This window comes from Castanea sativa, chromosome 4 (genome assembly GCF_040712315.1).
Source record: "Castanea sativa cultivar Marrone di Chiusa Pesio chromosome 4, ASM4071231v1".
Classification (NCBI taxonomy): Eukaryota; Viridiplantae; Streptophyta; class Magnoliopsida; order Fagales; family Fagaceae; genus Castanea; species Castanea sativa.
Genome location: NC_134016.1, coordinates 17,457,629 through 17,529,717, shown reverse-complemented (window position 1 = coordinate 17,529,717; position 72,089 = coordinate 17,457,629). Strand labels below are relative to the sequence as shown.

At 34.0% G+C, this 72,089-nt stretch overlaps 3 protein-coding genes and 1 pseudogene across 3 annotated transcripts; 3 read left to right on the top strand and 1 right to left on the bottom strand.

Moving 5' to 3' along the window:
• The window catches only part of LOC142632301 (phosphatidylinositol 4-phosphate 5-kinase 2-like), a 5,652-nt pseudogene extending 1,233 nt beyond the window's left edge, over window positions 1-4,419 (top strand).
• A 4,803-nt stretch (window positions 4,420-9,222) lies between these two features.
• On the bottom strand, window positions 9,223-21,447 carry LOC142631586 (protein PSK SIMULATOR 1-like). The gene is made up of 12 exons (XM_075805783.1): window positions 20,924-21,447; window positions 19,731-20,056; window positions 19,503-19,595; window positions 19,312-19,402; window positions 17,998-18,091; window positions 15,665-15,762; window positions 13,964-14,033; window positions 13,286-13,389; window positions 10,714-10,830; window positions 10,345-10,421; window positions 10,207-10,251; window positions 9,223-10,078 (listed from the first exon to the last, which is right to left on the bottom strand). Exons 1-12 carry the CDS (start codon window positions 21,224-21,226, stop codon window positions 9,559-9,561), a joined length of 1,938 nt encoding a protein of 645 aa, XP_075661898.1. The 5' UTR covers window positions 21,227-21,447; the 3' UTR covers window positions 9,223-9,558.
• Window positions 21,448-36,198: 14,751 nt separating this feature from the next.
• LOC142632318 (putative magnesium transporter NIPA6) lies at window positions 36,199-44,676 on the top strand. Its single transcript, XM_075806757.1, has 9 exons — window positions 36,199-36,633; window positions 36,734-36,790; window positions 39,426-39,516; window positions 39,634-39,794; window positions 39,910-40,037; window positions 40,601-40,738; window positions 42,098-42,190; window positions 42,294-42,411; window positions 43,999-44,676. Exons 1-9 carry the CDS (start codon window positions 36,513-36,515, stop codon window positions 44,127-44,129), a joined length of 1,038 nt encoding a protein of 345 aa, XP_075662872.1. The 5' UTR covers window positions 36,199-36,512; the 3' UTR covers window positions 44,130-44,676.
• Window positions 44,677-59,720: 15,044 nt separating this feature from the next.
• Window positions 59,721-65,110, top strand: LOC142631952 (ammonium transporter 3 member 2-like). The gene is made up of 3 exons (XM_075806325.1): window positions 59,721-60,442; window positions 61,952-62,237; window positions 64,259-65,110. The coding sequence occupies exons 1-3, from the start codon at window positions 59,789-59,791 to the stop codon at window positions 64,777-64,779; spliced, it is 1,461 nt and encodes a 486-aa protein (XP_075662440.1). The 5' UTR covers window positions 59,721-59,788; the 3' UTR covers window positions 64,780-65,110.
• The last annotated feature ends 6,979 nt before the right edge of the window (window positions 65,111-72,089 follow it).

The window sequence follows — 72,089 nt, the reverse complement described above, 5'->3', positions numbered from 1 at the left end:
GCCATGTCAGGTGATTGGTTGGACTCGATCCCCAACTGGGTCGAGGTGCGTCTCCCACGGCCTCTCCTACCACCGTGGAGAAATTACTTCCAAATGGAGTTTTATACAATGGAACATATTCAGGGAAGGTGCCACACGGTCATGGTAAATATATGTGGTCAAATGGGTGCATGTACGAAGGTGAAAGGAGAAGAGGGAAAGTGAGTGGGAAAGGGAAGCTTTCATGGCCATCAAGAGCTACCCATGAAAGTGATGTCAAATTTGGGAAAATGGATGGGTTTGGTACTTTTATTGGAATCGATGGTCAAACTTACAAAAGGCCTTGGATTGCAAATCGAAAGCATGGATATGGTGAAAAGTGTTATGCCAATGTGGATATCTATAGAGGGTTTTGGAAAAGGAATTTGCAGGATGGTCAAGGAAGGTACATGTGGAGCAATGGGAATGAGTATGAGGGTTAATGGAAGAATGGGATTATTTCTGGGAATGGGGTTTTGGGTTTGAGCATTGGGTATAAGTTCGATATGTGTTGGGAAAATGGGGTCTCGAAACCAAAAGGTAATGGTAATATTGTGAATGTGAACGCTATTAGGAAAAGGTCTTCGATGGATGTGGTGGAAAATGTGAATTCATTCCCTAGAATTTGTATATGGGAATTGGATGCTGAGGCTGGGGATATTACTTGTGATATTGTGGATAATGTGGAGGTTGCGTCTATGTTTTATAAGGATGGGAACGAAGAGCAGTGTGTGAATCATGGAAATTGGGGTTGGCAGACACTCCCGAGTCTTGGTTTGATGACTAATGATGAGGAAGTTAAGAAACCGGGTCAGGAGGATTCCAAGGGACACAAGAACTACGATTTGATGATCAATCTCCAAATGGGTATTAGGTACATACTTGTTTTTTTGTCAATTTAGGAAGTAGTAAAATAGTATGTCTTACAGAATCATGTGGTTGGCCTTCACTAGTCTATTGAGATCTTAGCCAACACCAAAAATTTTGGGACTAGGATTTAATTAATATTGTTTGTTGTTGTTTAATTTTTTTTTTCATTTATGATTTTTTATGATTTAGTGTGTTGGAGTAATTGCATTGATAGTAGTTTTTTGTTTTTGTTTTTTGGCTTGCAGATACATTGTTGGAAAGCATGCTTCAATGGTGAGGGAACTTAGGCCAGGGGATTTTGATCCCATGGAAAAGTTTTGGACAAGGTTTCCACATGAAGGATCCAAGTGTACGCTGCCACATTAATCAATGGACTTCAAATGGAAGGATAATTGTCCCATGGTGTTTAGGTATTGCATTTTTTTTTTATGTTTAGTTCACATTGTGTTACACTTGTATTTCTTTTTGGTTGGGTTCACAATTGTATTGGAAACTTGCATGTTTTGATGATTTTCCTATCAAATGGTGGTAACTAGTTAAAGTTTGTTTGGTATTTACACATTTGAGGGAAATGTTTGGAATAGATGCGGGGGATTACATACCTGCTATTTGCAACTTAAGGAGTTGTCTTCTCTTGGGAAAAGTGGAAGTGTATTCCACCTTATTCAGGATGATCGGTTTATGATCAAAACTATCAAGAAATCTGAAGTTAAGGTCCATTGCCAGCCCCCTTGGACTTCTTAAAATCAATCAATTTTGAGACTAAACAAAACATGCAACTGGAAAACTTTTAGAAAAGTATACATTATTATGGTAGAATTGACAACAAGCAATTGTCTTCATATACTAGTTTCCAATTCTCACATTCTTAGCTTTGAAATACATTGAATCCATGGTCAATAGATTGTCACCATTAGTTTGTAACCTTCTGCAGGTGCTTATTAGCATGCTTCCAAGCTACCACCAACATTTTTGTCAGTACACGAATTCCTTGGTAATGAAATTTTACGGCGTTCATTGTATCAAACTAGTTGGTGGTCATAAGGTATTTGGTTTTGAATGAATGATTTTTTATTTTATTTTATTTTTTGGTTTGGTGTTTCCATTACTTTTGTAGTTTGATGATGTTTTATATTTAGTTTAATCAAACACATTTCATCGTGATGGGTAATCTCTTTTGTTCGGAGTACCGAATCCACAAATGGTTTAACCTCAAAGGTTCTTCTTATGGCCGTACCACTTATAAGCCTGAGGGGAAAATAGATGAGACAACTACACTCAAAGACCTTGATCTAAATTATGTGTTTCACTTGGAACGATCATGGTTTCAAGAACTTGTCTAGTAAATTCTGATGTGTTGGACGTAATCTTATTTCTTTATTTCATTACAAGCATTTCTTTTTGCTATTGCCCCTCCCTTTGAGTGTGGATGTGGAGTATGTGTGCTCCAACTATAATATGCTTGACAGTTGGTCTTATGTCATGGTTTTTATTCAGGCAAATTGATAGAGACTATGAATTCTTGGAACGAGAGACAATCATGGATTACAGTCTTTTAATAGGTGTTCACATCTGTGATGATTACTCAAGTAATGAGATGAAGATGTCACCATTTAATTTGGATTCACGTAATTTGTCACCATGAATTAAAAACAATACTCAGGAGATATTTGTTAGGCAATTAAGATTTTCTAACTACTGTGTCTTGAGCTTTTTCAGGCAAAAGTGATACGCAACATGATAAGAGAGGATATCTAATAAGCAAAGTAGAGTTGCAAGATAGTGATTGGATCATTGTTGGCGAGTATGTGTTATTCTTTAATATAGCTTCTTCTCTTTATTGTTAGTTCGGTCTCAGGATTGAATTCTAGGGTTATGTTTTCTTTACATCTTATACTAAATTTGTACCAGAGAGATTTAGCCTACGTACATCACTTTTCTTGGTATTAGAAAATATTATGTTGGGGCCCATAAATGACATCTCCTTGACTGTTATGCATGTGCCACATGTTTAACTTTAGTGCTTATGGACCCAATGCTCATGTTCAAGTTCAACAAGCAGAAATTTCTTCGATCTAAAAAATAACAATAAGCAATAAAATTTGTGGCTGGTATATTTATATCCCACCCTTCTTTCCTCCCATTTTGTACTCAGGTATAGGATAATCCATTTCTATGAAATTTCATCTTAGTGACTAAAAGTTACTTGAGTTGTAGTTGTAATTCTGAATATTTTCATAGGCAACTGGTCTCTATAGGGTCTCCATGCTTTCCTAGATAGAAACAAAACTTTTGCTATGAATAGTTTGGTCTGTTTTCCATTAAGACTGAGCAATTAGGGTTGCAACTTGCAAATGTTTGTTGTTGCCACCTGAAGTGGAAAGAATTTCTCTCTCTTGTCTATTTGATAAATTTTAAATTTCACATATCAAGGTAATTGTATAGTAATTTTTGAATTCTTGAGTTTGTGAGAATTTACTTTGTTGCCTTTCAAAGTCTAGCTCTTCTAGGCTTTGCTTTGATGCTCACTTAGAGAAATAAAATATTAGGTAGGCATGAACTATGAGTTTTTAAGTTATGAACTTTAGCAATAGTTAGAGTGATGATTATGCCTATGATTGACTTGATTTGGATGATGATCATGTTCATAGGTGCTTGTATAGTTCATGTAATAATTTTGAATTCTTTTTGCACCCAAATATTCCAAGGGACCACCTATCAGGTTAGGGGCAAACATGCCTGCTAGAGCAGAAGAGAGGGTGCCAAGGGTTAGATTGGATCAGCATTCAAGGAGTGGGAGTGAAAGTAGCAATTCAACAACTTCACAATGTGGTGGGGAGGTCTTTGATGTGATTCTTTATTTTGGTATCATTGACATTCTCCAAGATTATGATATTAGCAAAAAGCTAGAACATGCTTACAAGTCCTTGCAAGTGGATCCTGCCTCCATCTCAGTCGTTGGTTTGAAGCTATATTCCAAAAGATTTTGAGACTTCATTCACAGAATTTTTGTGGAGGACAAGTGAATATAAAAAACAATTTTGAAGAAAACCCAATTCTCATATTGTTTTATCTTATGGGTTTTCAGCCCCATACAACAGGATGCCAGGATCTATATAAATCACCCTGGCTATGAATGTTGCAAAATAGGCGGTTAAGGCAAATTGAGGAAAAGAGCTGGGGATGTTAATGGCTAATTTTGTTTTTAGGCCTTGATAAAATATAGGCAAGGAGGGCAATGGGTGATTTCACACCAAGGTGTATATCTCATAGAAACAATAGGTGATCACAACCTTTTTCTTTTTGGTTTTTTGGGTGTTGGGTTTTCTATTTTATGATGTGGAATTTAGATATATTGGTCTCTTCGGTAGCAGGGTATAGAAGATAGAGAAAATGCTTCTAGAGAAATGCAGAATAGGAGGGGATTCAATAAAAAAATGTACAGCACAAAAAGATGGATATTGGAATTGAACAAAAAATTTTGTTGGCATGTTGCTACTTGCTAAAGAGTTTTTAAAAAAGATGGTTTGCTTGGTGAACAAGAAAGAAAAAGAACCCCGGAATCATGACCCTCTCTCTCTCTCTCCCCCCCCCCCCCCCCCTCCTTTAATATGCATTCAAAGATGTTAATTTTCTTCTTCAGTAGTGAAGCCATGAAAAGAAGAGAAAAAGCACGACAAAGATATAGGCATTTCCATGGCTCATGGTTCTTTCTTTGTCACTCGTCCTTTCTCCCTTGAAAGTTTGAAAAGTGAAGTAACAATAATACAATTGTATGCCCTTTTTGCTTCTTTTGAATAGTACCAAGAAGCAGGAGTACAACAAAGCAACAAAAAACTAAACCAAAGAAAATAAAGCAATAAAATAGAGGATTTGGTATTGGATGTATTGGCTTATAGCTAGCTAGTAGCCAAATATGTATGCTAATGCTTACGTTAACTAAAAGCGAATATTACTATATTATTATAGTAAATCACGGCTGAAAAAAGCCATGTAGAAAAAGATCTGTTGCCAAACAATATGTTGTTAAGTTTCCATGTTTGGACTGTTGGGGAGTTTGTTTGCATTTCATTCAGGAAATTCCTCTCTACCCTATGTTGATGTTGATGAGAAAATCTAGGACTAGGACCGACAACTTCGCCATAACAGTGATCCAACAGACGGTGAAGAAGTGATATGCAACTGCTCATAATCTGTCATATCATAGTTGTAACCCAAAAAAAAAAAAAGTGGTCCTAAAACTACTTTATTTTGAAGGGGTTAAAAAAAAAAAAAAAACCTTACAAATGTGGGGAAGAAATGATTTTGCAGAAGTGAGCATCCATGACATTTTTCATTTTTTATGCTAAATAATAAAGGGAAAAGTTAAACTAAAGGCATTGATTTATAAACTGTTTTTAGAAACTTTTTATGGGAAAATAAAAAAGTAATTAACTTTTTTTTTTATATTCTTTATATTTTCCATGAAAATAGTATTAAAAATTTCTTAAAATGGTTCATTAACACATACCTTAGACATCCGTTGACAAGTTCCAATATTAAATTGCATCATTTAGGTTTAAGATTGGTCTCTTTTCTTTTTAATTTTTATCATTTCAATTTTTTCAACTTGGTTCCTCAACTTTCATTTTGTTGATTTGTAGTGAAAGCTTTTTTAGTTGATGCATAAGCTACCTTTCAAAATGTCATCATAAGAGGATCATGAATCTAGCTTATCATCATAAGAGGATCACGAATCTTGCTTAGTAGAATTGATTCCAAGACCTTGTTTCTCATTTTTATAGAGGTTGCAATAAGTCTAAGAGACACAATATTTTTCCTAATTATTGACATACCCTGTTTTGATTGATACATAATAAAAGTAAAGTTCAATTACAAATTGCACTCTCTAACTTTGCCTAAAATTCAATTTTGTTCAATTTTGTTTTTAAACTTGTAACTTTATTCAATTCAGGCTTTCTGTTACTATCTATCAAGTGGATAGCTAGTAGGTGTAATGAGATGACATCTTTTAAACTTTTCTTAAGTTTCTTAATTTTAAAACTAATAAAAAATGTTTTTTTTCTAAATTTTTTTATAAAAAAATTGAAATTGAAGAACATGTCCAAGAACTTTCTTAGTAAACAAATAAGAAAAAAAAAACTTGATGGTGAAAAGAACCAACAATCAAAACCCACCTTCATTCAAGGAAGAGGAAAAGACAACAAATCATTTTCATTTGAAGATTTAAACTCAAATCACAAAACCTGCAATCAAAAACCATGACCAAAAAATGAATTCTCCTAATCTAATCTTAGCTTCAAATCCCAATCCAAAACCAAACTCAATCAATGAAAACCTCCTCTTAGCCAAAACCCCAACATATCTCCTCAAATTCACAAACACGTCAAACTTTAGCACCACTCTCCATTGCCAAAGAATTAACTGGATCCTCGTCAAAATCTGATTTGAAGATCAACCCTCTAGCCCAAATGACCGGCCCGAAGTATAGATCAACCCATCACAAACACTCCTGGACCCAGAATTTTAAATTAAAACCAAGAGAAAAAAGAGTGGTTCACAAGGAACCTTGGGTTCCCAAACTATGTGAACTGGAAAGCAAGGATTATACTAGTAATTGGTCCTCCACCAAAATCTTGCAATAAGTTAATTGGGAATCACCATCTTTTAAATTCCATTAAAAATAAGATTGATTATTGTAGGTGGAGCTTCAAAGAGTGAGAGAGTTGTTTTGTTTTGTGTATAATAGTGGAGAGTGAGATTTGAGTGGTTTTGTTTTGGATAAAATTTTTAATTGAATTGTGAATTGGGTAAAGAATTTTTTTGTTGAATCTATGTAAAGAAATTTTTTTCTTGTTGAATGTGTATGTACTGTGTTATTGTTCTTTACATTTGTTAATGTTATAAAATTAATTTTATTAGTTTTTATGGATTTTTTAATTAAAGAAATTGAAAAAAAAAACTATGTTGTTTTTAATGGAAGACTTAAATTAAATAAAATTAAAATTTAGAGAACTAAACTGAATGAAATTAAAATTAAAGGACTGAATTAAATTTTAAGAAAAACTAAAAGACACAATTTGTAATTTAGCCAAAAATATTATAATATTAGTGATGAACCAGATAAAAATAATAGTATTCTAATTACAAGAACTCATTTTAATAGTAAACTAATTTAGAACCGCGTGCATATGCACATGTACAAAAAAAAAACGCACACACACACACCATATATAAGTTTCTACTTAATAAATAACGACCGTTTATAGTATTATGTAAAAAGTTGATAAATTTAAATTATTTTTAGTTGAACAAACAAATGGTATGGGAAAGCATAATCTTTCAAATTTTCTCTTCTTCTAATTTTAGATATATGAATGTGTATATTATGGTTCAAGTTTCTACTTAATAAATAACGACTGTTTATAGGATTATATAAAAAGTTGACAAATCTGAATTATTTCTAGAAGCTCTTTATTCTTCTAATTTTAGATATTTTAAATTAAATACATGATTAAGATTCTTATAGTTTATTTATTTGGATTCATCATATTTTGTACTGAATTAACTTATTTGATATAAAAATTAAAAAGTTTTGATGAGACATGATAAAAAGTAGACAAATGAGACACATAACATAAAATTAGACTTTAATTTAAATGAAAAAAACAACTGATTTTTTTAAAAAAAAATTTGTATTTGTAGAATGACCGTCACGCCAAGAGTTATGTGGTGGTACAACTGACTTTTTTAAACTTTTTATATTTATCATTAAAGTAGTATTAAAAACTTTCTAAAATGATTTATTAACAAATATACTACGAGTACTCAATATATGATGTGATGTTACTTGTGTCCATAACCGTAGACAAATATAGAACACAATACATTCCAAAAGGTGCCACATCAAGATGAGTCGTATTTGCTAGAAAGAGAAGGTAGGCCCGTAGATGCCCTCAGTTATTGACAAGGATAAGCATGCATGAGCATTGAGTTGCACTTTCCCCTTTTCCGAATTCTAGAGATTGAAATAGTAGGGCGTTTTTTTATAAAATAACTATAAAATCCAAACAATATTATTAGTTAGCCAACGTTTGAAACTAATTTGGTTTCTAACAAATTGAGTTCAAATGAATCGAATTTGGGTTTATAAATCGAGTACATTGTGCTCAATTTCTCCATTGCGCCAGTAGCTGAGGTGGACAAAGGGTCCACCTGTAAATCGAGTTCATTGGATTCGTTTTTCAAAATGGAGTCCGAAGAACTCGAGTTTCCATCTGGTCCCACCACCTCAAGCTTTGTCACGTGCCTGATTATGCAAATCTCTTTAATAGAAATCAAGTCTAATAGACTCGATTTTGGGTTTGGTTTGGTCGCCACCTGGACAACTCGAGTATATTAGACTCAATTTTTCTTGAATGGAAATCGAGTCTACTAAACTCGATTGTCATGACTGGTCCCTAGCCCGTCCACGTGTCATGTAGGTCCCAACTGGGACCTTTTTCCCCCCTTACCCGGCTCACACCCTCTCTTCACTCAATCACAACTTTCCTCTCTTCACTCACACAACACTCACAACTTTGGCTAACTAATGATATAGTTTGGATTTTATAGTTATTTAAAAAAAAATCCAAATTGTAGAATAATGCTAGAGATACAAATTATTTTACAAAATTTTTTACAAACTGCTGATGTGGTGAATGATTATTAGTAAATGAAAAATGATATTAATTGTGGGCTTAAATGAAAACCAACAAGAAGTTTGTCACATCAACATTTTGCAAAAATGTTTAAAATAATTTGTAACTGTAACATTACGCTTAAATCGTCCATCCAGGTCCATCGATGTAAATTTTGTATTACCAAAAAAGAGTAAAGTCCTACTATAAAATAACTTCCACTTTCTACCAATTAAAAAAATTAAATTACTACCATATGATAAGAATAAAGAAAGGATGCAGAGCCTTTTTTTTAATTTTTAAATTTGAATTTTATTAAATTACAACAATATAGAGGGAAATTTGAATATTAATTGTCTCAGTTGAAAATATTAAAAAAAGGTGCCTGTTTAACTACAAAGCTCAAAATGAGGATGTAGAGTTTAGAGTTTTATTTTGAATTTAAAAAAAAAATTAATGGCCAAATCCATGAGTTGAGCATCTATTCTGCAATAAATAAATCAAAGGCTCATCCGCGGCTGGGTTAATCTTAATCCTGCCCTGGAATGGAGGGAAAAGAAAAATTCATTCCAAAATTCTATGAGGCATATATAGTATATATTCTCTCTCCCATGTTTTCTTGCTGGATATTATTTCAAGGACCAAGAAAACAATCAGTACTTAATGCCTTTTCTTCATTGGTTTGCTTTTATCATGATCCATGGGATTTTTTTTTTGGATATTCATCATGAAAACCCAACGATAGTTCAAATAAAATAAAAGAATAACAAACTTACAAATAAAAATTAAAAAATCCCTATAGAAGAAGAGGTCAATTTTACTCAAGACACACTGAGGTTTGAGGACCTAAAATCATGCTAAGAAATTTATACATATACTCAAAAATATCATGTACACTGCATAATACAATGCATTTACATGATCAGACTGATTGTTTTATCCATATATGACTCTACTCCATTCAACTTTAAGGTGATTTATACTTGGTAAATTATCTAAGCACGTCCACTCTGTCGATGACATCCAATGCCTGCTCCTTTTCAACACCAAGAACAATGAGAGGAAGCCCAGAAGAAATTCTCTTAAGAGGCAACAATTCCTTGCTTCCCCTTGTTGGGGAGGTGTTGCAACTCTTGCTCAGCCTGCTTTGCTTTTTTAACTCGGTCTTCCCATGATCGAAGTCCTGACTCTTACTGATCCCTGGGGTCAGTCTTTTCTTATTTACACACTGCAACGTCTCCTGTTCTTCAGTTGTTAGCATAGGTGACTGGCCATTTGTTGGCATTTGCTTGGGCTGCTCGGTTGTCGTTGGGTGGGATTTACTGTTTGGAGACTTAATGGGTGGTCTCATGCCACCACCATTTGTAACAGCCTTACTTCGGCTGATCAAATGGTGAAGCCATAATAATAAATCGAGTACATAGGCTTCAGTTTTTTCCTTATCTGCATGGTGGAATGTCTCAATTCGAATCAAATCAGTCTGCACCACAGGCTTCCGGTTTACCTCAGAACTGTATGAGTGCAAAATCATATCTTATGAAACTAAATTAAAGAAAATTATGAATTTTATCCATAATAAAAAGGAAACAGTAACAACATATTAAGGAAAGGGGAAAAGAAGGTTATGATTGTTACTTACCCAGTGCCTGCCCACTCGCCAACCCAACCAAAACCATGATGGGCTCTGATATCATTAGACAAAAAGAGAAGCTATTAAACTAAGGCTATGAAAATTGCCACTAATAGAAGGCGTTAGCAGAAAAGCTGGCCATCTTACTTGGCTGTGTTTGTGGCAATAGGAACAAGCCACTGCAAAGTCTTCTCCATTTCAGCTTTGATGTCTGTGACAGTGAGCTGCAGGAAAAAATCAAAAGAAAATTTAATAGAGAAATTCTGTTCAAACTTCAAAGAACTGTTCTATGCAACGTAATGTGAAAGAAAGAGTTTATATATATATATATATATATATATATATATATATAAATTTATATTTCCCCCCCTCCTTCTACATTTGATTTCTCAGTAGGTGTGGCATGGAAAGGGGGAGGGGGGGGGGACTACATATTTGTGAAGATGAGTTACCTACTCAAAAGAGACTTCAATATCTTGTCAAGGTAAAACAAAATACCACCAAATAATAGTATACCTCTTCTTTAACATGAAAAGATTGTAATTTGGAGCGTAGAGCAGATTTTATACTAGGTGGCAAGCTCTGGTATAATGCATCCTTTGTATTTTGAGCTACAGAACTTGACCGGAGTACCTGAATCCATCAAAGCTGACTAAATGAAAATCTTTATAACATTAGAAGTTTAGTGGCATAGAGACAGATTAACAAATTACAAGAGGAAACACTAAATAAAATCAGATGCCATTGGACTCAGTTTGGACAAGGCAGTTTGGCTAGTGGTCCAGCCCTGCCCTTTATTAGTCAAGTAAATTAACCCATTTGATCAAAGAACCGGAATGATGCAGCTGGATAAAGATGCAACAATAATTTGTTGGTAGACAGGCCTAATGATGCAGAGAAGGGATAATTGCATATGCAAGATGAGTTTTCTGTAAAAAGTAATCTGTCCTTTGAAATGCAATGCGGCCATCTTCCCTCAGTACTGATAGAAGGTTTCTTGATTCACCTCTTAGAATTTCACTACCTATCACACACTTCCATTAACTTAATCTACCTGTGTGTGTGTGTGTGTGTTTTTTTTTTGGGGAGGGGGGGGGAGGGGGTGGATGTGGAATAAGTGATTGAATTTTTTAGATAACCAAAGAGCGTAAGTACACACAGTCTACTAGAGTCCCATGGAGATTGCTTAGTTCCAATAACAAAATGTACCCCAAAGATTATAAATTTACAGATAAAGAATCTTGAAATATCAGAAAACAAGAAGGCACACCACCTTCAGTATACATCCACTGGAATAAAGTTCTCAAAAACAAATGCTTAATCCTATGGAGAGGCAGTTCAATGCCTGCAAAAGTCCTCTTATTCCTATACATCCAAATCATCCATATTAGACACAAAGGTACTAAATTCAAACTCTTTACCTCCAACATCCCCCAAAACTCGGACTCCAACAATGAAAAGGTTCAATCACTGTGCCCAGCATAGCCCATCCAATGACAGACAACAAAAATACTAACAAACATTTTAAGTCCCTTGGGATGGAGCACTAGCAAAAGCGATGATCCACCAATTCACCATTTTTCTTAGGAATATAGGACCAATTTTCAATAATCTTCCATCTATTTCTCAAATTATCAACCATAAGAATTTTCCTGCAAGCTCCAGCCCAAGAAAAGTAGATAACTTTTGGAGGAGCCTTGCCAGCCAAATAGTTTTCCATGGAAAGACCAACTGTAGAAGCTCTCAATGCCTCATTTGTAGCCATCTCTAATTCTTCCCCAAATAAAATCCTTCATTATTTAGATTATCCAAAAATACTGGCATAGTGAAAGGAGACATGAAGTCAGTACGCATATTGGAGAGAGAACTTGTAATTAGGGTGATTCTCCCACTTAGAGACATGACTTTTTGTTGATTTTGCTACCCTCCTTACAGTTTTCTAATAATGCATCCCACACAGATCTAGCCCTGAAAGAAGACACAAGCCATAAGCCCAAAGGAGACATATGTCAATAAATACCTTACAACCAAACCAGCAGGCCTTTTCCTCTGCCCCTCTTACATCTCCTACTGGAATCCGTTTACTCTTCCCCAAGTTCATCTTCTAGTCAATGGTTGCTTAAAGCATAGTAGGAGTAGAATACAATGAAGAACTCTTATATGTTTAATCTCAGCTCCAAAAAAGAGATGATGTAGCATCTGCAAAGAAGGTATAAGAGATTCCCCATACTTTGTCTCCATGTCTCACCTGAAAACCCATTAGCCGCTCAATGTCTACTGCTCTGTTTATTATGTTATGATTAGCGCCCAATAATTCTTCAATGGTATCCCAAGAGGTAGCACAATTGGTCAGGGACCATATCTTACAAAGCAGGTCACTAGTTTAAATCACCCCTTCCCCCTCCCCATGGGGCTAAGCTTACTTACAAAAAACCCACCGTGGGGTGGGGTGGGGTGGCTACATTGACCAACACGGTCGCATTGTTGCATTTAATTGGGGAACCAAAGGTACAACATCTAACGAATTGTACCTAAAGTTTTGTGCAATAAAAAACTATCCACTGTGAACAGAAGCCACTTAGCTCCATCTTTCCCAACCCAACCAATCACATAAAAACCCTTCCCTTTTTCAATTATCCTCAAGATAAACATGAACCACCTTCCTCAAGCATGCACTCAAAATTCTTAGATTCGATTTGGAAGATCTTTTTTACCACCCATCTCATGATAGATTCATACACCCTAACAGTGCAAATGTACTTATTCTTTTATCACAATTCACATTTTTTCTCCATCTTATGATCTTTTCTCTCAATTTCTGGGAAACAGTACCCAGATCTACTTATAAATTTATTATAAATTTTCATCTATCAAAATTCACAATTTCCCTTCATCCAATCTCTCAATTTCTTGAAAACAGTACTTAAATATTCATTATAAATTACTTAAAACATTTCCTTCATTAGTAAGATATCCCATTAGATATCAGAAATGATCAGTTGCTACAATTAACCTCATCTTTATAAACTCAAAACTAATCATGTTTTCAGGAAATCTTGAAATAGAAAAGGTGAAACAGAAAACTCACAAGAGTATCAATTTGGATCACTATATTTGCATAATGCAATGAAAGGCCAGAAGGTCCCAGTCTTCGATGACTTCTAGGAGATTCATCTGCCGGCTCACAACCTTCTGCAAAATGTGGAACATAGAATCATGATTAATACTTTCTGTTCAAACTTTTAACTGCTAAATATTAATTGCTTAATTGATTATTAACAATAAAGTGAACCTAGATTAAGAGTACTGTCTGCATGCAAAATATAGCAACTGAGTTAAACCTCCCAACAAATAAGAAATCATATGAGTTCTGTGCTAGAATACTCTGGTGATAACTATGGCACAAAAATTGAGGCGTTTTCATAAAATTTCTGAATTTTGAATCAGCTTTCAGGGAACTTCAGAGTAATGGGCTCTGTGCAAGATATTTGCAGTTTTTCTTTCTCTTTGCCAATTCAACCTTGCAGAACCCAACTTTCCAGAAAACATATGAGAGGTTTGGACAACATATTACCTAAGGGTATGTTTGAACGGAGGGAGAGGGAGGGAGGGAAATTTCAGCCACCTTCCACTCCCCCTACTCTCCTCTACCCTCCCTCCCTCCCTCCCTCCCTCTTCCTCCATCCAAACATAGGGTAAAGGAGATTAACATGAAACAATAGGTGAGGCAAGCTTAAACATAATTTAAAGATTAATGCATACATACCAGAACTGCCAAAGGCATTATGTATTTCAAAATGTAAAAATTGGACAATGTCTACAAGCTTCTCCATCACCTGCAATCCAAAGTATTGTACCTTTCAATCAAATTCTTCGGCTTTATCTAATTATTTCTTCTTCTAATTTTTATTTTAAGAGGAAAAAAAAAAGCCATTGAATTATGAGAGGTAAAAAAATCAAAAGCACTACGGAAAAGAGAAAGGGTTACAACCAACCAACCAACCAACGAAACATGCAAAGATACAAACATATAATATGTTGTTAAATACTCTCTATTAGGTTTCATTAGGCAAAAGTTACTATCTTGGCTCTAAATCTGTCCTGTCTTTAAATTCATTTCACTTTCCTCACAATCTTCCTTCCCCCCCCCCCCCCCAAAAAAAAAAAACAAGTGTGTGTGTGTGTGTGTATTCTGTCTTCTTTAATGGATCCTTCCCGTATGTAATGCACCAGGCCTGTATGATTTCTGTGGGGTGTGACACCACCCCTGGCATTCCACAACCTGATTCGTCTGCATGTGGACTCTGTCCTTGTAAGAAACTCAGCTCCTTGTTCTCTCCCTCCTACTACTTTGCCTAAGTATAAATACTCTCTAAATGCCATCACCTGACATCATTTTCTCTGACGCACTCCTCTGTTTAACTGTTTTGTCTACTCATTGCTCTGGCATTTCCTCTCAGTCATAGTAATAGTTGTTACAAGCTGTTGTCTCATGCTGCACATCTCTATAACATTGTGGAATCTTAGGGACATTTATGCTTTCATAATCAACTCCTCTCTTTCAGTTACCACTGCTCAAACCATACACATTTGGATCTTTTTATCTTCTATGGATTTTGTGGTCTGAGAAAGGGTATTTTAGAGAGACCTCTGCACATTTTCTTCTTCAGTTTTTTTTTTTTTAATTGGTAAGTTACACACACACCCAATGGGATTTGAACCCATGAACTCACCCTCCAACCATTTTTAAGGAAGGAGGAATGGCCATTTGAGTTATAATTGATTCAGGAAAATATAGGAAAATTAGAGATAAGTGAGGAACGAAAGAGATAAACAGGACAAACCCTAGACTTCCCCACCTAGATTCTGCCTGGAAACCTTAGACATCACCACCTTGGGGTGTTTGGCATCACCACCAAACAAAAGAGGAGCATATTCTCAAGTCATCAATTTCTTAATCAAATTCTATTGCCTTTAACAATTACAAGAGCACTAGTTTAATAGGGTTCATGGATTACAACAATATGGAAAGTACCTAATTAAATCCTGTAAAACCCTCAATATTAAAAACTAAATTCAAAGAAAAAAAAAATCTTAAATGACTTTGGGGCTCCTTGCATCAAGAACTCATGGCACATTGTCTTCTTCAATTATGAATGGGCTGCTGGAGCTGAGATTTAGAGATACAGAGCAAGTTTGGACAAGGAAGGAGATAATAGTTAATGAAAATGACAACTTTGACCTCTTTCAAAGTGTGAAAAAAGCAAGTCAAGATTGGGAATTGGTCTAAAATGCAAATAATGCAAACATTCCCTTACAAAGAGTATCTTAGCAACACCAACAGATATATAATGGCCAAATAACCCAATAAAGGAATTGTTCATGACAATAAAAATAGTATTTTGGCATATACATTCAGTTAAATTTGTCTCCAGAAAAGCTATTTAAGCTGGTAATACAAAGTTACCTCTTCCATACTTCTGGACCAGAGGGACTTTTTCTTTAGAACTTTTACTTGCTTTCTTTGGCTTTTCATTTCTCCCCTTATGATCGCAACATTGTCGCCTACATGATAAAGAAAGATTCTAAAAACTGATTGCTATTTAGTAAATTAATAACTTAACCAACTTACTACATAATGAATTATAACTCATCTACACAGATGCACATGAACATGCGCACTCAACAGATTGAAATCATACTCCAGACTCTCTAATACAACTGTCCATAGAAAATACTACTGGCAATGGAAATGTATCTTGTGTTGAAAATGAATGAAACATGAAAAAGATAAAAGAATAAAACAAGCAGTTAACAATGGCTGAAAAAAAGTTAAAATAGTCTTTTGTTATGTTTAAAATCCTAGGTCAATTGCTCATAACCTAGAACTAAGAATGAGTTTATTTGACGTTAGCCATATATGAGTTCACGTACAAAACAAATTATTTCCTTTAAATTTAGGTGGTTGATTTTGTCTTCTAAAGAACCCCAGTAGATGGAAAAAAGAATATAGAAAATAAAGTGAAAATTGAAGAAGATAAAGAAAAGGGAGTGGGAAGCTGATCTGGAACTACTAAACAAAATAAGATTAAACTAAAAAAAGACTGACGAAGAAGGGGATGCATTAGAGTGGGAAGGGGGAGTTGGAGTTGGAAATTTTCTTAAATGACATGTCTCAAAAATATTTTTAAGTTTGATGCTTGGTCCCTTTAAACTTAACTATTAGACTATAAAAGCCTTTGAGCATGCACAAAACAGTCTAAAAAAAGTGTGTATAAATTTTTTTAATTTATTAACAATTCAAGTGTTTATATTAGCCCATAAATCAAAGAATTATGGTTGTTACCAACATATGGATGGAACGACCTAATTAGAACACTCAAAACCCACAAGTGTCATTAGAAGAATTAAAACCCCAGGGAACTTGATACAAAAGCATCAAGCCACAGGAGGTCTTAGTGCATTTTACCCTTTTAAACCACAAATATTATGAAGTGCAAAACAGTAGTTATCATATAAATTAACAATCCAAAATAGTTCAGCCCCAACAATAGGTGTTGTCAATAATAATGTTAGAGATATCAGGGTTCAATGTACCTATATAACTTGTACCGCTGTATTTGTACTGCACATTATAACTTGCACAATTTCCAAAGGTTAGTCTGTTTATATAAATCCAATGGGTTCATTGCAACACAATAATTCACGATAGCAAATATGTAGATGTTGAGGGCATTTTGCTGTGGACATAGGCCATCAAACCAAACCACAATAATTTTTATGTGCTTCTGCTTTCTCTTTCTTTCTTCTAGCTCACTATTAACCCCAACAATAATTTTAACAAATAACATGGCAACTCATTATAGAGTATCCACCAAAATTTATGCACAAGTCAACTAAAGAAAAACCACACTGACCAACAACATAGTAAAGAATCCTCATTTGCAATAAAACATTTTTTTAGTGGTACGAATCTTTTTCAAATAAGACAATCCTACCTTACATCGTTCTCCATCTCTTTAGGAAACATTGACATTTTCATTGCAAGTTCCATTCACGCTAGGTTCCTAATGGACCCAATCTACTATATGCCTTGCTTTTCCAAGTCATTGAAAACTTTTACCAAAAGAAGTGGCGCAAAAGAACAAACTTTTTTTCTTTCTTTTTTCCTACACTTACTATTATTTGATAAAAGCAGAAATCCTTTGTGTACTACATTAGGGCCATACCATGCAAAATACTGTATCAGTACAGTTCACAAAAAACTATCCACAGTACTAGTAGTAATTAGTAAGGGTAATTTTTTCCATTCCAAATTATTGTATTAAGCTTTAATTACCCTTTGGCTAAATGTTTGGGGTTTTTCTGGCTGATTATTATAGCTTTCAAATTTCACTTGCTTGGTGTTTATAATTGTTGCATTTATGTTTTTTTTACCCTCCCTACAGGCACAGTGCGTCAAAATGACAAAAGGCAATCTTAATGTACATCTTTTCCAGTCTCTTTAAAACACATCCACAATTCAAATGCAAGTTTCTTTCATGCTCAGGGTCAAATCATCTTTTCCAATTCTTACCACCAAAAACTGAAATTCCAGTTTTTTTCCATAAGGTAGTCAATGTAAAAATACTAATAAACTTTTCTATTTTAGTCTAAAATATTTCAAGAAGATTTTCATTACCTAGAAACCCAGCATTTACTACTCTTAACAGTAACATTCACAAACATTATGTCTCTGCACGAAATAAGATGCTGCATTTTAAACTTTTTATATTAAAAAAATCTCAGAAATTTAATCACCTCTGTGATTGGCAAGTGACTTATCCTCCTCTTGACGCTTACGCTGATAATCTTGCTCAAATCGATCCAAACCATGCAATTCATGGTATAATTCCTGAGACCAAAAGATACATAAGAGTTTTCTCCTTTAATATTTGAACTAATAATAATTTAGCACTAAGCACACAACATTTTTTATAATCTGGAGACTCAAATAAAATCACAAAGATCCTATATTATGGCCTTCAATTTCAGCTGCAAAAAATCAAAGTATATTTAAGTAATAAAACCCTAATCAAGGCAGGAAGAGAGAATGTAACTCTTCTCACATATGTTTACAGATTTTAACTTCTTTTGTTTTTTTTATATTGATTAGAAATCCTAATGCTACAACCCGAACCCCTCCACTCCTTGTACCCCAAGCACAGAAGTGCTTGGAAGGTACCAATCGGTCCAATCCACCTAAGAGGCAGTTGGTTTTTGTTCTTTTTTTTTGTGGTGGGGGATGGGGGGGGGGGGGGGGGGGGGTTTGGTTAATAATTTTACTACCCAAAAAAAAAAAGGTTATACAATGAAGCCCAAAACATGCTTTAGAGGTCCCTAATCCCTACCACACCCTAAAGTGGACAAAGGGATTAAACCCCTGACAAAGGACACATAACCTAATAAATAAAATACTCTCACAACTCGAGAGGCTAGGCCTAAAGCAAAGGCTTCCATCAACACAATGCATATAGTCTCCAACAATAGCTTCATTGTCCATTGCCACATAGTTCAAGGAAAAACAGTTGTAAAGGAGCCTTCCCACACCATAAACCATGCCAGAAGCCAATAGAGAAATCTATCTGGACCTTGAATTCTATCCTAAATTCCTTATTCATTTCTGAGTCAAAATTACCTCCTTAACTGGCCTGTCAAACCACCCATCATCCACCAAATCATTAGACTTGAATCTACGATGCTAAATTCAAGAACTCAAGTGTAGCCAGTTCAAAAGCCATTGCTAGTCTTCCTTGAGGATCAAATTATGATCTAGAATTATTGAATCCAATAATGAAAAATATATAATTAAAATAAATAATAAAAGATTGTCAAAAACGTTGTAACTGTTACTGCATTTCACATATACTTGCAAAGTAAGAATGCGTATTTACAACAGATGAACCAATTTTCTATGCCACTGATTTCCTTTCCAAAATTATTCAAACGATATGTGAAACCAAAATTTATTCATCCAATTTCTTTAATATTTTTTTCTAATTCAAAAAAGGCCAATTATCCATTCTAAACAAACAAAAGTGCTTTCTCCCTGGTAAAACAAAGGATGATACTCACAGCTGTAGACTGAACCAATGTCATCAGTTGCTGCATCACTGAATCTGCCTCGTCCCTCAGTTGCTTTTGAGGAGTAAGCTTTCTGCTGATTCTGGAAAAAACAGAAAGTCACCAAGTAAGACCAGTGCTTCAATCTGACATATACAGTGACTTCATAGCCAAACCAAATAAGTGAGTGAAATTTATGATACTTCTCAAAATAACGGTCAAGCTCATGCCACTGAGCATCTTTGCAACGATTTCCAAAGCGAACCACCTCCCCTGAAAATACTGTCAACTCCTCCCTGTAAACATAATATAATTTCTCTAAGATAAAAGTTTAAGAAAACAAAGAAATGGTAAAATGAAACTACTAAAAGCAACATCAACCACAGAATGGAAGGCTATCATAAGCATTAGACACTTCATCCAGTATCCACCTCTTGTCAGCTGCAACAATCTGTAGGAGTTCATCCATATCTTCCGATACTAAATTTTGCACACCATCCGAAGGAAGCACCACTTCTTTCAATTGCCTAATACTTCTTTTTGATAGGGATTTCATAAGATTATGTCCTTTCATAATAGTGTTTGCAACCTCAAACGATAAAATTCCAATTTCATTTCCTTTAGTTGCTACAACAGAAACAAAACCACTTCCAGAATTCAAATTTGTCATGCTACTCCCAAGTGTGTCCAAGACCTCTGCCGCCTTCCCAAGCCCAAGAGTTCCAGCCCTGCCTAAACGTGAACTCACCTCCGAGACCTGAAATATTACAGCACTTACTATAGGCTCTTTTACTATGAAAGTAATTAGAATATCTTGTTAACTTTAGTAACTAAACGGAATCAAAATGTATAAATTATTATTATGATTATTATTGTTTTTAAAGTTCTGAAGTATGCTCTAAGAGCAAAGGAAGTCAAAAGCAGCAAACAGCAACAGGCCAACAACCAGCAGGTTGTATTTTTGCAATGAACAAAGTTTTCCTCTAAACCAAGTTAGAGGAGATTCCTCCAACCTATTATGTGGCAGCTTATAAGATAAATCACATAATCATTTAAACAAGTCACATGACTAAAAGTATAGTGGATAGTCTTTCAAGTTGCTACACAATTGGTTTGACGAACTTTCACTCAAACCGGTTTGGGGAAAAATACTATCCGCAATGCAATATGCATACCAGATGCATATTGCTCATTGACAAGCATGATTGACTGCTAGACAATGTTAAAAGGACACATTTAAACCCCAAAAACGTATGACTTTTTTCTTTTTCTTCTTTTTTCCTTCCAACTCAATAATTTCTTTTATTATTAATAAGTTAGACATGGACCCAATGGGCCTTAAACTTATAGGCGCCAATTGAGCTATAGCTCATTGACAAATCTTTTGATTATTTAAAGATATGGCGTCTAGTTTATGATGATTGCATTTTTTCATGCAAGTGAGAGCGCATGACTTTAGCAGTTAAGCTATTTGGCAGCGACCCTTCCAACACTACAAATTTGTATTGTTGTTTCCAATTTTATTTCATAATGGTAATAAAAATCTAACATACAGAAAAACTCAGATGGCATATTGTTGAATTCAACAAATAGCAAAAAGAAGAAGAAGAAGAAGAAGAAGTACCTTAGCAACAGCAGCTTGCTTAGAGCGTATTGATCTTGACTTGAGAGAGGCGGCGTTGTAGCGAGGAATCCCATCATAGAAATCATCTTCTGTTGCTGCAGCACCACCTGTACCTGTACCATCTATCTCATAATGCGCAACAATCGGCTGTTGTACCTCCTGCTTCGAGTCTTGTACCTGCAGCTTAGTCAAACTACTACTATTGTTCTTCTTCACAGTTGCTGTTGAACCAGTTTTTGCTTTAGCATATTTATTGTTATGATCATGGTCATGTTTTGAACTCCTTGAACACAAAGCTCCCATTTCTTTCAAAGATCACCAAACAAAAGAAGAGGCGTTGGTGTTGGTGGAGGAACTTGACGATGGAGGAAAGTGTGTGTTTGAAAGTCCACACTTTTGTTTGAATATGAACAAGTTAATAAAAATTCGAATATATATGTGATGATTGCGACATGGAAAGACGGAATGCTTATTTATGTTCATGGGTATTATTGGTTGGTGTTCGGTGGTGGGTATGTGTGTATATGTAGAAGAAGAAGAAGCGTGGGTTTTCACGGAATATTGGCTTGGCTTCTTGGAGACTCACTGAACAACTAAAGTCAATGTTCAAACATGTCAGCTGCTCTGCTCTTTTTTTTCTTTTCTCTTTTTTCAATGCTAAGTTACACACTATTTTAATGATATCTAACGCACTATATCCTACAATATTTTTACAAATTACTTAAAAAAATTTTCTAGTTTTTATTTAAGCTAGCTATTATTTTTTTCTACTTACTAATTATCACTCGTCATATTAACAATATATAAAATAGTTTCTAAATTTAGTATTTTCTTATTTTTCTTAGTAATGCTCTAATCATAAACTATTTTAAAATATTTTTACAAATTGTAACGTAAATAAATTTTTATCTATTTTTATTTAGAGCTGAAATTATTTTTCGAATAATACCTTACAACATTTTTACAAACGATTGATGTGATCAATTTTTTATTAGTTTTCATCTAAACCTATTACTGACATTATCTTTTTATTTACCAATAATTATTCACTACATCAACAATTTATAAAAAAATTTATATCCCTAGCATTACTCTTATTTTAAACTTACTAGTGTCATTTTCTACCTCAGCAATTCTCAATTTGTGAAAAATTTTGTAGAAAATGCCGCAGAGGTATATTTTTTATTTAATTGGTGATGGATGCGTGGTAGTTTGGAAACTATTTCCTATTCAGTTCGGAATGGACCGAATGGTGGTGGCTAAATTATTTTTTGTTTTTTATTTTTATCTTTCCTTCTTTTGACTTCTTAAAGACGGCATAGTGTTAGTAATAGACACGGATCCAGAGAAAAGAATCTTCTTTGAACCTGTGAAATTCAACTTGTTTCCAAACTATTCATTAGTGTAAAACTCACCAAAATTTATATACAGTTAATTCAATTAGTATTTTTTTTATCAAATATATATTTATATATGCGTATGTTTATCAAATAAAAAAAAAATTAGTATTTTTTTAATTATTAAATAAAAAAGATACAAAATTTTTTCACCAAAATTTAATTGATAAAAACCAATTACTATATTTCCATAAAAAAAATGAATAAAAAATAAAAAACCAATTACTATATTGATCTGATTATAAAGAGCAATAATCATAAAATAGACTTCATAGGTAAGTTAAAATTCAACAATATCTATAAAAATAAAATACATTCTTGCATTTAATTTAATTATTTAAAAAAAAAAGATAATAATATTTGTGTTTTATCAGTGCAACTATGTGTTTAATTTAATTGTGAACTTTTTTTTTTCAAATCACATTGTTAACCTAATTTAGGGCATCTAAGTAATGAAATCTAGGTTTTTTTTTCTTAATAATAAAATCAAATGCATTTTAATTGCACAACTTATTACTTTTTTTTTTTTTTTGAGAATGTACTTATTACTTTATAAGTCGACTCATATTATATGAATGTTCCTAATGTAACCATGACTTATTAAATCATGAGTCAACTTATCATGTGACCATTCATAATATAATCATATGTTTTTCAGTCACATACTTTCTTTTTTTTGAAGCTTAGTTACATGACTTATTAAGTCATGAGTCCTCTAAATAAGCCACATTTAAAGCAGGTAATATAATTAAAAGGTAAACTAGCTGATCAGGAACATGAGTAAAATTGGTGGAAAGGCTTCTAACAAATTGAATCATATGACAGATCAAACATAGATAATTTTATTTTTCATTTCAAAAAAAAAAGATTTTTAGTAATGAATTAGTTGTTAGGTGGTTGACCAGCCAAATGGAAACCTATAAGAACAAAGAAAGTTTAGAGTGGAAGCAGCCTAGTCACTCCAATGCTTAGGTTAGTGGAACACTTGAATGTAAGGTAGGTCTTTGTATACATTGAATGTTTATTTATTTCAACCAACTTATCATCATAGTCATGAATCATGATAGGCCCATTATGAGGGGGGTGTAGTTGTCTGTTATAGTCAAGACTTTGGGCTTGTAATCGGTGATCTCCATAATTTGGATAACAATCTTCAAATATTGTGAGCTCAAGCTTGTAACTTGTGCTTGACCCCCAATGCCTAGCTTAGGGGTGGCAATTTGTGTTTACAGGTTGGATTCGTGTCATGCCAAGTCATAAGTATTCAGCTCTATGAGTTGACCCGAACCCAACCTGTTTAGTAAACGTGTCAGAAATCCTCAACCCAAATACGACATGTTTATTAAACAGGTCAACCAGACTCAATACGTTTAACTCGTTTAATTAACAAATTATGTAAAGATCAATACAAATGACCCATTTAATAATCTATTTGATTAATAAGTCATACCAAATCTGTTAGGACATATGTGAAACTTGTTAGAGACATATGTAATGTATATTGGCTAATCCTTTGACAAAACGCACTTTATTACTGTAAGTTCATCTACGAAGATTGTAAAGTCTAGAGACAAAAGTTTTGTATTAGATTTGAAACTTCTCTTTATTATAGTGGATTATTTTTCAAGAAGGTTTTCCCCCAAGTTTTTTACTGTGAAACTAGTTTATTTCATTAGTTTTCCTAGGTCATCATATCTTGCTTATTTACTATTCCGTTGTGCATGATATTGACATGATATTTATTTTAGTTTATTTTAACAAAGCTTATTCATAATAAATCTAATTAATAACTTGGGTTTAAAACTTGTTAATTATATCAACCGAGGTCTAAATTTCCCAACAAGTGATATTAGAGCGGATACACTTTGATTGGATTAATTTCTTGAGTGTGATCCTTGACCCCCGTTGTCATGAACCGTGGACAATCTTTTTTTATTTCTCCTTTATTTGATGGCACTAATTATGCGTATTTGAAAGTTCATATGAAAGTTTTTTTGTAGGCTCTAGGTGAACAAGTATGGCAAGCTATTAAAGTTGGCTGGATTAAGCCAAAAGAAGCATCGATGGATTGGGATGAAGCAACAATCAAAGCGGCAAATTTTAACAATAGGGCCTTGAATGCTTTGTTTTATGGGGCGACCAATGAGGAATTCAAGAAAATATCATCCACGAAAGTTGCCAAGGAAGCATGGACCATTCTTGAGACTACCTATAAAGGTGCCAAGGTAGTAAAGACTGTGAAGTTTCAAAAACTCACTAATAGTTTTAAAGAAATAAGGATGGAGAAGGATGCGACCTTTGATGAATTTTATGCTAAACTCAAGGATATTATGAATTTTGCCTTCAATCTTGAGAATCTATTGCGGAAACTAAAAATTGTTAGGAAAATCCTTATGTCCCTACCTTAAAGATTCCATGCCAAGATCACTGTCATTGAAGAAGTGAAGGACATTAATCAAATGCCTTTGACTAAACTTGTAGGGAACCTTCAAACCTATGAGATGAGATTAGATTTAATGGAAAAAGGTGAAAAGAGTAGAAACTTGGCTCTTAAGGATATAGAGGAAGAGATTGATGACTCTGAAAATGAAGATGAAAGCGAAGATGAAGATGATATTGAGGATGAGGATCTAACCTTCATAGCTGATGAGATTATCAAGCTTCTTCAATATAAGAAAAATGATAAGGAAAAACCTCCTAGGAAATCTAAATCCTCTAGGAAGGGCAAGAATAAGAAACCCCTCATCTAATGCCATAAGTGCAAAGGTTTTGGTCATATAAGGATAGAGTGCCCAAATTTTCTTATGAAGGAAAAGACCAAGAAGTCAAAACATAACTAGTTGGTCGCTACTTGGAGTGATACTGAGAATGACTCTTCTGATGAGTATGTGGATGAATGTGGTCACTTTATGGCTTTTGCTGCCACAACCGATAAAGTGATTGTGGAGAGTGCTAGTGACAGTGAGAATTCTTCTGATAATAAAGTACTCAAGAAGTTGACCCTTCAAGAAGCCTATGATAAGTTATGCACTGAATTTATAAAATCTGAAAAGACTTCTCATCTTTGTAGAAAAGAGCTTAATGGGGTAAAAAATGAAAAAGTTATTATGTTAGTCAAAGTAAATGAGACTACAAGGTTAGTTGAGACTTTTGTTGTGGAGAACACCTCATTAGAAGAGAAGGTCAAGAATCTCGAGATTAAGTTTAGTTAAGCTAGAACTTAAATGTAGTGGATGTCTAGTGCAAAGCTTGATGAGGTATTGAATACTCAAAAGTCTAATTCTGATAAGACTAGCTTAGGATATGCCATTTCCTCTGGCCCCTCTTCTTCTATAGCTTCTGGATCAATGACTGTCTTTGTGCCCCCATCTGAGAAAGGTGATAAAGGTATGAAATCCAAAACTAATTTGACTAATTCTAAATCATTTGTTAGACCTCATGTTTCTCACCATTATGGAGTTTCTGGACACATTTGTCCTAATTGCTTTAAGTTGTATCCTTAAAAGCAAATATCCAAATGGTCACAAGTTTACTCTCAAAGAACTACACCTTTGTTTGGAGAGTTATTAAAAACTTTGAGTTTTTTAACTCAATTTCAAAAGAATTCAAATTCTTCTATGTCCTTTAGTAGATATACTAGGACATGTACCCTTTCATCTTCAAGGCCAAAGACACATACTCATGCTGTGTGGGTGAGAAATGAGCCTAAGACTTTTTTTGCTAAGCATGAGCCGAAGACTTAATTGTCTTTTCTATTGTCCTCTACTTTAATTCTTTCAATCTATAGTAGGACTTTCTTACTTGATTTCTTATCTGTTTTTGGAATCATGCTTTCATGTATATGCATCTTTTTTTCATGCTTTCATATTGTTTGTCTGTTTTTTTTTCTTTTAAAGTTTTTTTTTCAAAATAAAAAAAAAATCAGGAAAATACAAAAACAGTGTTACTTGTGTACCTTAGATGACCATTGAAACAAAATTTTCTAAACTTTGTATCTTTTGTAACTTAGATGAGCATCTCAATGCATAACTAAGCAAGTGAGCTTTGTGGCTCATGTTTGTGATGAGTAAGATTAAGTAATCTCTTGTACTTAACATTCATATCACTCTTTTTAACGGGAATGACTAAGAAATCCTAAGAGAAAGACATAAATAATCATCTCACCACTAAAGTTTGTCAATCATGTATAACATCTGTATGCTTCGGCATAGCAAAATTATGATGTTTAAAGCTTAACATAATTGGGTATTTCTTCTCTCTCTATATATGATCATGCATGATATGCTCAAAAAAAATATGCAAAGAAAAAAATCCAAAGCAAAAAGAATCAAAATGCTTTTAAATATAGTTGCAAGTGTGTTTCTAGAAGATGTGGGAGTTATAGGATGTATCTCGAAGGTGATAGTCTCTGATGGTGAACTAAAAATCAGACTATCTCCAGTTCATCTATAGAGTCGTCCAGAGCTAAAAATATTAACCCAGCATAAAAAGGTTGTCCATCAGGGTCGCCATCAAATGCTTCCCTGATGGACAACCCCTCAACACTTAGAAATTTTCAGAATAAGTTTATATCCAAAAGCTTATAATTTGGACTACGTTCTACTATTACAAATTATAAGCAATATCCTTATTCATTGCTCTAACTTCTCACTAAGTTCTTAACTTCTAATAGCAGTTGTAGAAGATAAGTCTGAGCCTTCTAACTTTTATACTAGTTATAGAAGATAAGACTGAACCTTTTAACTTCTATAGCAATTGTGAAAGTTAAGTCTGAACCTTCCAACTTCCCTCCATGTGGAGGAAGTTACTAAACAAGTAATCACTCAAAAACTCATTATAAAAGGACTCATCCATGTCAAATGAAGGTAAGTTTCAACCACTCCTAAAAGTTAAAATTCTTGAGTTCATGAGAGAAAAACTAACTTAAGCATCAGAGGGTTCTTGGCCGGTTCAACTCGGTCATCTTTGATCTTGTACTTCTTTTTTAGGCATTCCAAACAACCTTAAGTTCATTGAAGCCCAAAGCATTCAGCCTACTGATTTTTTTGTACATCATCAGTCCCCATCAAGCATTTATGATTGTGTGTGAGTTAAATTAATTTTCTCATATCTTAAATTGTCATAACATGATAAACTTGTGCAATCTTGCGATGTTTTCACACACAACATGCAAATTCTTTGCTACTTTTGATACATGTGCAGGTACAATGTGATTTGGCCATCACAAAGAATTCATGTGCTAATGTATGCTCACTAAACTGGTTAGACTTGTTTAGTGTGTGTGTGTGTGTGTGTGTGTGTTTTAGATCTATGAATGCTTTGCATTTTCTTGTTGAGAGATGTTTTTAAAAGCTTAATATGTTGATTGATCTTTGGTTGAGTTGCTTACTTGTTGTATTCATCTTTATGTGTTTTTTCTCCCTTTGAAAACACCTTTTTCTTCAAGCTCGACAGCTTCTCTACAAATTCTTATCTATCGAGACCCTCTTTCTTCTTGTCTTAACAAAAGTTAATGCAATCTCGATCCATCGAACTTTTTGGATTTTGTCTCGATTGCTTCTCGACAGTTTCTTGATCCATCGAGAGAATTTCTGTCTAGCCGATAGATTCTCAACAGCTTCTCTATCCATCAAGGTTGGCTTCTGCTCGATAGCAGCTTGACAGCTTCTTAATCTGTTGTGACCCTCTTGCATGCATTGTTTTTCACATGTTTTGCATCTTTCTATTATCTTATCATCCATAACATCTTATTTCATTAAATTCATGCATTTTTTATGGATTTCTTGTGCTCCCTTGATCATCTTTTATCATCTTTATGTTTCTCGGGTAAAATTTTATAGCTTCTTGTATCCTTTGTCAATCATGACAAAAAGGGGGAGGATATGTGATTTCCTTTTAAGATTCTACATGCTAGGGGGAGAAATACATGACTTTGTAAGAGGGAGTTATGTTTCATCTTGTTAGGGGGAGTTGTGTTTACCTCCTTGTTGTTTTAGGAGCTTCTTTTAACTTCTTGTACATCGGTCTTGTGACCATGTTTACATACTTTGTGCTTTTATTTGATATATATGTGTGTGTGTGTGTGTGTGTGTGTGTGTATATATATATATATGATAATGTATGTCTTCTTCACCTATGTCTCCATGCGTTGTTTCTTTTCTATCTTTATATACATGTTTCTTTATGTATGCAATCTTTTATTTTTGTTTCACACTAAAATGCCTTGATAAGTTTTGTTTAAAGTATTTCAGAAAGACAGGTTGTCAAAATCTATCATGCCATGAACTTTCTTCTTGCAAAATTTTTCAATAGTTTGTGTTAGGATTAAATTTTATTGTATTCAACAGGTGAGTATGAGTTGAGTGATTTATGACTTCTCTCATATTTCATTTGTTTGTTGTGGTTTTATCATGGATTGCCAAAGAGGGAGATTGTTAGGACATATGTGAAACTTGCTAGAGACATGTTATGTATATTGGCTAATTCTTTGACAAAATACATTTTACTTGTAATTGGGTAGATTTAGGATGAGTTTAGTACTTCAAGAAACATGTTGTTCAAGCCAACTATTAAAGCCATGAAAATTAGACCAATAAACAAGTGAAGAAAAACTGTTCATTAAAGCTGGACAGAAGCTGGACAGAATCTCGACAGAAACATGTCTATCTAGATTTAATGAACGAAACTCGACAGAAACTCAACAGATCGAGAATCTATCAAGACTTATGAAATTAGAATTTCTATATCCAATATTCAACCCATGTTGAAATATTTGTGTAGGGTTTCTTTTCTCACAACCTTAGACATATATAAGGTTTATTTTAAAGGCCATCACAGTGGGTATGCACATAAAGAACATATGAAAAAGTGACCGAGTGCATTATTCTCTCTGTAAGAAGTTACTGCGTCTTTTGCGCTTTAGGGTTTTGTAACCAAGTACTTCTTGATCTTCATTGTTATGAAGTGAAGAACTTTGCAGCCAACATCTTCTTTAAATCGATCATGTATTGAGATTTGTGCATCATTGGTTAGTCATGTACCGAGATTCGTGCAAAAGGGTGGCATTCATATATTGAAGAGTTTAGAGGTTTTGAGGCGGTAGAAGATTTCTGCTGTAAGTTCATCTACATAGATTGTAAAGTCTAGGGACAAATATTTTTGTATTAGATATGAAACTTCTCTTTATTATTGTGGATTGTTTTTTGGGAAAGTTCCCTCCTAGGTTTTTTACTGTGAAATTAGTTTGTTTTATTGGTTTTCCTGGGTCATCATATCTTATCTTATTTACTGTTCCGCTGTGCATGATATTGACATGATATTTCTGTTAGTTTATTTTAACAAGGTTTATTCATAATAAATCTAATTAATAACTTGGGTTTAAAACTTGTTAATTATATCAACCGGGGTCTAAATTTTCCAACAAAACCTATATAATTTGTATCAATTCCCATATATCTAAATTTAAAATACAATTACAACTATAAATATAGTAATAAACATATAAAAACAACCATTAATTAAGCAATAATATTAAAATAACTAATAATTTTATAAGCTAAACAAGTCAATCGAGTCAGACGGGTTCGCATGTTGAACACGAACACGACCTGTTTATTAAAAAAGTTAGCCATGTCAACCTGAATATGACCCGAACCCATTTAGCCTCAACCCATGACCTATTTATAAATGTGTTAGTCTTATCGGATTCGCAGATCATGTCAGATTTTGCTACCCCTAGCCTAGCTTAACTAAGTTTTCCTCTGTTCCACAATAGAAGAATTTCTTTAAACTAGAGATCCATGTTAATCTCGTTACTTTTTAAACAAGTCACACGTAAATAGATCATATGATTAAAAGAATGTTCGTTAAAATCAGGATCCTATGTAAGATTTGTGAAATGACTTTGTGGATTATATCGTATAATGGATGAGTATAATTAAATCCTACTTTTCAATTTTTTTAATGTAAAAGAACATTGATAAAAATTATGTATATTAAATAATAATTAGAATTATCCACAAAAATCAATATAGTGTCAGTTTTGTACTTTATATGATTACATCTCTATTAACTAAAGATATATTTTTAAAACAAAAGTTCATTAGTTGGCACCCAAGTATCAAATTACCAATACATAATAAATAAAGGAAAATGTCTTTCTAAAAAAAAGGAAAATGTTTTCCAAGTTCCAAATAAGTTAATAAAGAATATGTTTAATATGCTGTAAGAACTTTGTAACGTAATAGCTATTCTTCAGGAATAACCATTCAATTGTTGGACAATGTTTTTTTAACAAGTAATAGTCATTTCTTAGTGTGGGCGCAAGGGAGTACGTCTTGGCCTTTGGGAGTGGACTGTGGTGGAGGGTGAAAAATGGAGTCGCCACCTAGATTAGGTCTAGGAATTATATTGAGCCTTTTGGGGTACTCACTTACATGCATAGGTTTGCATACTAGATTATAGGTCTGGAATTTGGGTACGGCTTGGGAAGGTGTTAAGCATCCAAGATTACCTGGCTTGTGGACAAGGCTCCATTATGTGTTGCTAGGACATATTTAAATAAAGAAGTTAATAAAAGGGCCCTAATCCTTAACCTAAACATACACCATGCACTTAAATAAAATAACACACATAACAAATAAAACACAATCAAACAAATGTATTAAAAAAAAAAGAAGGAAAAGATAACAATTAAATAAAACACACAAGGAAAAAAAATTCAAATAAACCAAATATGGCAAAAAGACTCAAACAAACATGGAAAATAATTAAACACACTTAATAAACCTAAACAAAGTCAAACAGAATCAAAGAATGTGTAAAGAATGATTAAATAAATAAGAACAAGATTTTTGCCCTAATCTGGGTTCGGGGTGCGTACGCATACTCAACTATGCGTACACATGGTCAAACCATATGCATGCATACTCAATGATGCATATGCATCATTTAGCACAAATTTAAAAAATCACATTTTTATAGATTTCATCAAATAAAAATATTAAAATAGAAATCAAACAAACATGTTAAAATCCTAAACACTAAACTAACATAAAGAAAACAAAACATATAAATAAATAATCAAGAAACAAATCAATATGTATAGTAAACTACGCTAAATCAATGATCATGTTAAACTTTACATAAAACTATAAAAAAAAAAAAGAACAACCAAAACAAATTATAAATAACTTAAAATCATATTAACACATATTAAAAGAATTAAAATCAACAAAAAAAAAAATCAAATATAACAAATATATGAACTATGTTAAGAAACTCATGTGAATCCCATTAAACAAAGGAGGAATTCATGAAAAGAATACTCACCTTGCTTAAGATTATAAGTTTAGAGATTGTTTAACCGACCCCTTAGTGCCTACAACACAAAGATTAGATTGAGAGGAAAAAGATAATTAAATAACACAACAATAGTTTGTAATCACAACTCAAGAACAAAAGGTTTTAAAAAGGTTTTGAGAAATCCAATTAAGAACAAGTTTCTGCCTTTGTTTTGTGTTAGAAAAGTGTTTTGAATCTTTGTAAAAAAAACGTCCTAGCTGCTGCTCTAGAGTTTAGAAACGAGAAAATAAAGTTTTAGAGAATATGGAAGCAAAAAAAAAAAAACTCTCTCTAGCTAGGGTTTTGATTGGAGACATAAAATGAGTATTTATAAGTTAAAATTAGGGTTTTGAGACATTTTAATGGTCTTTGGATGTTCCCAAGGGTCTAGGGGCTGGCCCACATCAAAGAATGATGTTTTGGACCCTTAAAAATGAAGTTTTATAACCTAGAAAACTGTTCTGCGTACGCATGGTTGGGGCATGCGTATGCATACTCCCCAAAAACCTTAATTTGACAACTTTGATGGCCTAAATTCAAACGGCCATAACTCACTCAATATGAATCCAAATTAGGGATTTTTTTTTTAAATTGAAGCCCATGATGTTTACTTTCCAATGAAATAAACCTAAATAATAATAAAAAAATATTCGTGGAACAAAATTTATGGTCAAAAAAGTGAGCAAAGATCATTTTTCAATATCGATTTCAAAGCGATTTGACTACTTTTGAGTTGTGATTACTTCCAAACTATTGTGAACTCTTTAATTATCCTTATTTGACATATGTCAAGCTCAACATTGTGGTTGGAGACCAACATTTATTAACGGAGTACAAAATGAGGTGTCTACACTTAGGAATAGATAGTTTTTAAAATAAAAAATAATTATTCCTTACCAAATGGTTGTAATAACTATTCCTTAACCTGCATAATAAATACAAAAGTAAAAAAATTCCTAAAAGATCTCCAACCTCTCTCTCTCTCTCTGGGGCATGAATCAATTCATTTTTTTTTTTTTAAACTTTTTTTGTGGCTTCGTATTCTCCATGTTATTTATTTATTTTTTATTATCACAGTAAGTTCTACATTCAAAGTTCAATGATGTGAAAAGAGTCAAAAGAACCCACTATGCTAGCATGTTATTTATTATGATTTTGTATAATTTTTTTTTAGGAGATGGTAATTTTTAAAATAATAAATTGTATTTAGTTTTTATATTGTTTGTATTTATAAATTGGTATCTATATGTTGCGATAAAAATAACTATATTATTGTGAGATGATGTTATCAACTTTTTATATTTATTAAGATTAATTTATAAAATAATACTAATCAATTAATCATATAATTTTTCAATTTATATAGGATAGATATTAAGCCATATTTTAAAATATATATCTTTGTAAAATTGGTATTTTAGGAAATTTGACAAAAATATAATTACATTTCACTATCTTAACATAGATTCAGCCTTTTATTATAGTGTTATCACCAAACAAATGAATAGGAATAGTTATGTCATTCCAACTTCTTGTTTTACTAGTAATACTCATTCCTATTACTGTGTACACACTTCAAGTTTCCAAATAAACTTTATAAGGAAAAATAACACCAAAAAAGCAAGGGTTTTCTTCTAATTTGGAAATCAATTATGCACGTTTAGGATATAGGTTAGTTTGAAATTGTCGTGTGATTATTTTTATTATTTTTTCATTTTTATAATACGAGCAAGACTTGAAATTCTAACATAATTATTAATTCATTAATGGATGAACTTTCTCTATGATTTATTAAGGAAGAAACTCCTTCAAACAGGAGAAATCTCTTTCTTTAATTTTATGATAAATAACGAAATTGTATTAATCAAAATTCCAGGTACATCGGGGGTGTAAATGGGTAGCAATACAAAGATCAAACTCTAAAATTACAAAGATCAAGCATATCTAACAATTTAGAACAAGGAAAAAAGATTAAAAATTGATCTCCAATCCATCAAGGTGTGAAGAAAGAAAGATTTAATTTTTGGAATATATTGTTCATTTCCCTCAAAACATCTTGAGTTCCGTTCTCACCAAACACACCACAAGACACAATGTGGTACAACCATCCACAAATCTATGCTTCACAAACTGGAGAAATCTCTTTCAAACTTAAGTTATGAGTAATCTAAACAAGTCTTATGAGTATTAAGTTATATTAAGGGGTGAGTAGAAAACTGATAACTCTACCCAACTTGTCTTGTTTAGGCCTAACTGATCCATTATGGATAGTTTTTTTATAAAATATTTGATCATAATAGGGTTTTGCAGCCTAAAACCTGACATTTTTTTGTCATACTTCATTTTTGCACGAGAAGAACTTGTGAAACTGACCTATTAGAACTCCTTTTCTTCACTACCATGTGTGTGCCTTATTTTTTGTTGCCCCTCACCAGACTTTTCCCTTTTCTCCCCTCATTAGGGCTGTCCAAGGACTCGTTGGACCGGACCCACCCCTTGCTGCCAATCGAACCCGACCGTTGATCGAACCAACTGCTTTGGCGGCCAGCGACTGATTTCATTCTCCAAAAACCAAGATATTTGGGTCAGATATCGAATCTCCTCCTCTCAAATCTGAGAAACCCGAACTAATTGATCCATCTATTTTTCCCGTGAGAAGTTGTAGATCCATCTATTTTTTGGGGAAGATTTTGGCTAGATTCGGCAAGATTTCGCCAGATCTAGCCAAGATCTTGGTGGATCTCGCGAGATTTCATCTGATTTTTGCCATTTTTCATCTTTCTTTGCTGGATTCTCACCATTTTCCAGATCTTCAACCCCAACCGATCCGCCCGACATTCGTTGAAGCTCTGACCCACCTGATTCGATCAACCACTCTAGTTGGCGACGGGTTGAAATTTTGACCACCTGATTTGGTCAGGTTGGTTTTGGGTTAGGCACAAACCTGACCCAGACCGACTCGTGGACAGGCTTACCCCCTAACCTTGCATCTTATCCCTTTGTCGCCTCACCCACCACACCCTTCATTGGCATCATGCACCCAACTCTTCTTTCACAAATTTGGTTTACATTATCAATGTTTAAACCTGGTGTGTGTAATATATCTTGCATTGGTCTTATCATCATCATCATAATATTATAAAGTTTAGAAGAAAAAAATGCATACATTTGATGAATATATATTCAAATGCATTTTGGAATATAGATATGATCATATTACATTTGTCAAAAGCATCGTAACTCAGTAGTAATACATTTTCCTTTATTAGACGAAAGAGCATTGCCATTTTTATATAATTTCTTCAATGTTTTTCTTGATTCACCTATTTTTTATATAAAACCAAACTTTTGAGAAGGTGGGGAACTCTTCAGGTCATTTTTAATACTTATTTCCTACTTGTACTTGTGAGAATAAGAGATATTATAACCATTTCCTACTATTCAACATTTTGGCTTATGGTCTAAGCCATACCCTAAGAATGATCCACACTAGAAATACCCATGGATAATTTGGTTGTTTGGGTCTAGTTAATTTTATGTTAGATGGGTAATTTCCATCAAACCCCTTCTCCTTCCCATTTTCCCTTCAATTTTGGGGGCTGAAAAATGGTGGGCTTGGGGAGAAAAAAAGCTGGGCCACACAATTTTTTCTCCTCCATTTTCCATCCTCTCTATTTTCATTCAAACCAAATGTAGCCTAAGTAGTAGCTAGTTGTTAAACTTAAGAACCCTTATTTTAATTGCCTTTTTCTCTTTTATGATTCTCTCTTCTCTCTTAACTCTTCCCTCTCTCTCTCTCTTGGGTGGGAGTGGCTTAATAGTTGGGCTGTGGGTTGCAATTTTGGGTTGGTGGGTTGCAATTTGGGTTGATCTAGGTTTCAGTGGTAGTGGCTGAGTTTTGGGTTTTTTTTGTTTTGTTTTTAGTGTGATTAGTTTTGATATTTCAGTGGCGGCAGAGATTAGTGGTAGTGGGTGAGTTTTGGTGGTAGGTGGTTTTTGGCGGTGGTGGGTTTGCTAGAGAGAGAGAGACAGAAGAGAGAGAGGTGGGTTGTTTATATTATTTGATTGGGTTATATGTTAAAATAGGAAATGTGATGTAATATGTATTGTTAAATAAGGTGTTAAAATAGATAGAACAACTTTTTAGACCGTAAAATTAAGTTTTCTATAATTTTTTTTTTCTAGAAACATTGATGCTAATGTTCTAAGAACTAAAAATAAAAAAAAGACTAAACTAGATTATTTAGAATAATTAAAAAAATTGATGCGACTTAAAATAATTACATCGATCCCTTGGAATATTTATAGAGACCAAGGGATCATCTCCCTATAAAATTGAGAACCAACCGTGTCTTGGGGTAAAAGAAACAATGGTATTGACAAACGTGGTGTCTGTTAGTCCCGAGTGACAACACAGACAGAGGACTGGCAGGTGACAAAAAAAGGTTCCCCACCTTCCAATAACTACCTTTTCTACCTTCACTTTTATTACCATGTATACAAAAATTAAGAGAGACAACAAAACAGAGAAAACCCAATCCCAAATGAACCCAACCCATCGAAACAGCAAAATGGCATTCCAAAACAAAACAGAGGGAAAACAGAGAGGCCACTGTCAACCCATTTGAAAAATAATACAACTTGGCTTTTATTTTATTTAATTGTTTCTATTACTCCACATCTACTCTTTCATTTCTTTAGGGTTGCCCCCATTTCCTCATGCTCACTCCACCTAACAATCTCTTGCAAAATTGACACCCATCGCCATTACCATTACCATCGCTTGTTCTTTGTCATTACTAGTGTCCGTACATATAATTCTAGACAAAATATTACATATACATATATAGATGTACTCCAGCAATTTGACAGGGTTCATTCTGGCTATGGTGTCAAGCGCCTTTATTGGATCCAGCTTCATCATCAAGAAAAAGGGTCTTCGTCGAGCCAGTGCCAATGGCCCTCGTGCTAGTCAGTTTCAATCATCTCTCTCTCTCTCTTTTTAAATTTTTTATTTTATATTTATAATATACATGCAATCTAATTTTTTAATTTGTCTATGTTTGATTAGGTGTTGGAGGATATGGGTATCTGTTAGAGCCTCTATGGTGGGTAGGAATGATTACAAGTAAGCTACTCTTTTGTTTCTGCTTCTGCATTGTAGTTTCTACTACCCAGTAATTGAATTTAGCTCAATTTGGTGAATTTTTAATTTTTAATTTTTTGGGTTTGCTCAATCAGGCCATTTAAATTTTTTTTTTTTTTGTCATAGTGGAGAATTGAGGACTTTGGAATATAATTATTTCTTTTTAGGAAAGAGGCATTTAAAGAGAATGATATGAATTCAATTTTTAGTTTAAATGACTTGCAATTGCATGGAGTATGGGTTTTTTTATTTTTATATTTTAAAATTTTATGTTGATAAAATTTATACATGGATTAGAGCTTTATTGATATGCAGATTTGAAATGATTAGGTGTAATATGTCATTTCAAATCCAGAACATTAATATCACAGGTGTTGTTAATTGAGCAAAACCACTGGAGCTCGAATTATCAGGTGGTGTTAAATTTTATATCAAGAAATTGTTCTTCAAATCCCCTGATTTTAAATCTTCATATTGCCGTTTTGGAATGTGGATTTGGATCTCAAATCAAAAAGATTTGAAATTCATTGATTTGAAACCCATGGATTTAAAATCCCTAACTGGGATGATTTATATAGTCACAGCAACAACAATCAAGGCTTAGTCGCAAAATTTTGGGTCTGCTAAAAAGAAAGGGGTTTTAGAATACCACATTCACTATTCTGTTTTCCTTCTCTCTCTACTATCCTTTGGACATGTGACCTTGAAGGCAGCAACACATCACGCTAAGCTGCCAACCATAATGCTACATGGAAGGCTTATTTATGTGGTCACAAGTATTTGGAATTTAGAATTTTAGATTCTTTGTTTGGATGCTTCAAAGGCTAGTAAATGTGAATTTAAAATTCTCTAAAAAAAATTCCACAGGGAAAAAAACAGATTAAAGGAAACAACTTGTCTATGTAACAATGAAAAAAAGAGCAACTGTATTTTTGTATTTAAGGATGAACTTCCATATCACTTATTACAGTTCTTATTGCCTACACAAATTTTGGATTGAAAAATATTTATAATATCTCAATGACTTTCTAACATTTTAAACTCTAGTTATGACGACCTGATTGCATTGGTAAGATAAATATATACATGTGAATTTCCTACAATAGGATGAAAAATTATCAAGCGCAAAAGGTTTTTACAGAGAATCAAACATAGATGCAGTCACTGGGACACCTAGTTCAGAAAAAAATCTGTTACTTGACAAACACCAAGTATACAATTTATACACATGCACAAACTATCTTTCAAGAAAAATCTCAATCGATTCCAAAAATTTCATGTCAAAAGAAAAAGATTATCTGGGAATGATAGCGGAATAGACCAAAACATATCTCATTTCACAATTCCTACAAACTTAGCATCTTCTAAAAAAGCTTTGGGGTGTGTGTGTGTGAGAGAGTTAGAAGATAAAGTTTTCTCTAGTGGAAGAGTTAGAGACTAAGTTTTGTCTAGTGTGTTAGTGTGAGAGCTCCTTTACATGTATTGGGCTTTGAGTTAGTTTTTATGTTTGTAAAGCTCGTGATGGTTTGAGTGTGGTTGTAATCTTTTGCATTGATAGTGAATCTTTTAGGGACCAAAATCGAATAGATCCCATAATTGAGGAAATAAAAATGCAATTTATCATTTTTCTAAATTTATTTGGATTATCATTCTTATTTTCTATTATAGAAGATTTATCATCTATGCTGATCATTCTCAAACACATATCATAATTATCGGTGAATTGTTACTTTTTTTTTTATGAAAAATGAAAATTTTCAATTTTGTTTCTGATCCGAAAGGCCTCCGATTGATCTATGTAAGATCTCTATTTTAACAACCTTGCCTCGATTATTAGGGTTTTAGGGCAGGGAGGGAGAGAGAGAGAGAGAGAGGGGGGGGGGGGGAGAGTGAACCTTTAAGAAGGGTCAAGGTGAAGATGGCTAGGCATCATCAAAGGCAAAGAGAGGTTGTGAGTGTCATCAAATCCTCACTTGTCTGATTTAAAATTCCAAGCTTTTTTTATTTATTTGAAATATGAGGATTTTGAGCTTCTAAATCAAGGCTGGATTTGCCCTAAATCCAAATCCATTTTTTATTTTTGGGCCAAGCGAGAGATTTGGATTTGAAAGCCCATATACAAATCCTATCCCCCTGAAATCCCTGTATATAAACACTAAATAAGATTGCATTCAAGGGTTTAAAATTAAGGGATTTGAAGGTAAACTGTTAATATTAACAGTTTGATATGAATTTAACAGCACATGATTGATTTGAGCTTTCTTGCTCCAACAAATACACTTGTAATGTTATGGATTTCAAATTACATCTTACACATAATTATTCAAATCTACATGTTAATTAAAAAAATTAAATTCATCCATAAATTTCATTCATAGAAAAGAATTTCCCTTTATACTATATTCAAGTCACTAGCTAATTTTTCTAAAAAAAAGTCACTAGCTAAAAACTAAAATCCAAGTCCTCTTCAAATACTTCCATCCAAATGAACCATTTGTGGCTTTTGTCTTTTTGGGCCCTTTGTTTTCTCATAATTGGTTCAACTTTTGATTTTCTATTTAGTCTGTTGGTTTCCACGGCCAGATTATTGACACCAGACTTTTTGCAAAATTGACAGTGATTGTTGGGGAGATAGCAAATTTTGTAGCGTATATATATGCTCCCGCTGTGCTGGTGACGCCACTTGGTGCACTGAGTATTATTGTTAGGTAAATTTGATTTCTAGTGATGTGTTTTTGTTTACCAATTTTTTGGGATCTTTAATCTATTATAGATGTTTTATGTTTGTAATGAAGTTGAACTGTGTGTGTATGGAATTGGAGTAGTGCTGTTTTAGCGCATTTCTTGTTGAAGGAGAAACTGCAGAAAATGGGGATCTTGGGGTGTCTTCTATGTATAGTAGGATCCACAGTGATTGTACTCCATGCACCTGAAGAGCAATCTCTTACCTCTGTAGAAGAAATCTGGGAATTAGCAACCCAACCAGGTATGGTTCTAGGTTGTTAATTATTGAATGCCTATCTCATATTTTGCTGAAATTGAGTGCTACTGCCCCATGTCTAGCTTATCTCCTGATTGGTTTGATGTCTTCTTGTGTCCAGCATTTCTTTTGTATACAGCATCCGCCGTAGCTGTAGCATTGGTACTGATCTTATATTTTTCCCCCCGCTATGGCCAAACCAACATAATGGTTTATATAGGAATATGCTCCATAATCGGATCGTTGACTGTGAGTTATTCTGGCCCTATAGCTTACTGCTCAGTAACACTATGTTTGGGAGATTATTAAAGAATGGAATGGAATGGGTAGATTTATGGGATTGGAATGAAATATGGTGTATTTTTTCAAGTGTGTTTGGGACTTTATAAAAGAAAGAATGGAATTGGGGGGGGGGGGGGGGTGGAATAAAATTACTAGCGTGCCTTTCACTTTTTATTTGTCTTTTTAAAAATAGGGATAAACTTTGTATTTTACTCCCATTTCTTTAAAGGAATAAGTGTTACTCCTATTTTTGGGAGGAATGCTCAGGCGAGAATGGAATGAAATGAGCATTCTCTCTTAGCCATTCTATGCTTTCTTACTAAACAACCCAAACAAGGGAATAGATGGAAGATCTCTTAGGATTCTTTTTATTCTGTTCATTTCAATTCTTTTCCCTCCTTCCAAATGGACTATAACATATTACTGTTATTGTTTTATGTTTGTGCTACATGCTCTATCAGTTATGACATTCCATACGTTAAGTGACATTCATGATTTCCTATATGTTACTGAGTTTTTGCATTTTGCAGGTCATGAGTGTAAAAGCCATTGGCATTGCAATTAAACTCACGTTAGAGGGCACAAACCAGCTCAAATACCTTCAGACATGGATTTTTGGAACGGTTGCAATCACCTGTATCATTACTCAATTAAATTATCTAAACATGGTCAGTAGTTTATCATATGCTAATCTTAAAAGGTAGAAATGATTTCTGCATAATTATACATCACAATGCAACATTGTTATGACCAGTGTACTTAAACAATTTGTATCTTTGTTTTTGTTGCTTAATTTCTTGTGTCTTATATTATATTGAACACTGAATATGCTAGATAACTCCAGTCAGATATGGTACAGGTCCATTTTTTAAGAGCAGCCAATAATAAATTAATAATTGGTAGAACTTCCCATGTTGGGCCTCTTGATATGGCCTTGAAGAGGGTATCTCTAAATTTATACCAACTTGATAGGAGATGTGAACATTGGATTTCTTTTTTCATTAGTGCATGCACTAGGGGGCTTTGGAGATATATATTAGAGATCTTAGAACATAAAGTTATAATCTTGCCTGGTGGTTTTGGCTGAGCTGGCAGTATGAACCTTTAGCTAACAAGGGTTGCTTTAATGTGGGGGAAGTTTTTTCTTGGCTTTTTTCGGGGTGTGGGGTTCTTAGCTCCTTAGCAGATGGCTACTTAGGTCCCTTTGTTTCTACCCTTTTCTTCTTCAGCTTTCTGGAATCAATTCTTGTCAGCTTTATTTTTATGTTCTTTACTTCTCATCATTCTTTTATTTTTTTCTTTTGCTCTGCTCACTTCCTCTCTTCTCCCCCCTATCCTCAAATAGAGTTTGCCTTTCCGATTGAAATGAATCTAGAATAAACTAAGAGATTGGTGTAGGCAGTCTAACACAAACCTAGGTGTCCAACAATGCAAAGTTATATATAAAATTAAAAATAGTAATAACAATAATAATAATTAGAAAGACGTCATTACCTCTGGTCCTAGCAAATCAAACTTTAGTTCTACCATGTAATTCATTCATTTTCTCATTATAATAGTTCATGTTGTTTTATGCAAAAAAGGACTCATTTACACCTGTAATTGGTTTTCATTAGACAAAATTATTCATTCTTACATCCATAGTGAAACACTGTCGAGAAGATATCTGTTGACCTTGCTGGTTAAAGGCTTTGGTAGGAGTTCATTTCACTATATCATAATAGGGAACTGCAAGGATAAAACCTAGCTACAAGGATGGTTATATTAATATGCAGAGGAAATTGCTGGTTTAGATTCCATTGCCAGAATTAGAGTGCAGACATGCCTGTGAAGATTAGTTAAATTTCTGGTATTTTTTTTTCAGTTTGTTCTTCTTTTGATTTTTCATTTTTGATGTGTTTTGTATGTGTGTGTGTTGAGACTCTGCAATCAATTTGCCTATATTTGATTTAAAGTCATGTTTGTTTGTTTGTTTTTTTTTTTTCCTTTTTTTTTTTATCTGGTTCTTGATTTTAGTGTTGTTGCAGGCATTGGATACTTTCAACACTACAGTTGTTTCTCCTATTTATTACGCCATGTTCACATCTTTTACAATACTTGCCAGTGCAATAATGTTTAAGGTATCTCATGCAGATTTTCACACGCTCACACACACACACAGACTACAATATATCTACAATTTTCTAAAATTTGACTTTCAATATATTTTTTGTATATTTGTAGGACTATTCTGGTCAAAGTGTAAGCAGCATAGCATCAGAGCTTTGTGGGTTCATAACTGTGTTATCTGGGACAGCTGTATTGCATAGTACAAGAGAGCCAGATCCACCTACCGCTTCAGGTATGTGTATATGCATTTCAGTTAGTAAACCTTGTATGATGTTTAGAAGTTTCACTTGTGTAAAGGTTATTTGGTTATTATCTAAGAACAATAGTAATTAGATGATTGTGAGAGAGTAAAAATTCTGAAGGAGTTTTGGAAACAAATCAACAATAGATATATGAGATTTGAAGCCTCTGCACCCTGTAATAACATGTGTGTTTAAATATTAGGCTGACTAGAGACTCTTGGAGTTAAGAAGTTACCACCTCTTAGGAATTTGACAATCTGTGTTTATACTGTGAAGTTGCAAAGGTTGTACCTTTAAACAAGCCCTTAAAGCGTCATAGGCACAAGGAAAAGATTTGAACACGTGATAAAGGATTTGGATGTTGGTTGATAAATCACTTTCTTCCTTTGTTTCATAAAGACTGTCTACTTTGAGAAAGATTCTCTCTCTCTCTCTCTCTCAAGAGAGAACCATGCTGGTTGCATTCACTTCCATCTATTATTTTTTGCCCATAATTGTTTTATATTTTCTTAAGTAATAAAATTAAAAAAAAAAAAAACACATGAAAGGGGTGAACCCTAGTACACAAGGAGTATACAAAGGAGAGCTAAAACTAAAAAAATCCTGTGACAACTATTTTCTATTTTGGTAAGAAATATTGTGACAACTCTATTAAGCAAATTTGATTAATTAGGTATTATTAGGATTTTGGTTAAGGACTATCATGTAACAAATATATTTCTGACAACTCTATTAAGCAAATTTGATTAATTAGGTATTATTAGGATTTTGGTCATGGACTATCATGTAACAAATATATTTCTCAGTGGAAAGAAATCTAGGGGCCATTGAAAGAGGGAATGATTTGCAGCACATTTTACTATGTAAAGGACGTGGTTTTCCCAGTGTCATGAAGGAATAAGTCACTTGAATACAGGCTTATTTTAACTATATTTTTACATTAAGTGCGTGTTTAGATACCGCTTATTTTGCTGAAAACTGAAAACTTATTGCTGAAAACACTGTAACAAAATATTTTTTATTGCTCAAATTTACTATTCACCCGCAATTTGCACTTGGCTGGTCCATAAACAGTGCCATAGACCAGCCAAAAAACGCAGCTTATCAAAACGTAAATGTAAATGCAGCTTACCCAAACGGAGCTTAAGATCAAAAGAAACTCTATTTATGTCTCAATTTTTTTTATTTTAGAGTATTTCTTAGGTACTCTTGGAACATGGAGAATGATACTCCATTTTCTTACATTTATGGTGGGGTCTACCATCTATTTAAAAGAAGGAAGTACAATTTCACTGTACTCTAGGAGTATCTAGAATTTTCCTTTATTTAATATCATCATACTTCAATTTCTGTGTGCTTATATGTGTCTTTCCAAAAGAGCAAAACCAAACAAATAAAACATCTTACAGACTAACATGGCAGCATGTTTCATACACCAAATATATTGGGTTGGGATCATATGCAACACGTCTTAATAAGAAATCTCCACATCATTCCTTCATGAAAATTTTGTGAAAATTCTTTTGAAGGAAATTTTCCCCAAGATCTGTATCTGTCTGATAGTTTTAAACATGCAGATATGTATGCACCAATATCTCCAAAAGTTTCATGGTTCATCCAAGGCAATGGAGAACTCTGGAAGCAGAAGGAAGAAGATGGATCACCCCCCAGTTTCATCACAATTTTGCGGCAAGACTATTTCAAGTAACAAAATATGCATGCAAAACTAGGACTTTCTATCGTCACATCTCATCTCTTTGGTTCGGTATGAAGGATCATCCCTGTGTTTCATCCCAATTCTCGAGCAAGATTATTTCAACTAACAGAGTATTCTTTGGACACAAATTTTGAATCTGGGTGACACATCTCAGCCATTTCGCTTGAGATTCCATATATATGCTTGTGCAGGCCAAAAGCTAAGAGATGTAGTCATTTTTGGCAGAGTTAGTTCACCCTTTTCATCACCTTTTCTGCATGTCAAAATCCAGTCTTTGGAGCACCATCTTGTGGAATTCCTGTAACAATTGCTTCCTAGAAAGTGATTTCTTCTCCTTTACCTGTCTCACTCTCAACTTTCTCTTCCCCTAGTGCTTAGCTACACCATTTCTTTGTACAACAAAGTCCAGTCCTTGGTATGCAGGCTATTGGCATGAGCTAGCCCTTGTATTATGGTCCTTGTAAATTATAATTTTTTAATTGCATTTAAAAAATAATAGTTATTTTATTTGAAAATTATTATATTTTTTTTCCATGAAGATTTGCTTATTGATTGCTGTAGAATTGTAGGTTAATATAGAATCCTAAGATGTTGATTAGTGCTTTATTGAGCATGGATTTTGTTGAGCCAAACTCACTGTTTAGTGCTTTTGGTTAGCAACTTTTAGAGAGATAGAGAGGATAGAAATCCATGAATTGCTCTAACAACTCCACTGTCATGCGAATGCCCAACCATGAAAGTGAGGAAATAAACATGAAAGTGATCATAACAAGAATAAAAGAACTCATGTTAAGTTCATACATGAGGGTGAAAGATTCATTTTGTAGCCAGCACTGGATCAAACAAAGCAAAGATTATAAGCGATGATCCGAGAAAGACCATTTAATTGATTGATGCACACTGCATACTTTCTTTCCTTACTTCCTTTACCGGGGAAGGTGGCCAAGCGTATGGAGAAATTACAGAGAGACTTTTTGTGGGATGGGATTGGTGGTGAACCTAAAATGCATTTAGTTAATTGGGCCAAGGTTTGTAGGCCTTTGCAGGATGGGGGGTTGGGTATAAGACAGTTGGGTAATTTTAATTCTGCCTTACTAGGTAAATGGTTGTGGAGGTATGGAACCGAGACTGATGCGTTATGGAGGAGGGTTATAGAGGCAAAATATGGGAATATTTGGGGTGGTTGGTGTTCGAAGAAAGTGACAAGTCCCTATGGGGTAAGCTTGTGGAGATATATTAGAAGTGGCTGGTTGAACTTCTCTAAACTCCTGGTTTATGATGTGGGGGAAGGTACTAGAGTGAAATTTTGGAAGCATGTGTGGTGTGGGGATTGTACTCTCCAAGAGGCCTTTCCGGAGCTTTATTGTATTAGTAGGTCCAAGGACTCCTCGGTGGTGAAGTTATGGGGTGGTCTCACGGGAGGTTTCACTGGAATGTGCTATTTCGTCGTCCTCCACAAGATTGGGAAGAAGAAGCCTTTGATCGGTTTATGGGGCTACTCTACTCCTCGTCAGTGAGAGGGTTTGGACCAGATAAGGTTTGTTGGAAGTCTGCAAGGAATACAGGATTTGAGGTTAGAGATTATTACAGCTCCTTCTATCCTCATATTCCTGTCTCCTTTCCATGGAAAATGATATGGCAATCGAAGGCTCCTCCAAGGGTAGCCTTCTTTTCTTGGTCTGCTTCCTTAGGTAAGATCTTAACAACAGACAATCTTCGTAAAAGACGAGTGATTGTGCTTGACTGGTGCTTTATGTGTAAGAGGTGTGGGGAGTCGGTGGATCATCTTCTACTTCATTGCACCATAGCTTGGGAGCTGTGGTCTCTGGTTTTTTGCTTGTTTGGTATTCAGTGGGTTATGCCTCGTACTGTTCTTGAGGTGTTTGAGGCTTGGCAAGGAAAGTTTGCGAGACATCGTCACATTGATATTTGGAAGTTGGTACCTCACTGCTTGATTTGGTGCATTTGGCGAGAGAGGAATGCTAGAAGTTTTGAGGGTTGCGAACGCTCTTTGTTGGAGATTAAGTCTTATTTCTTACACACTCTCTTCGAATGGAGTGTGGTTTTTTCTCATTTTTCTCATTTTTCCTTTTCTTCCTTCTCTATTTTTCTTGACCGTTGTTCTCTTGTTTCATGATTTCTGCATCATTAGTACATCCCCTGTGTACTCGGTTTGGCAATTCCTTTATTATTATTAATAATACTCTTACGTTATTTATCAAAAAAAAAAAGATTGATGCACACTGCACAAGTTCAAGATCAAAACTCAAAAGGTTTCAGCAACATCGATCCACTCCTTACCATCTCTTTCAAAATTGTATCAGAGTGGTGAGTCTCTTTCAAAATTGTATTAAAGTGGTGAGTTCCTCAGGAATATTTAAATATAAATTATATTTTAAAGATGTTATTATTGTCTACAGACATGACTATTTTCACACTCAAATTCACAATATACTTAGCAGTCAACTTATGGTTGAATATCATTACTTGCATGTGGGACCACCTTTGGTATTTGTGAAAAAATAGATTTGGGTGAACTAATTACAAAGTAACACCTAAGCATATTGTGGATTTGAGTGTGAAAATGGTTGTCTCTAGAGTTTTCCTTAATCGAATTCTTAAGGCAACAAAACTGCCTTAGTTACTTATTTTTGTAATGACATCATGTTGGGGTCTTTTTGTACCCATGACACGTTGCATTTTGATAAGCTAACAGTTAGAATCAAATTCTTTGTGGTAGTCGAGTCCGCTACTCATGCCGGTGGTTCATTTGTTGGCCTCTACTTTTGTGTTTTCTCTTAGATAATAAAATAATGTAATAAGTGAAATTGAAAAATAATGAGAAAAACAGGTATTCTTTGTAGGGATGAAGGGCCCAGATAAGGATGTTGGGCCGTATGCCGCGTCTGAGGATGTTAGATAGCCCGATGACAGATAAGTATTGACGAAGATGGGTAGGTTGTTGAGTCAAAGAAGAGGTCAAGTCACAGTGAACAAGTGATGTTGCCCGATGAGCTATCCCTCCTCGGGCGGTAGACTAGCGGCTGACCACCCATCAAGCCCTAGGCAATGGGCAATTATGCTTGGGAGGATAAGTTTCAGTGAAAGGTGAGTCACCAGAGAGATGAGAAAGATTTGGGCATAAAGCTGCTACCATCGCATTAAATATTCTGCATCTAACTTTTTAGTCGTATTAATGTGGAAGTGATACCTGAACAGTAGTTCCTAGTCTTACAGCTATCACAGAGACTTCAAGAAGGAACTGATGAGACAAGTATCAAGAAGATAAGCAATCTGATCTACACGTGGAGGGCTGGGATGAAAGAAGAGAATGACATATAAAAGGGAAGAACCCCATGGGGGGGGGGGGATCTGAGACTGAAGAAGGGAAAAGTATTATGTAATTAAGGACTTGAACATTTGTATAAGTCGAAGAGAAATATATATAAGAAAAAACCTTCTTCAGCCTTAACGAGGAGCATTTTTCTTTGTCCAAACTGTTTATCTCGTTTATTCTGACATTAACTAACCCATCACCTAACTCATTGAATGTTCATTATCAAGCTTATCCTCTAACAAATTCATTGTTTTGGGCTCTTTGGGTCATTATCCAGCCCATTGGGTTGTGGAGCGAATCGCCCAAGTAAATATCAATTTAGCAAAAATCCAAGCCAAATAAATATATTTAGCAATATCATATAAATTTATTTAGCAAAGGCATTTAGTAATAACTAATAAATGAGGAGAGTAAAATAGAAAGTGAGAAAAACTTATCTTAGTTGCATGTGTTAATGAATATAAAGACTAACTAATCCTTCTCTTTTTGCGGAAACAAGCGTGAGACACATGCGGGAGGTCAAGTTGACAAGCCCAAAGGCTCACCAATAAGCGCTCTTAGTAGCAGCTATAAGAGCATTCTTATCAAAGGTGCTAATAATGCTAAATGCTATTTTTTAGCATTTTTCGCACATGGCTTCAGCCGGCCTTAGTCTGTAACTTACCCCCTTTTGGTATCAGAGCCAAGTTTGGCCCGGTCGGAGTTGTACGTTACTATTTATCATTCAATCAAGTTGGTCAGCACTGCCGCCATAGTTATCCAAGTTACACTCCCATTTATTTATTTCTTCGTTTGCTATTATATCATCATCTTCTTTTACATCTGCAAATGGTAGGCTGAGCCTCCTTCTTAACCATTCTATTTGTTATACTGTGATTATTTGTTCAGATTAACCTTTGCTTTCCTGTTATCCTGATTCTTCTTATTTTTGTGTTTAGCCCTAACGTTTGTTGCAGCTTTATACCTGTGAGATTTGTTAACCGAATTCTGTGTGGTCTCTAAACCATAAGTGGCCGGAAATCTTCCTAGGTTTAGTTTGGTCAGCCCGTGTGAAGCCGAGAGAAGGCGTGTAAGGGTGGTCCCCATTATTGGAGGAAACTACGGTAGGTGTGAGTTCACAGATTAGGTGTCTATCTCATTGTGTATACTCCTGTTTCAGATCTAAAGGTTAGATCTAGAAGTTTGAGAATAAAGGTGACTAGGTTGTAATTGTTAATTTAAGCTTGTAATCCAGAACAATGAATAGGTTGTTTAGAAGTTTTTCTTCTACCAGCAGTAGATGTTCCTAACCATCATCCATCCTAGAGATACCAGCAGATGTAGGAATACTTAATTCGGAGTCTTATGAGTTATCCGACTTAGATCTAGACATAGGAGATTGGAATATCCCCAAAGTAGCCACCAACCAGATCTATAAGTCTTCATGGTCTTTGAGCAAAGCCTTCAAGTCAGATTACCATGTTAAGACCATAGAACAAGTTTATGGTATAAACAAGGAGTATGAAACATGCTACTTGTTATCCCCTTCAGCCATTCAAGCGCATAGAAACAAAGGTTATAACTTCTTACACATAGGATTAGTCCAGGTAAGAGTTAAACCACTCACCAGAAGAGGTTTGAACAGCTCAATACTCATGGCCCTTAGAGATGCTCGTCACATCAGATTCAATGACAGCCTCCTAGGAACCATAGAAACCTGTCTTAGCAACGGACCAGTCCATTTTGACTGTTTCCCAAATTTCACTATCCACATCCATGATAGCAAGTGATCAAAGCCCTCACACTCAATATCAAGACCCATGGAACCCTCATGACGCAGGGAACTAGTAAGATCGCCTTGATATACAGAGTATACTACAAGTGCATGAGAACGAACATGAATGTCAGAGCACTTGATAGAAGAGAGAGAGAGGCGAGACAACCCTCATCCAAACCACTGACCCTAGTGCCAGGATTCAGGTCCCAAGAACCCTGAAATGGACAGAGGTCACATTCCCAGCCAATTGGACTTTAGAGAATGAGAACCATACTCTACAGATCCAAAACCCAGCCCAGAATCCAGATCTAGAATTTGTCCAGCAACTAGCCGATGGCATGGTTAGGTTAAGTTTTGACAGATCTAGGTTTAGCACTCCTCTAGACTATGAGTGTAGACCATCTCTGGATACATCCCGGTTTAGATCCCCAACAGATCTACACCAACCCCATAGGTAGTCACCTATCTACCTTAGAGATAGATCTGTATCTCAGTGTAGCTCAACCAGACCTTCAGGATTACCATTCCCAACCTCTAGAAGAGATCTAGGTGTACAGTTCCAGGGAGTTAGAACCAATTCTGAACTTACCACACCTTGCTACACAGCCAAACAGGATTCGATTGTCAATGAGGAAGACGATCATGAGGAATCCCCCCCATCCCCATCTGGAATTGATATGGAACAACCTCCATTTCAGCAAGAGCCATAGATAGCCAGCTTTTGGTTTTAAACAGAGAATTTGTTCCTAACCTAGAAGAATTAGGAAAGGAATTTAGTTATGAGGAAAACAGAACTAAAAGAGAAGCCTACAAGGCCAATTACACCAGAGAGCAAAAAGAAAATTTATCTGAAGCAGGGACGGCATTCATGAGGGAAATATCCCGTAATGTCCCCTTTTTCATATACTTCGAAAGATACTCTAGTCAGCACAAGCAGTTTTGTGTTCTCACCAGAACTTGGACCATAGAAGGACCCAATGCAACTGAGGAAGTTGTTAGGTCTAGTCATCCAACTCTTAAGGAACTTCCAGTCAAGCCACCCACAAATAAGCACACTAGCCTTAGTTACCCTAAGGGCAAAATAGCCTTAGAAATTGTGGCCCAGAAGCTAGAAGAACTAGTGAAGAAAAATTCAGCCACTCCTTCACCAGTTTTAACGAGTCAGCTTAAAGTTTTAGACATCCAAACAACCTCTAGCAGTTCCTTCTTTGACACAAAAGAAGAAAAAGAACCCCTAGAAGCCAAATGGAAACGTCTGAGAATGAAAAGGCTTGAAAACCATAATAACAGAACCCCTCGGTTAAGGATAATCTCCAAAGCCTATAAAAAGGCTAAGAAGCTTGAAAAGCATGTTCCACAAAAACCAGGAAAATGTTTAATTGTGGCAAACATGATCATCTCAAGAGGGATTGTAAGACCAAGCCCTTTACCATAAAAACAGATGACCTAGTAGTCAAGCCTCAGGAGCATAGTCATACCCTCCAGCCTTTAGAACAGGAAACTAGTAAACCTAAACTAAGGAACTATCAACCCAAAGTAGACTTAGAGCAAGTCTACAATAGGTTTACCCAGCCCAAGAAGGAAGTTATGATTAACGACCTTCAAAGAGAAGCCAAGGAAACCAAGTGTAAGATTATAACCTTAAAGCAAGAACTAAATGCCCTCCAGAAAGCCCAACAGTTGGAAAACACTTCTCATCAAAACAATGAGAAAGGTCCCTCATTCCAGAACCCCTCTGATGATGAAGATGATCAAACAGATAACCCTACAGCTGATTTTATCCAAGAACCTCCCAAAGAGTTGTTCTTAGATACTGTCACCAGAATCAACTTCCACAAATGGCATTCCAAAGTCAGGATTGTCATTAGCAAAGATTTTGAATTCGAGGTCATAGCCTTAATTGATTTAGGTGCTGATCTTAACTGCATTCAAGAAGGAATCATTCCCTCTAAATACTTCAAGAAGTCCAAGGAGAGACTGACTTCTGCTAATGGAGGAAAAATGCAGATCGAATTCAAACTTCCTAAAGCCCATGTTTGCCAAGATAACATGTGCTTCAAAACCATATTTGTTCTTGTCAAAAATATGACAGACAAGGTCATCTTAGGAAATCCTTTCCTTTGCATCCTGTACCCTTTCACAGTGGATAGTAAAGGGCTTACTACCCATCCTTTTGGCCAAACCATTAAGTTTAGGTTTCTTAGTGGACCAGTGCCTAGAAACATTAGCACCATCCAAGCAGACTCTGTCTCCGAAACCGTAAACATGATCAATGCCAAGTCCATACATCTTAAGTACCTTCAGGAGGAAATGAGATACAAGAAAGTTGAGGACCAACTAACTTGCAAAACCCTCCAAGAAAAGATCAGAAAGTTTGAAGAAAAACTTAAGCAGGAAGTCTGCTCTGATACCAAAAGGGGGTAAGTTACAGACTAAGGCCGGCTGAGGCCATATGCGGAAAATACAAATAAAGGCTGGCTGAGGCCTTGATATTACAATTGTGAAAATAGACTAGAGCCATCTAATTACAAGGTTAAGGGTTGTAAAGAGGAGGCAAAACTGAGAAACTCTTTGCTAGAAGAGTGAGGATTTTTGGAGTTGCTCCTAAAATTGGTCCTGCTTCAGAATGGAGTCTTGGCTGCCTTATATAGGCTGGAGGGAGCCTTGGACGCCATCTGAAGATTGCTAGAATCACGGAGGATGAATTGCTTTTACTGAGGTGAAAACTCTTTCCACCGAAAGCAACAGTGATTCTGAATGATTATGTCTGTGAACAGTAACTTTTTACTGTTCATGAATAGTGACTTGTCCCCTGCTTTCTGGAGTACTGTTCATCGGTCGTTGTTGGATGAATAGTAATCTGTCGGGGAATCTGCTGAGTGCTTGTACTGGTCATGATGCGGGTATTGTTCATATCAGTTGCTGGTGCTGATTCTGAATAGTAGCCGGATTGGAATCTTATCCTGAGTTGCTTGGTCAGGATGCTTTTTAATCGCTATCCAAATTATACCCATCATATGAGTCTTGGGAATCCTGAAAAAGGATCAATTGGATTGTTATTTACTGAAGCTATTGAAGCAGTAAGGGAAATCTATTCTTCTGATTCTAGCTGCTGGGCTAGTTCTTTTAATTCTTTGCTGGTTTTTCCAGCAATTTGGATTGAGTCTAGGCTAGACTGAGACCTTGTCCTGTAGGCAATGGGTTTCTGAATTGGGGGAGGATATTCCCTATAAACCTGATCGATGATTGGATCAATCTTAAGGCTATCCCACCATTTTACCGAAAATTCTCGGTCTAAGAGGTTGCTGGTTAATTGCGTATTTCCACATACTGATCCAGTGGACTCTATACCTTTGTGTGAAGAGCAGGATTATTGGGAACTGAGATCGGTGTCTGGAAGAGCTGCATCTTGAATCAAAGTATCTTAAGGCATCCTATAATGGTTCTGGGAGGATCTGAGGGATGGATCCAAACATCTCCCACCAATTAAGGAACCAAGAAGGGATTTGGCTCTGAAAATCTTTACTGAACATTAAGAACCATGAATGATTAAAGTTTTGGTTATGAAAAAAGAGCACTTTTTCAAAGGCATCCATGTAGTCATAATAACTGTAATGAAGTTCTGAGCCTGATGGAGACTTGTAATTTTTGAGGGTCTTTAACAAAGAAGGATGTTGTCCCATTCTTTGCAGTTGACAAAGCCTGTGGTGATAAACTTGTGATAGAGGACCATTGGGGGGTCCCCTTTGTTGAAGATGTTTTCTATTTGAGCAGACTTTTCCTAGGAGAGGATGCTCTTGTAGAACTTGATATTTTTCTCTGGATGTTTGGGTAAGAAATGCCAGCTTGGTGGCAGAACGTCCATAACTAAGGCAAGTGGATATGTTATATGAACTAGGTGAGGCTCAATGTAAGAGATATGTTGGATAAAGGATTTCTTGACATAAGAAGATCTTCCTTTCTGGGTGAGATAAAGAGAAGGCTTTTGGGTTTGGATGGGGCCAAAAGGCTCATAAAAAACATAAGGGTTGACTGCCCTTGGTGCTGGAGTGGCTAAAGCTGAATTGTAACTAGGTTGACCATAAAGTGGCCTTTCATAATTTGGTTTTGGAATTGTTAAAACCAAATAACGATTGGTGATGTTTGATGGTGAAGCAGAATTATTATGACTAGGGCTTTTTGCTTGAGATAATGGGACAATTTGGCTAGGGGTGATTGGTACGAGTTTGCCTGGGTTCTGTGCATGGCTAGTACCAACAAGGTTTTGCTGTTTAGGCAATTTTGGGGTTTGGGGCTGTTGTATGGGTTTCTTCTCGGACATCTTGGCTATGATTCTGCAAAAATTCACGGGTTAGGAAATCAAGGATGCTGTTTTGGCTTCCTTCAATGAATTCTAAATCAAAGTCAAAAACTGAAAGGATGGCTTGCCATCGAGCAAAAATCTGTTTTGATGCAATGTTTTGAACATCTTTTTCTAAAACATGTTTTGCAGATTTACAATCAATCCTGATTAAAAACTTTTGATTTAAAAGATCACTTTGAAATTTTGAAATACATAGTACTATGGATAGTATTTCTTTCTTAATAGTACTATAATTAATCTGAGTAGGAGTCCAAATTCCCGAATGGAAACAGACTATCTGTTCAGGAGAATTGGGACTGACACGCTGGAGGAGGATGCCACCATAACCTATGTTTGAGGCATCTGTCTGGAAAATCTTGAAGGAATTGACTAAGGGAATTCCTAAACAAGGAAGGGTTTTGACATATTGTTTGATATGTTGGACAACTGTGATATGGGTTGGAGTCCAAAGGGATGGATTGGTTCGAAGTCTATCAAAAAGAAGTTTGCATTGCTGTCTGAGGTTCTGATAGAAATCTGAGATATAGTTGAGAGATCCTAGAAATCTCTGAAGCTGGGTTTTATCTAAGATTTCTTCTGGAAACTTATCCGCAAACTGGATGGCTCTATCTATGGGTTTGATTACACCATGGTGAATATCAAAACCTAAGAAATGAACTCTGGTTTGGAAAAGTTTGATCTTGGGGGCAGAAACAATAAGACCATTGAGCTTGATGGTATTGAGAAATGCTCTAAGATGTTTTTGATGTTGATCCAAGGATTCTGAAAAGATGAGTACATCATCGATGAATACAATGGCATGACTGGAGAATGGATTAAAAATCTCATTCATGATATTTTGGAATTCAGAAGGTGCATTTTTGAGACCAAAGGGCATTAAATTCCATTCGTAATGTCCAAAGGGTGTGGTGAAGGGTTTGGTTAGCCCGTGTGAAGCCGAGATAAGGCGTGTAAGGGTGGTCCCCGTTATTGGAAGAAACTATGGTAGGTGTGAGTTCACAGTATAGGAGAGGTTCATGCACAGGCTTTTCCCCCATAAGAAACTCCCTTGGACTATCAGGACCAAGTTTCTTGAGATTTCTGATAGCAGAATCATATGGTCGTCTTCCAAAAACATAGATCCTATCTGTAGAACCTATAAAATGGTAATCTTTCCATAGATCTTGGCTGATATCAAGAATTTGGTTGTTGAAGTAGTTCCTCCAGCGTTCTGCTAGAGCATTAGGGTATTTGTATGAAATATATGTGTCTCAAGCAAGAATTAACCATTCTAAGGGTTGATTATGATCTTCTTAATCGAAGAATCCAATTATTGGAAAACACTTCTCATCAAAGCAATGAGGAAGGCCCCTCATTCCAAAATCCTTCTGATGATGAAGAAACAGTTAACTTTACAGCTGATCTTACCCATGAACCTTCTACAGAATTGTTCTTAGATACCATCAGCAGGATTAACTTCCATAAATGGCATTCCAAAGTCAAGATTGTCATTAGTAATGATTTTGAATTCGAAGTCGTAGCCTTAATTGATTCATGTACTAAATGCTATTTTTTAGCATTTTTAGCACCTCAAATGATAAAAACACATTTACATTAAATATGCTAAATCTTAAAAATTTTAGCATTGAGCTACAGTAGAATCTCATTTTAGAGACCTTACTATAGCAAGATGCTAGAGTTTTTTAATATATATGTTTTCTTTTTCTTTCTCCAACTCTCTCATGTGCCGTGCCTTTCTTCTCCCCCTCTTTCTTTCTCTTTCTCCTTCTCAAACCCTGCTTTCCTCTCTCTCCACCATATGCTCTTGTTTTCACCTTCTAGACTACCACCTCCATTGCGAATCGAAGCTCTCCAACGACAGACGCTGCAAGTCCACCTCCGCGTTTCGAAAATCCTCGACGAAACGCAGATGAGGATGACATCATTTCGAGACCGAAACAGCACGGACGGTTTGGGGTTTGGTTTTGGAATCGAATGTATTGTGATGACTTCAGCTTGAAGAAGAGGTTGATGGGTGAAGACGTGTCCAAGATTTTGGCTTTGCTCAAGGTAGACAACTGTGGTTGAGGGAGAGGATGTGGTGGGTGGATGGTGGTGCGGCTATTGATCTCGCCAGTGAGGTGCGTGAGGGAGAGGTAGTGGTTGAAGGTTGAGAAGTTTGGGTGTAAAGTTGATTTGTGGGTCTGGGTTGATTTTGTGGCTTTGGATGTGGAGGGTTTTTTTTTTTTTTCCCAGTTGTTTGTGATTGTGGTGGATCTGGCTGGTGGTGGCAATAGTGGATGGATATGGTGGTTGTGCTATGGGTGGATGTGGAGGTTTTTTTTTTTTTTTTCCTTGTTTGTTGTTGTTTGTGGTGGATTTGGCTGGTGGCAGCGATGGTGGGTGGATATGGTGGCCGGTAGCGTTGGGTTGAGAACGAGAGACACAGAGGAGAGAGAGACATAGAGTAAGAACAGAAAATGAATAAAAAATGACAAAGAAAGAACATTTAAATGAAGTGATAAAAAATAGAAGTTTTGATGTAAGGAATATTGTAAAGTGATGTGTTATATGTTATAAAGTTGGTTTTTGATATGGTATATGCTAAATTTTTTAAAATCTTTGATGGGAATGCTCTAAGGGTTTTTGACCCCATCACATTAATGATGTAGAGGTGAAAAAAATACCAGAAAGATAATATACTTCAAATTGCTCCTAATTGGCATTTTATGGTATTTAGTAATAAAAAAGGGTTTAGTTAATGGGTCATGCTAACGAGTGCCCTTAGGGCAATAGTTAATAATCAATTTTAGGAAAGTTTTGACACCACTTTTATGGAAAATAAAAAAAGCTGTCAAAACATTATTATTATTATTTTCATAAAAAGTTTCTTTAAGGGCATCCTTAGTTAATTCCCTTGATAGAAGCTTGAAAGACAACCTTTTGAGGTTCCCCATTGTCCTTAGACCATTCGCCGCTCTAAGAACCCAAGAAACAGAGCATTTTAGGAATTGTGATAGCAAAGTAGATAAATCATAATAGATGCATTTTATTCTCCAGGGGATATCTTGACAAGGGGATACAAGAGTATCAACAAAAACTTTGGAGTCGCTCTCAACACATATAGGTTCAAATTCCAATCTCTCTAGCCAATCTTAATGCCCATATATAATACAACTTTAGCTTTTGCCAATCTTAGTTTTGGCTATTTCTTCAAAGCTAAGTCTCAAAATACCATGATAAATCAAACTAAAAAAATATAAACAAATTCTCAAATTCAAAAATAAATCAAACTAATAAATTTAAAATACATATATGTTTAAACTATTAATAGCATAGGTTAGGAATGTTAGGTCATGATACTTGGATTGAAAATTTTATCAACGTAAAACTCAATTGAAACTTAAAAATAGTAAATAAAAAAATTATTTAAAATTACAATTAACCTATCAATTTATGAAAACTAACTTGAAACAATGGATTGGGTTGGATTGGATCATATTTCTCAGGTTATTAGGTTGAATGCACACACGTGACACACCCTTATGGACACTTAGAACCTCCATCAAAGAAAATGTCAATTAATTTATTTCATAGAAATAAATAAAATTAATGAAGGTGATTCTTTTATTTACTTTACATCATATATATATACATGAGGAAAGAGATAACAGCTCACGGTTCGTGAATGGTCAATATTATTTTTTATATATCACAAAAAAGTTACTGGTTAATTTGTACTAATGATATATATATTTTTTGCTAAATTGTACTAATGATATATTATATGATAATGATCTGTATAAAACAAATTTTCTAGAACTGCTAAAACATATGCTTTAAGTTTAAAGCAATGCATTGACCCCCATGTGACAGATGGATATCTATAACTTAGCACATGCGAGATATATATATATATATATATATATATATATATATATATATATATATATATATATAGAGAGAGAGAGAGAGAGAGAGAGAGAGAGAGAGAGAGAATGTTAACTAATGCCCTTAGGAGATTGGTTTAAGAACTATTTTTAAAAAAAATTTATTGGGAGAATGATAAAATAATGAATATTGTTGACATCTTTTTATATTTATCATAAAAGTGGTGTCATAACTTTTCTATTGTGATTTATTAACAATTGCCTTAAGGACATCTTTTAGCATGACTCTTGCAATATGTATTAATGGATGCATGAGTAATGCTAGATGCATTAATTATAGTTTTTTTTTTTTTTGGGTTACAAATTAATGTGATAATGTGATAATGCCAAGTATTAATGTATGGGATCTATTGATCCCAGTAACAATAATCATGAAAGATGTGATGACTAATTTGTAACTTCTCCGCAAAATTCATAGCATTCCAAACAACTTGATCATTTAATTAAGAAAACCTTGGAAAGAATCCAAGGAGAAAAATTGAATGCGAGTATACTTTATATTTATTAGAAAAAAAGGGAAATAAAGTATATGCAAGTCATGGCCTACACGCTATGTCCACCGTGAATAGTTGAAGGATTCGAAAGAGAGAATATTCAGTTCTTTGCATATGAGTTGAGATTCTACTCCAAATATGAAATCACGAGATATTGGTGTCTCTTTCTTACTTACAGGTGTCCCTTTAGCTTAGATGAGTCAAGCTAGCCAATACGACAAAGACCGTCTTTAATTTCAATCTTCTACATCCATATATAATATGTTCCTTCCCTTATTTCATGGTCTACAATAATATGTTAATAACTATATATTAAAATGAACCATTTGCAAATTACAATCATAAAAGCACACAAAAAGAGATCATCTGGGTTCAGATCCAATGTCCCCAATTGTCTATTATTAAACGAGTTGTTTAGATTTTATTTAACACATCATTAACTTTTAAATAGTTCTAAAAAATACTTTTAAATAAATAATTTTTTATAAAACTTTTTAAATAAATATCAATAAGTATAATTTTAACATTTGAGTAATGTTATCACAACATTAATTTATCAATTTTTCAGATTCATCGCATCCATTGACATAATTTTTTTTTTCAATAATTCATGGGTTCAGATCCAATACCCCCAATTGTTGATTATCAAACCAGTTGTTTAGATTTTATTTAACATCATTAACTTTTAAATAGTTCTAAAAAATACTTTTAAATAAATAATTTTTTATAGAACTTTTTAAATAAATATCAATAAGTATAATTTAATATTTGAGCAATGTTATCACAACATTAATTTATCAATTTTTCAGATTCATCGCATCCATTGACATAATTTTTTTTTCAATAATTCAATTATTAGAAGATGGAGGAATATATATATATATATATATATATATATATATATATATATATATAAAACTTTTTAAATAAATATCAATAAGTATAATTTTAACATTTGAGTAATGTTATCACAACATTAATTTATCAATTTTTCAGATTCATCGCATCCATTGACATAATTTTTTTTTTCAATAATTCATGGGTTCAGATCCAATACCCCCAATTGTTGATTATCAAACCAGTTGTTTAGATTTTATTTAACATCATTAACTTTTAAATAGTTCTAAAAAAATACTTTTAAATAAATAATTTTTTATAGAACTTTTTAAATAAATATCGATAAGTATAATTTAATATTTGAGCAATGTTATCACAACATTAATTTATCAAATTTTCAGATTCATCGCATCCATTGACATAATTTTTTTTCAATAATTCAATTATTAGAAGATGGAGGAATATATATATAAATCAAAATGTTATTTTTTTTAATAATTCAATTGTTACAATAATGGAAGACAAGATATTTGAATATGGACGTTATCATTAGAAACACTAAAAAATATTTATTGAATTACAAACAAACATTATATTATTATTAAACTTATTATTAACATTTATCTTAATAATTAGTTAATTAATCAAAGGCAAAGGTTGATCCATGCCTCATTGCAACGTGTCACCATCAAAGTGTCCAGTGCACTAAAGTACTAGAGCTAAGTCCATTGTTGAAATGTCAAAATCTATAGTCTATAGTACTCTATACCATAATCTTGACTTTTAAAAGCTCACGCTAGTCTTCTTTCTTTATAACTCCTCTCTCTCTCTACAGTTTTTCTTTGCAACTCCTTTACACACAACATTCAAACAGAGAGAGAGAGTTTGGTTGGCTTTGCTTGCTTTGGTTGTAGCTAGAGAACCACAGCTAGACATGGGTACTCCACCAATACCAATAGCTTACCAATCCGGCACATCTCTAGCAGTGCCAGATTGGTTGAACAAAGGAGACAACGCATGGCAAATGATATCAGCCACACTGGTTGGTCTACAAAGTGTGCCAGGGCTTGTCATACTCTATGGTAGTATTGTCAAGAAAAAATGGGCTGTAAACTCAGCTTTCATGGCTTTATATGCTTTTGCAGCTGTGGTAATTTGTTGGGTTACATGGGCATACAAGATGTCCTTTGGTGATAAGCTTCTTCCCTTCTGGGGCAAAGCTGGACCAGCTTTAGGCCAAAAGTTCCTTTTGAACTGGGCTACACTACCCGAAACTGCGCAACATAATAGTACTGGTGGGTTAGAGACGGCTATGGCTCAGCCATACTACCCCATGGCAACGATGGTGTGGTTTCAATGTGTGTTTGCTGCAATCACTTTGATACTTTTAGCTGGATCTTTGTTGGGGAGGATGAATATTAAGGCATGGATGATGTTTGTGCCACTTTGGCTTACTTTCTCTTACACTGTTGGAGCATTCAGTTTGTGGGGTGGTGGGTTCTTGTTCCATTGGGGTGTTATGGACTATTCTGGTGGTTATGTCATTCATCTTTCTTCTGGGATTGGTGGATTCACCGCTGCTTACTGGGTCAGCTCTCTCTCTCTCTCTCTCTCTCTCTCTATATATATATATATATAAAGATATTAATTTATAACTATTACTTATTATTATATCAAGATATTAATTAATTTTTGGTATAAACTGAATTCAAACTTAAATTCTTATTTAAAGATAAAGAAATTTACTAATTGAATTAATTAGAGTTTCTAATTCTTTCACTATTTACTCTTTTTGAAAACAGAGTATCAAACATATTTGTTTGCATTATGAGTACTCAAACAAAATACATATTAAAAGTGGGTTCCAATTAACTCAAGTAGTAAAGTTTCTGATAGTTAAATAAGAGATTTGAAATTTAATCCTCCCTACACCAAAACTGACTAGTGTCTTGGTCTGATAATAGAAAATCTATCATCAGAAACAAATGCTATAGTTTAAAACTCTCTTTCAAAAAAAAAAAAAAATTTCAACTACAGGTTTTATCTTATTTTGAAAATCAAAACTAGTTATTACTGCTACCAAACGGGCTTTATTTTGTACTCATTTTTCAAAAACTTAAGGTGATAAAAAATGAGGTCAACGTTTTGCCACTTCAATTGAGACATTATTAATGCATACCAATATGTCATTTGTATACGCATCAACTATTACTTAAGCAGGTCTTTGTCGGCTGGTAGGGTTTTCTTGTCCACCCACTTCTTAAATTTAAAAATCAATTGAAAGATGAATTAAATTTTGTTTTAAAGCAAGAAAGATGAATTTATAATTATAAAATTATTATGAACATTGATGTGCTATACTTTCTTTGGTAGATTAATTACTACTTCATAAGCTAGACTTGTTTTTTCGGTATGAGCTTGACTAATTCAATTCTTACAAGAGTAGATTTTTTTGCAATTTTTTAGAAACTTCAATAAGCTCTGAGAGAGAGAGAGAGAGAGAGAGAGAGTTTTTAATTTTCTTGGTTGAAAAAGCAAGTGTTGTGGGAGTATTACAATCTTTTTGCTGTTTACTTGTTCAATATTAATAATTCCGGTTGCTTTGCGATTAAATGTTTTAGTTCACCCTTGACTTAGTACATAGTACAATGGAACATTATTAGTATATGATTAATTATTTTCAATGAATCTTGTATTATATTAATTGATGAAAGTTGCTCTTTGGATAGAATTTCCATTTGGTTTTGAATATCCATCCCCTTGATCGTCATGTGTTTGACTTGTAATATATAATAAGACATATATACACGTAAATAAATATTAGGAATTTGAAGGCGTGAAGGAATCAAGATGCATGGTGAGTGGGTGACAATTTTAATTTAATGACAACAATGTTATGCACACAACAAAATTTCACAACTTTTCTCACAATTTATTGAACTACCTGATTGTGATTAATAACATATTACTTTCATGTGCGCGAACCATCATATAGATTAATTACAAACTACCACTCTCAACCGTTGTGAATTTTGGTATGAAATTAATTAGTTATACCCTTACTACCTTAAGACTGATTTTTTCAATGATGATGCAGGTGGGACCAAGATTGAAAAGAGACAGAGAGAGATTTCCTCCAAACAATGTATTGTTGACATTGGCAGGAGCAGGGTTACTGTGGATGGGATGGGCAGGATTCAATGGTGGAGATCCATATGCAGCCAATATAGATTCTTCCATGGCTGTTCTAAACACCAACATTTGTGCTGCTACTAGCCTCCTGATGTGGACATCGCTAGACGTCATTTTCTTCAAGAAACCCTCAGTCATTGGAGCCGTCCAGGGCATGATCACTGGCCTTGTTTGCATTACACCCGGTGCAGGTGATATTATCAACTATCTTAATTAATTTCTAATTATTTACGTGACAATGATTTATAAGATTATTCATATGTATTATTTAAATACATCACATAATTCATTAAAAAATTATATAACTAATAACATACGAGAATGATATCTTCAATCATCACATAATTGATAGGAAGATGATAACTCAAAATTGGTTTGAAGTCAATTTTTTTCTTTATTAACTCTATATATATATATACATATATATATATATATATATATATATATATATATATATATTTTAAGAACAACACAAATACTATAATATAAAATAAAATATATCTTAACTTATACTCTAGGGCATCGAACATTGATATTTTATTATGTACTTGAAAGATTCTATAAATAATTATTTTCTACATTGAATTATATATGTGAGAAATACTGAATAATTGTATTATATTATCGTGAAAGAATATACATGAGTGCCTTTATATAGAAGGTATATGAGTGCAGTATAAGTAAGAGTATAGTACAAGAATGTGTGTACTATATAAGTAATCTAGTTGGGCCTAAAGCCCAAAACACTATACACGTTAACAATATATATATATATATATATGTGTGTGTGTGTGTGTATATGTATATTTGTTGGAAATCATTTATATACACCTAACGTATCAATTTCTCCTTCATATGATTTTCTTTCACATAGTGTGCCTTCTTAGCACATGCAAGCTGCATGTTAGTTCATTTTGAGCCTTAACTTGAGTAAATTATCTTTCTTTTCTTTCATTTTTCATGTATATATGTTCACTGCGAGTGCAAAACCTATCCATCAATTTTTAACAGAAAAACTATTAAAGTCCTAAAGAAAAGTACTACCTTTCAGAACCAGCATGGCTAAAGTCCACTTCATGCTAAATCATGGACTAATAAAATATATTTTTGCATAATATTTTTCATATTTCTATAGGATAAAACTTACCTACAAAATTGGTTGTAGTCTTACGCTACAAAATTGGTTGTAGTCAACTTTATTCAATATCTTTTTATTGGAGGTAAAATTTGATAAATCCACTATTGGATTACATCTTCTTCTTATATTTTCAATACTTGCAAAATTTCTAGAAAATTAAAGATCAATAGCTATGTTATCAATAAATTATTTAAATTGCAAGTTTTTGTAGTTTAAAATTATGTATAAAATATAAGCTTATAGATTATATAGTAAATAATATCTGATTGACATACAATTTGACATATGTATTAAGAGCGTAAAAAATATGCAAATCAACGATTAGATTTTCAAAATATGTTGTACTATTTATTTTATTGAGTAAGATTGTAACTTAATTTTGTAGTTAAACTTTGTCCATTTCTAAATACAAATTTTCATGTTTGTGTCTTACATAATCCTCTTGTACATGTAGACTTTAAAAACTATTTCTATTACATAATCCTCTTGTACACGTTATACTCAAAAATTATTTCTATTCAAAATGAAATAGGATACTGTTATTATATTTCATGATTCTTCTGAGTAAAATACGAGTTTAAATTAATTTTGGGAAATGTCTAGAATTCTTGCCAGCTTATGGAATATTGGCATGATATCAGTTGGCTTAATTAAGTTCTCTCTTATTATTATTATTATTATTATGGAGATAGTTTCTCCCTTACGTTGAAGTTTAAACCTCACTTCAGTCAATGTAAGCAGGAATATACAATTGACAACAATAAACTTTATTAGTCAAGTGAATCAACTAACACCACATTACATGATTTTCATTTAATTCATCTATGTAATGCTACATTTTTAGGGGAAAAAGTCAACAAATAATGAGGATGCTTTTATTATTATCTTACATGCGTTGCATCGTTTTGGCAAAAGCAATTAATCACAACTTATGCATAAAATGTCAAATATATAGGTCCTTCAAACACATGATGTTCAAATTAACCATAGTAATTTACTTATGATTACTCAATTATCAATGAGGGGGTACATCATGCAATTATACTTACTTGAATTATCTTCAATTAATCATAGGTCTTGTTCAAGGATGGGCAGCTATAGTGATGGGAATTTTGTCAGGAAGTGTTCCATGGTTCACTATGATGATAGTACACAAGAAGTCAAAACTACTTCAAATGGTTGATGACACACTAGGTGTGTTCCACACCCATGCTGTGGCTGGATTACTTGGTGGAATTCTTACTGGTCTCTTTGCTGAGCCTGAACTATGCAACCTCTTTCTGCCGGTTACAAACTCTAGGGGAGGAGTCTATGGAGGAAGCGGAGGAATACAAGTTGGCAAACAGATTGTAGGTGGCTTGTTCATCATTGGATGGAACCTTGTTGTCACAACTATCATCTGCCTTGTGATAAAATTGGTGATCCCTTTGCGTATGCCCGATGATTTATTACTTATAGGGGATGATGCAGCTCATGGTGAGGAAGCATATGCATTGTGGGGTGATGGAGAGAAGTATGATGCTACTAAGCATGGCAATTATTCGGATGAAACATTGCACCCCAAGCTATTCACTGGGGCTACTCAGGTGGTCTAGACTCTAGAAGGATTTAAATTTACTTTTCCAAGGGCAAAAATTAGTACAGTATTTAACTCTATTATATAAAGATTTTCAATTATATTTTAACATGTCTATATTGATCAATACATGTCTATATTTAAACGCGTCTATATCCAAACACACTTATATTAATGTATACTGTGTATTGATCAATATAGACATGTTGGAATATAATTGAAAATTTTAATATACTATATCTAAGAAATTGTATATAAGTTTTGTCATTTTTCCAGTACATCTATCATCCAAAAGATAAGTGTATGAGAAGGTTGGCTTCTGATTGTCATTTTGATTCTGGATGGTGATAAAATGGGTTGCCGCATTTGCGTTAAAAAATTGTTTTCTGTTTTTGAGGGCAGTGTTGACTTTGAAATATTTCTAGTTTGATTCAGGCTTTGATGTTTGGGAAAATTACAGTTTACTTCCCAAACATCAGGTGAGTAACAGCTCAGTAGAAACACTATCGGTTTACCTTCTTGTCTCCTACAAATGATTCAAGATTTGGTCCTAAGTTGGTAGGAAATTCTATAAAGGAGAAATATTGATGTAAGAGATCAAGATATCTCCGACATAACATGAACTTGCCCTACAAGCTCCAAACGTGTTTCATAATCTTAAAATAAAATTAAAAAAAAAAGATGTCTTTAGGTCTTTAGGTAAGAAAATAATTTTTTTAAAAAGATAAAAAAAGACGTGTTATCAAATTTTCCGTTAGATAAATTATGAGTTACGAATATTTAAACCTAAAAATCAATGATTTGTGTAATAAATAAAACACTTTATACCATCATCTAAAACTCAAAGTATGTGAAAACAATTTTTGGGACGTTAAAATTTAGTGGGGGTATTTTAGACATTATACAATATAATATTTTATGAATCATAAATTTTCATTAAGGTTTAACTAAGAGAATAACAATATGGTCTCCTCAAAAAAAAAAGAAAAAAAAAGAAGACAAATTTGCTATTTTCAAAAATATTAAGATAAAAATTTCTTGATTCTTAAATTTAAGGAGGAATTGTGAACTATCCTAAACATAAAGGATGAAAAGTTTTTTTATCCTAAGTTTTTTATTTTTTATGTGTAAAACTATGTGTTTTTACTTAAAATGATGCGTAAAGATAAAAATACAATTAAAAAAAATACAAAAAGTCAGCCTATATATGAAAACTGTATGTGAAAGAGTGAATTTTGGCTCAATAGATTGGTACATCATTTAAAAAAAATGCCTTTATAATTTTGTTATATTTTATTTTGACTTGTAAAAAATTGATATATTTATAAAGATGTCTTAAAAAATTGATACTTCAATATTTGTGAATATATTATGATATCAAGAAGATGTCTTAATATTTTCACAAGAAAAATATTATGTCTACAACATTTTCACAACAAATTATAAATAGTTGGTTGTTACGAGTTGTTATTAGTGGGTAAAAAAGTAATTTCATTGGTAAGTTTAAATAAGAACCAACAATAATTTGCCACCTATAATTTGTTATGAAAGTGTTGTGAGATATGTTGTGGATGTAGCACTTCTTTTTTCACAATACCTTTATTTTTAGTCGTGGTCAGTTCCAGTATGATATTTTATTTTGATCTATAAGGAATTAATAGCTCAACAATTGTGAAAATATTGTGACAATTTGTTATGTTAATTAACAGCTCTATATAAAAATAAAAAATAAAAAATAAAAAAGAGTTGACTAGACGATACTACTGAAAAGAAAAAGAAGGCTAGTGAATAGTGCAAATTGAACAAACCAAAAAAAAAATGTTACTACTACTGTGGGGGGTAAGAGTTATTAAATAAACAAATGGGCTTTGGGTTTGATCAATTGGTACCAATTTGTTTCTGTCATTGGGCTCCTAAGCCTACGAGTCAGCCTATACTGCAGAGGTCTGAGGAGTTGTCCGAGGATGAATGTCTCCTCGGACAGGTCCGCCGAAGACCCTGGGATTCGCCAAGAAGGTTAAGGGCAGAATCTTGGAAAAACTGATGGGTAAGAGGGTGATCCAAGCACCCTCTAAGATGCAAGGATGTGAGATAAATATCTAAGGAAAATGCTGCTACTTCCACATTAAAGATCCTGCATATACATTCCTGGCCGCATTAATGGGGAAATGACCACTGAACAGTAGAATTCAGCTTTCTGGCTATGGTTTGAAGACTTTAAGAAGGTGGCGGATGGGACAAGTATCTAAGGGGAAGATTTGTATGACATGTGGAGGAGCTAGTATAGAAGAAGCATATAAGGAGGCAAGAGAAAAGGGAAAGGGGGATCTGCACTTTTTTGCTAAACAAAAACAGGAACTAAGGATTGTAAACTTGGACCAAGAAAGAGAATATTTATACAAACCATCCTCGGCTTACGTCCGAGGAAATCTATTTGTTATATTCATTCATCATTTGCACAGATTGTAACATTCCAACCTGTTAGTCGAACTTCCAAGATCCCGAACCTAGATTTCAAACTCATACTTTACAAATTTTATTGTATAAGGCTTATTGGGCTTGAGCCCAGCATTCGTTTTTGGGTCCGGGTACAATTGTGCACTTACAACTACTATAGTTTTACGCATTTACACTTTTGTTATGAAAGTGTTGTGAAAAATGTTGTGGATATAACACTTTTTTTTTTTTAATTGTGGTGTTAAAACTTTTCTATTATAGTTTATTAATAATTGCCCTCGTCGTGCATCCCCAGTGCGATGATCACTCCATAAGTATAAGTGCTTGTGGGGTATGGGGGTAAGGGCTGGAGTTCAAGTCTCCAAGAGGAGGTTTCACACACATATACACTTATATTAGGCTAGAGTAGAATTTCTATTTTGTAAAAAAAAATAAAAAAAATTACCTTAAGAATATCCATTAACATGAACATTTGCTGTATGTGTTAATGGATGCTTAAAATGAGTAATGCTAGATTCATTAATTATAGCTTTTTTTTTTTTTGGTTACAAATTGATGTGATATGATAATGCCAAAGTATTAAATTGAATCCACCTTTATTGTAACAATAATCATGAAAGGTGTGATGACTAATTTGTAACTTTTCTGCAAAATTGATAGCATTCCAAACAACTTGATCATTTAATTAAGAAAACCTTAGAAAGAATCCAAGGAGAAAAATTGAATGCGAGCATACTTTATATTTATTAGAAAAAGGAAATAAAGTAAATGCAAGTCATGGCGTACACGCGCTGTCCACCGTGAATACTTTAAGGATTCGAAAGAGAGAATATTCAGTTCTTTGCCTACGACAACGTTGAGATTCTACTCCAAATATGAAATCACGAGATATTGGTGTCTCTTTCTTACAGTTGTCTCTTTAGTTTAGATGAGTCAAGGTAGCCAATACGACAAAAACCGTCTTTATTTTCAATCTTCTACATCCATATATAATATGTTCCTTCCTTTATTTCATGGTCTACAATAATATGTTAATAACTATATATTAAAACTAGTCACAAACAAGTGCTTTGCACGACAATCTACTTGTTTGTGTGGTAAACTAGAATAATGATATAAAATCTTAAATTGATTATGGAACTATACAATTTCATGAATTTTTCTTGTTTCACTTCAATTTTTGTTAGGATTTGATAAAGAAGTCATTACTTGAACATGCAATATCTTGCGAAAAATCTACCAATTGGTTTCAAATATTAAAATTTTTGAAAGACCAAAAAAATTAAAGAATCAGAAGATTTACTGCCTAGAAATTTTTGAAATATATATATATATATATATATATCTGTGTGTGTGTGTGTGTAAGGGACATTATTGATGTAATTGGCTAATCTTTTCACAAAACACACTTTACTTGTAATTGAGTAGATCTAGAATGGTTTAAGACTTCAAGAAACATGTTGTTCAAGTCAAGTGTTAAAGTCGTGCAAGTCTGTTCAAGAAATAAGTGAAGAAGTACCGTTCATTAAAACTCGACAGATGTCTTGACAGAAGCCTATCTATCGAGGGTTAATGTTGAAGCTCGACAGAAGCTGTATCTGTTGAGAATTGCGAAATCAGAATTTCTAGATTTGATTACATGCATATCCTTGAGTATTTGCGTAGGGTTTATTTTCTCACAACCCTAGACATATATAAGGATTATTTTAAGGCCCGCCACATAAGGAATGAGAGCATCCCTTCATGCATTGTGTGACCGAAGACAAAAATTGCCCTAGTTCATCATTCTCTCTGTAGAAGCTACTGCATTCTTGCGCCAAAGGTTTTGTGACTAAGAAGCTTTTTGATCTTCATGCTGATGAACTAAACAACTTTGCAGCCAACATCTTCTTCAAGTTGGTGAGTGAGTCACGAACTGGGATTCATGCAAAGGAATTAGTTACGTACTGGGATCCGTGCATCATTAGTTAGTCATGTACTGGGCTTCGTGCTTTGAAAGGAGAGATTGCCGCTACAATACAAGTCCATTTGGGTATTGGGGTAAGGGTTCAACTGTAGGTTGGTATTAGGTATTGAGATTCCTTTTACTTTTAACCGCTTGTTTTGATAATAGTGAATTTTTGGAGTGGTGACCTTAAATTCACCCGGTGGGGTTTTGCCTTGGTGGTTTTCCCCATTCGTAAACAAATCACCTGTGTCAATTTTTTTTTTTCTGCTGCATTTAACTTAGTTGGTGATTTGTTTGTGCTACCACACTATTGCATGTTAAATTGACTTAATTAATTAGCTTGAATAATTAATTAATTAATTTTCAAGGGGGTCAATACATTTTTAACCCAACAAGTGGTATCAGAGCAGGCACACTCTGATTAGGTTTTAATCTTTGCTGTGTGATCCATTGACCCCCGTTGTCATGGAAACTCTTGATTGTTTTGATTTGCATGATCTTGTGTTGAATGATGATGATGATATTCAAGATGCCTATTGCAAGCTTTATAATGTTCTACAAAATTAAAAGCTAATTTTAAAAATGTCAAACTTGAAAGAGATGTATTGATTGCAAAATTGGATGAAGCTAATAATTTGAATGAGAAATTTAAAAATCAAATTTCATCTTAGGTGGACAAAATTAAGAGTTTGGAAGAGCAACTAGTTAAATCTGAAACCGAAGTTGAAAAATTAACTAGTGCCAAACTTGTTGTTGAGCCTAACTCAAAAGAAAAAAGATTTTTTATATTCCTTCATTTAAAAGGAATAATGAAGAGTTGAATGCTAATATTGCTATGATAGACAAAGGTTAATACTCTGATGTTAACGCTGAACTTTCTAAACTTATGTCTAAAACTCCTCCTAGGTTGAATAAAATTTTCGAATTTATCCCCATTTGTCATTATTGTCATATTGTTGGTCATATTAGGCCAAATTGTCCTAAGTTGTCAACCTCTAAGGTTAGATCTCTTTCTAAGAAGCAGAGTGGCTTTAAAACTACTCATGTTTGTCACCATTGTGGTGGTTCTGGTCACACTTGCCCTAATGTTTCAAGTTGTTTCCTTATAAGTGAGTGTCCAATAGGTCTCATTCTTGTCTAAAGGCTCTGTACCTCACTACAACAAAATGTATTTTCAGCGACAAAAAATTCGTCACTAAAAGTCCAGTTTTTCGTCATTAAGGACCTTTAGTGACAAAATTGGATTTTTAGTGACGAAACTCATTTCGTCACTAAAACCCCGTCACTAAAAATCCTAGCAACGAAAAATTTCGTCACTAAAAGTCCGATTTAATTTAAAAAAAAAACTTTTAGCGACGAAAACGTTTCGTCACTAAATGTTTTCCTTGCTAAAAACACTATTTAGTGACGAAAATATTTCATCACTAAAAACACTTTAGTTTATTAAATCATATTCAGTGACGAATAATTTCGTCACTAAAACTATGTTTGGGTACATATAGTGACGAAAAAGTTTGTCACTAAAACTATTTTTAAGAAAATCCAAGCACATAGCGAATAAAATTTTTGTCACTAAAACTATTTCTTACAAAATTTTGCTACATTTAGCGACGAAATATTTCATCACTAAAACAATTTTTTGTTGCTATATTTGTGACAAAAAAATTCGTCGCTAAAACTTATTTTCTGTTTTTATTTTTTTCATGGCTTTGATATTAATCTATAACTTGCCATTACATTATTAAAATCTCACATTTGAATAACACATTTATTTCAACAATACATTTATAGAAAAAGATCCATAGATTCCACAAGTAAAAAATAAAACAAATATCCAATTCAAACTCCTTTCATACAATAATTTTTTGCAATACATACAATAACTTAAGATGTTTTATAACAATACAAAAAGGGTAGCATAATATAATTAGAACTAACGGAAGATGTCCTCATATGTCTTCAAGTAATGCCAAAAGTAAATCTCCTAAAAGCCACCAATAAGAAATCTGCACAAATATAAAAATAATACTACATTAAAATCGTAAAATAAAAACGTTAGCTATGTTATAAGAAACATTTCTAACAATGCATTAAGAGTAGCCACACCAATAAATTAAAATTATAACTCCTAATGTATAAGTTGTAGAAAGCAAATATAGATTTTCATGTGTAATATAATACAATTAGTTGACAACACTAGCTCTACTTCTTTTCCCTTTTGCACAATTGGACTGAGCAGATTCCTTTAGAGAAGTTGAGATGTGTTTCAATCTCAAATCATCAATTATCTCTTGGTTTTGCCTCATTCTATCCAATCTTGCCATCTCATACCTCGGTATATTATGAGTGTATTTGACCTTTTTGGGCATTTTTTGAAACTATGTATTGACATAAAAGATAAGTACAATTGCTACTAACTTAACATCAAAATTCACCATTATCCATATCAAGCAATTCACAAGTGCAAAATTTGAAAATAATTGCTACTAACTCAACACAACAAATGACCACATCAATATTCATATCAAGTTCAAGATAAGTACAAAACATCTCAATAACAATTACTACTAACTTTACATATCATAGTCTACACCATTATCCATATCAAGCAATTCACAAGTGCTAAATTTGAATACAATTACTACTAACTCAACACAACAACTGACCACATCAATATCCATATCAAATTCAAGATAAGTACAAAACAATTGCTACTTAGACAAGCACACAACATTTAAGACAATTGTTATGAACTTTACATATGATAATCCATATCAACACAACAACCCACCACAAAACTAATCATAAACATGTTTTATAAGTATTTAAACAGAGTTTACTTACTATGATTAAGCTAAGTGTACAAGTCTGATTTGTTGACTAAGCTTTGGTCTTTGACTTTCACAGATCTAAGCCTCTTTCTA

Bases quoted from the DNA above. Each gene is read 5' to 3' on its own strand.
- LOC142632318 (XM_075806757.1), top strand. From the start codon at position 36,513: ATGTACTCCAGCAATTTGACAGGGTTCATTCTGGCTATGGTGTCAAGC. The intron at 39,517-39,633 runs GTAAATTTGATT...GAATTGGAGTAG, and splicing joins GCACTGAGTATTATTGTTAG to TGCTGTTTTAGCGCATTTCT. The intron at 40,739-42,097 runs GTCAGTAGTTTA...GTGTTGTTGCAG, and splicing joins AATTAAATTATCTAAACATG to GCATTGGATACTTTCAACAC.
- LOC142631952 (XM_075806325.1), top strand. From the start codon at position 59,789: ATGGGTACTCCACCAATACCAATAGCTTACCAATCCGGCACATCTCTA. The intron at 60,443-61,951 runs GTCAGCTCTCTC...ATGATGATGCAG, and splicing joins GATTCACCGCTGCTTACTGG to GTGGGACCAAGATTGAAAAG. The intron at 62,238-64,258 runs GTGATATTATCA...AATTAATCATAG, and splicing joins TTGCATTACACCCGGTGCAG to GTCTTGTTCAAGGATGGGCA.
- LOC142631586 (XM_075805783.1), bottom strand. From the start codon at position 21,226: ATGGGAGCTTTGTGTTCAAGGAGTTCAAAACATGACCATGATCATAAC. The intron at 13,390-13,963 runs GTATGTATGCAT...CACATTTTGCAG, and splicing joins TAATGCCTTTGGCAGTTCTG to AAGGTTGTGAGCCGGCAGAT. The intron at 10,079-10,206 runs GTAAGTAACAAT...GCACTCATACAG, and splicing joins GGCGAGTGGGCAGGCACTGG to TTCTGAGGTAAACCGGAAGC.